Genomic DNA, 72,089 nt, shown 5'->3' with positions numbered 1-72,089 from the left:
TCCCTACATCCATCAAAAGCAAATAAATAGATTTCAAAAATTTTAAGTTTTGAATTCTCTTAAAAATTTAATTTTGAGTGTTATTTTGGTACTTTTTCGAGATAATATATAATGCATTGTTAGTATATAAGTCTTATATGCCATCATTGTATCATAAGTTACCACATCAGTAATAAATAAAATATTTAAAAATTAAAGGGCTTTCTAATAAATACTTAAAATTTTATTTAAATGTAATTAAAATTAATTATAAATTATTATCTTCATCTTTTAATAACAATATTGAAGGTTCTAAAAACTTGAAAAAACTTTTATATCGAACAAAGACGGTTCTTTTTTCTTTTAGTTCTTTGTTAATTGTTACTACTGGTGCGATTCAATTTTATTAGCAGAATAAATTTAAAGGTAAAATTTTATTACACTGTTTAAACTTAGTTTATATGATTATAGATTTCGAGAAATTTGTGAATTGTTTTAAACTCTTTTATTCAACAAGTAATATTTTAAAACATATGACTAATTGTTATTCATTGAAAGTATTAAATTTGACGGGACAATAACTTTAAAAAATATTTTAATATTCATATTATTAATGAGAAAATGTTGACTTTAAAAAAACATAGTTCAAGATAATTACCTCTTGTTTCAACTAATATATGAAATTTCAATAAAGGTTTCACGATTTTAGTTAATTCTTCCTTTCAATTCAATTTTAACTCCAAACCCAAACCTTAATCAAATAACTTTCAATAAAATTTTTAAGATTTAATGAATCCTAAAGTATTTTCCATTTTATATTAATACATAAGAGAATTATAATTAAAAAAATTAAGTATTTATTAAAAAGTCTTTCAATTTTTAATATTTTATCCATTGCATAGAACTCATGCATAACAATCCATTAAATATTACTTGTTTTTTTTCCAATATTTATTTCGCATCTTTTGCTATTCACACAATGCTTATGTTTTAATTTATTTTTGCAAGCATTATCACTTATTCCATATTAATTTTATTTTTATTGGTTTCACCATCATACTTCAATTTTCTCAAATCTTATTTATGTTTGTATATGGATATTACTTAATTTCTTTTCTCCTTCACAGGAAAGTTCTGTGTGAATCTACAATTTTGAAAACATCACTACAATAAGAGAAATGTAGGAGCTTTTGTCTACCTAATCATCCATGGATTTAAAACGTGGTACAATTTTACATTTATTAATTTAAAATTTTAAAAATTTAAAGAATCTCACATCTAAACCTCAATACATTAAAATATGCGTTCAATGACAACTAATACAAATTTTATTTCTTATTTTTACTAACTAAAATATTTATATTAACTAAAAATCCTATCCCGAAAACAACGTATCTAAAACATTAAAAATAACAAATAATAAATAATAAAACTTAAAATAATAACATCCCAATAAATAAAAAAAATCCAAGTAATTTATATTTTATACCAACAATTTGTTGAGTAAACAAGTGGAATGAGCGATTACTCATTAGATTTTAGTTTAATTCTTACTTTCTTATAACGTAAAATTAAAACATTCCTGACACAATGGTTTAAGAACAAGTTAATATGTAAATTTAAAATAATTACTTTTTATTACATTATTGATCGCCCTATCAAAATCAAATTATGAAGAAAGTATTATATACATTTTATTTCTCTTTATTTTAATATTAAAATCAACATGATCTGCCAATTTTATACCTTATTAATAATACTTTTCGCACATAATATATATACTCTAAAGCATTCTAAATTGAAAATTAATACCACCAATGTTTTTTGTTATAAAATTCAAAAACTTTTTATCAAAATTAGGCAAAATCATAGTGCAATGTAAAATGTCAATTCCATCTTCAATTTTAATTTATGAACACTATTGTATAATATTTTATTGGGTAAAACACAAAATATTCATTAAATTATAAATTATATTTTATTTTGTCGCTCAATTATTACTTTTTAAATTTAATTATTAAATTTTTGAAATCAAATATTTTAATCACTTTCGATTAAATTTTTAGTGCCAACTTATGTGAAAATTTTGGAATTTCCACGTAAATTTCCCAATTCAACATTATCATTTTACCGCTTACACTATTGAAAATACGTCTATCTATTTGGTGATATATATAAATATATTTTAATTATTCTGCATTTTTGAGGTAAGATATTTTAATTAATAAAATCGATATTTAAATAATAGTAATCTTAACTATTTCACTTTTTTGTCTGCTTACCAAATTGGCATTTCCGTCATTTCGTTGAATCTGTCGCCGTAATTCTCTTTCTTATCTAAGGATGTTTACGTAACTTGTGAAACATATTTTAGTACCAAGAAACCGGCCAATCCTATTCCCTTCAATACTCTTTCTCCAAAAGTACGAAGCCTCTCCCAAAAGTCAATGCCTCCTTTCTCAAGCCTGAACATTCGCTTCCCCTGTTTTTACTTTCTCCCAACTCTAACCTAAAATTCCGAATTTATCCTCCAGTTTCTCTCAAAACAACCATCCTCTCCCTCCATTCTTGTCCTCCCAGATTCCATTATCGGTCAAAGATCCCCTTTACTTTGATCAGCAACAAAGAAACAACAAGTTTCACCTCATGCGATGCTCAAATAGAAGGAAAGAAGAAAAAGAGAGGAGGAGGAAGAAGAAGAAGAAGAAGAAGAAGAAGAAGAAGAAGAAGAAGAAGCAATAGGTTTCATTGTTGATGGATTTAACTGAAGGAGTTGGAGAGAGTTCATCGCCGCCGAGAAGCTTCGGTAACTTTAACAACTACGATATCAGAACTGACGTTTTCAATCGCTTAGTTGAAATCGGCTACGAAGAAGCTATTTCGAACTCTGACTTTCGCGACAACTTGGATGCTCACTTCAATCGCTTGCCTGCTAGGTGAGAATTAGTTATTATACAAATGATTTGTACGTATGTGTGAATCTGTTTTATACGTATTTTTATGAAGGATTTAGAAATTTTAAAGTAGGATAGGTTAAAGCTAAGGGAGCTGTTTTTTTGGTATTCAGTTATGCACTTGATGTTAATGTGGAGAGAGTGGAGGATGTCTTGTTACATCAGAAGCTACTTGAAGCTGCGAAAGATCCGGAGAAGCGGCCGGTTTATCATATCCGCTTCTTGGAGGTACTACTTCTTTGCTTTTTGTTTTAATAGCAAGTGTTTAGGGTTTAAGAAGAACACAACCCGGTTTAGTACCTTTTTGCTATATTAATGTCATGGCTATCAAAACAGGGCAAAATGGAAATATCATCTTTTATTTCAACTACTGGTTCATATGTACAGCGGTAGAAATTTGGACTATTGGCCTTAGTGTTCTAATTCAAGCAAAGCGGTAGAAACTGAGATTCGTGGAGTAGTGAGATTTAGTTTTTCTTTTAAAGAAAAAGTAGATGTCACAAGAAATATATATTATTCGTTTTAATACGTTACTGATCCATGATAATTTTAAAAAAAAAACAGTGTGTTAGGAACCAGAGTGTTGAAGAATTGGGCATAGATACAGGGTTTGTGGAACAGTTTTAGCCTTTAGGAACATAGGAATGTTGTGCACAGGGACATCGGTGCTTGGAAGTTGGAACAATCCCTTTTACTGTAATTTCTGGTGTGCAATTGACCCTTATGTCCGTGAGAGAGCTTTAAACAATTACTTATCATAGAGTATTATTATTCAGTAGTAAATTCGTTAAGTCAAAACAATTAGTCTTATTTGATCAAGCTTCATTAATTGCATCATGTTGAAACCTAATGCCGTTCTGAAATGAAGGTTATAGGTACACTTTTCCAATTCACTTCTGTCAAAAAGGTTTATCAATTTACAAAGGGAAACAAGTTTTTAAAAAATTGTTTGAAGAAATTTTACTTGGAGAATATAAATATATATTTTTGTTATTGTGCCCCAAGTTTGAGATACCGTGACCCTACTGTTCTTTTTCCCCTCCCATATCCATACTAGCTGGAGTGAATGAAGGGCGAACACTGGTACTCGAGAAATAATTTATAAAGTTGCATGCATTAATGTTTAATTTAGTAGAGAAATGAAAGACTAGATGTTGTAATTGTTGAACCACAAAAGCAAGTAGCTCATTGGGTGGCCAAGCCATCCTCATCAAATTTTATGTCTTAAAATAAAATGAGCTAAGGCATAAGCAACGGGGTTCAGATCTTGCCTAATTGACAGAGACATACAGTAGTGTTTTTGGGTTTTAGCCTTGTCATGTCCTATCGTCACCCATTCATATCGACGGTATGTTCTAGCAGGGAGCAAGCTATGATGCTAAAGAGTTTGGCATCTACAACAGCAAGACAAATCAGGATTCAAAGCTAATTGCTGCTGATGAAATAACTTGGAAAACTGGCTATTTCAATCTGAAGAATGCGTAATTGATGCTGGTACTAACTCCAGTGTTCGCCCTTTAGTCTAAGGTACCATTGTTGCTGATAGGATGGAATGTGCCCCAAGAATGTCTTGGATGGGTAATGGGTGTAATTAATTAAAAGACTAGAGACGGAGTTTGGTCTTGTCTAACATTACTTGCTTCAGCCTTGGCGGTTGTTGCACTTGCATAATAATCTATTGTTCGAATATTTACAGGTTTAGAGACACAGCTATCTGAGTATCCAAGTCATAAAATCAATCATCATTGGGTAAAATCCCGTATTGGGTCTTTCTTTTTACAGAATGTGAAATATAATAAAGCCTATAGGTGGAAAAAAGGGATCTGGAATTTGAAATACCCTAAAAAAAATTACTATGTTGTTTAATTTCACTTGAATAGTGCCGATTTTATACTCCAGTACCAGAAGAAGAATTTAAAATAAATAAAATAAATGAATTTTTAGAATCAGGTTAGCAAGAGGTCACTCATGGACCATGATTGCCCTACATGCAGAGAGAGTAGTGAGAAATATGACAATGTGGAAAATGCATAGGAGAAAGTCCTCACATAAAAAGTGCCTTGAAGAAGTGCGTTCAAAAAGTTTGGTTTAGGATTTAAGTGTTTTAATATTGCTATCCAAAAGTGCTTTTGAGAAATTAAATGTTCATTTTAGACATAATGGTGTAAAGTAAAAAATATAAGAAAATAATATTATTAATGTTTTAATATATGAAATATAAATTTTAAATTTTTTATGCAATTAATATGAATTGTTTGTAAAACTTAATTTGAATATATAAACTATATTTTAAATATTAGAAGATAATTATTACTAATTCAAATATATAATTTCAAATATTTGAAATAAATTTCAATAGGAAAATAATAGTATACTCGATGTAAATATTGTATAATACATTGGATTTTAAAAGAGGGTTAAATGTCATATGACTCCATAAGTGTTTTTTAAATGCAAAAGCTAAAAGTTTTAGCTTTTGTGTTTGGGATCAAAAACACATTTGACTTCAAAAGCGCATTGTTCTTTATTGCTTATGGTGCTGAAAGTGCTTTTAGCTCCAAAAGGACTTTTCTAGCTCAATGAATAACCTCCACCAATAGGCTTTGTTTTTGTGAAGGAGGGAGTTAATGTTGTTCATACTGTTCATGGCTTACCTGGAAATTATATGTCGCTCCTCATATGTCTTATACAACTCCATACAATATGCATAGTCATGCATCTCGGTGAATGTGTAAGTGTTTGTTGCTTATATATTGTAAAATGCCTTGAGTCAGCCTTACATTTTGTTAAAAATATATAATATGATTCCTATGGTTACACAACACCTCTGACTTCCTGCTACTTGTGATATCTCACTTTTAAGTATATATTTTGACATTACTGCAAATGTAATTATATAATTTCTTCTCCTTTTGCAGACTACTTTTTTTTCGCAGAAAGTCCGTTACTAACAATATAAAAGGAAGGGGGTTATATAAGTTTTTTTGTGGATTTTGGAAAGTAAAAGTAGATAAATAAACTAAACTGCAATAGTATAGTCAAATTACTGTTTCAAGCTAATAATAACAACCCTTAAAGAATTGTATCCTCTTAAAACATTTTATACTTTTGCTCCCATTATGGTATTACTTCTAGATTATTCTTGATATTTTCTTCATGTGATGTATGATTGTGTTGCTCTCTTTTTTGCATGTTTTCTCCCTCTTATGCTATGTAGAACCTTTGCACCAGAGAAGATAATAATGATGATCAGCAAGATATAAATTCTTTGTCTGGACAAGGGCCTTTTGGTGATGGAGATGGTGAAAAGGTTGTACCATCATATAAAAGGTATTTATGTATAAGATTATTAGTTCTTTGTCCCTTTCCCTTTTCTCTGTTTGATCCTAAACGATTTTTATTTCATTAATAACATTTTGATGTCTTTTGAATTGCATCTTTTATTAATAATTTTATTAATTAATGCTTTGTCACTTTCTGTAAATAGAAGCAGGGATCATCCAGTTGACTTTGAAGCTTGCCCTAAGCTTGAGGACCTAAATTTGGATGTCAGAAAGAATTCCAAGTGTGTATATGATAGATATCTCACTCAGAACTTTTCAAAAAGGTACTCTGTTGAAGATTTGTTACACCAGTCCTTTCTTTGAAATTTCTGCAAATCTTTTCCTATTTATTAACTTGACTATGTATGAGGAGATTTTCCTACTTTCAGGAATGAGAACCTCTGTTATTTTGGGGGTTTGTGCTTGTTGATGTGTGCTCATTTGGATCTTCTTCATAGAGATCTACTTCCAACTGAAATAAAAAAGCTAAATCAGAACATTAACAACATTATATGCTAAATAGCCAATTCTTGGTGCTTGTATCATTCAGTTTAGTACCTGCAACATTTTTGAAACAATTTGTTTTCAATTCCTTTCCCAGATCTGTATGATTTTTGGTAATTTATTTCTTGTTTTTTTAGGTAATTTCTTTTTTCATTGTACAGTGAAAGGTTAGATAGTTGTCATTGGTATTACAAAACTTGGTTGCAGGTGTTTACTGTACTGAAGCTTTTGTCTTAAGGGTTTTATCATTCTTAGGTATTTTAGTAGTTGCTTTCTAACAATCTAGATGGTTAGAAGATCTCCTAACATTACTTTGGAAAAGGTTCATTCAGAAGCATTTTGTTCTTTCTGTATGTGCTTATTCTCTCAATCTCTCTCTTTCCCTCCCCGCACTGACAATTGAAGCAGAATTTTGTATAACAATGTATGTATGTGTATGCCCACATGTTTAGCATACTTATATGCCCAACGCATGTATATTAGACTTAGGCTTATAAATGCTGCTTTCTTATATCAGTCTTGTATTTTTCATATTTATGTGTGGGTGGTGAGTTGGCCTTTGGTAAATGTTATGCAGGCAAGAGATTGTACAACTTCCAATTCATGAAGTGATATTTTCTACCACTGACAGGCCGAAGCTGCTTAGCCAGGTATGTTTGACAACAATGTAATCTGTTGTTTTTCAAATTTTCAGATAACACCTTTAGATTTTTCTCTCAGCACTGAACACCCTGTGGTTTCTATATCATAGGGTTAGAGCATAAACTATTTTCAACAAAATCATAAAAGTCTCCTCATATTAATAATTAGATGATAACCACCTATGGTAACATGAGAAAATTGTGGGGTACTACATGTTAAAGGAAAAAGCTGCAAAGTGTTGTTCAAAAAACTGTTAACCAGAAGGGTACAAATCTAGTAGAATACTGACCAGCTGTCGTTTCTTTCTAGCTTTCTGCATTGCTTTCAGATATAGAGCTTAATATTCGTGAAGCACATGTATTCTCTACAACGGATGGCTACTCTTTGGATGTGTTTGTGGTGGATGGATGGCCTGTTGAGGTATACATTACTTCATTAGATGTTTTCTTGTTAGTGTTCTCGTATATTTATTTTTTCTGGTGAGTGTTAAGATGTATAACTAACAAAGAATCTTGCTTTACATGAGATACTGTATTCTCTGCTGTTGACATTGGCAGAGTTATAGGCAGTTCCTTTTTTTCTTTTGTGTCGAATTCTGTAATATGACTTGAACATTTGACCATAAATCCAAAATTCACAACTTTGATGCTTCTTTTATATTAAAATTTATCAAGTAGTATATTATTCAAAATATAGTTTATCCCCAAAGCGTAGCCTTGTAATGTATTAAAGAGCATTGTGATTGTATTTCTTTTATGGCAGGGATCTCTGCTGAGTCCAATTGTTGCTGACTTTGCAATGTTGTGGCCAGGATACAGATGGTTTATATAAAGCTATGGAAGAAGCGGTTAGTAGAAGCAAGGTAAACCTTGTCCATGTGAATTCCATTTATGGCCTTTCACTTTCTTTCTAGTTTAGTTGCAATCTAAAATTCATTTCAAGTCCTAATGAAGAATGGGCATTAATGGTACTGGGTTTTGTTTTTACAATGTGTTTGGACATCACAAAGCTAGTCATTATGGCTCTACTGTTGGCGTTAAATTTTTGAAAGGTTTGGTACTGTCTCCTTCTATTTGGAAGTTCAAATGGTTCTTGAGAGAACAATTGAAGAGCTTTTCACATTTCTTTAAAGGTCTTGATCTAGCCACCATCAGATTTGTGCATTTTACAAATAATCTGTATGTAAATTTATACCTTCATAATTGATGAGCAGATTGCAACCCTGGTTTTTAACCCCTATAATAATCTGAATTTTTTCTTCATCTTTCTACTATTACCCCCTGTTGGATTCTGATGGATCTCACATCATTTATGCTTACACTTTCGTATTTGCATGACTTTGTCCTTTAAGTATTATGAATGGATGCCAAAAAGATAATTTACCTTACTATTCTTTGGAAATGAAGGGATCATTGTCTGGATCTTTGAGTTCTCATTCTGCTATAGATGATGCATCAGCTACACAATCAAAATCTCGAGATTGGGAGATAGATAGAAGACTTCTGAAGATAGGAGAAAGAATTGCTTCTGGATCTTGTGGAGATCTGTAAGTTTTGCCCATATGAACTTGCTTCTTCTGGATCTACTCTATTCTGTAATTTTGTTCTGTTGCTCAACCTTCTTATGATTTTCATCTGAAGGTATCATGGTGTCTACCTTGGACAAGATGTCGCTGTTAAATTTCTTAGGTCTGAGCATTTGAATGATGCTATGGAAGATGAGTTTACTCAAGAGGTGGCGATTCTACGGTGAGAAGCTTTAACTGTTACTTTAGAGTTCTGTGATGTTTCACATTGTCTTTGTCGCAATCTTTAATTTTCTGTTGTCTACTCTGTGTAGTTTGTTCAATAACCCCTTGCCCTTTTTCACTCACCTCCTTCACCTACTCACCTACCCAAAAGAAAAAGATAATGAAAGGAAAGAACGGTTGAATTTGTGAACACTTATGTTTCCAAGTTAAGGTGTCTCATTGTAGGTTCATACTCCCATAGAATTCTGCCTGTTATGTCTGAAACCACCTTCACCTTAGGCATGAAATCATGTTGAAACTCTGTTGTCAAGTCTTAGAAATAGCTGTCTTTGTCTAGAATCTACCTTGGAGTAATTATGCACTTGCTCATTAGGCTATAAATTTTGTTCGTTTCCTCTAAAGAAAAATATTCTTAGTAGAACAATACATTTTTCCTCTTGAGATCTACTTCAGCAAAATGCATTTTTATATATATACATTTTACCTCTTGTATTGCAAGCAAATAAAGTTAAATAAATTTTTTTCTTGCTTTTTCTTAGCAATAATCTACTGGCTAATTTCTGAAGTAGGATATGGTTGGTGCAGGTATTTGTATTTATGTAGGACCACAATCATATGGTTATTGATTTTATTTTTTGGATTCTTGAGTGTAGAGAGGTCCAGCATAAAAATGTTGTTCGTTTTATTGGTGCATGTACAAGGTCCCCACATTTGTGCATAGTAACAGGTATGAAACTTCTGAAGGCTAAAAAAAAGTCTTTTTTGAATTGAAGAGGCTTCTATTCTAGTTATCCTCCCTTATTAATCTGTCATCTTGAGTCATCTGTTGAGAAAAGCTTTTCATTATAATTGTTTATTTTGACTAGTTAATCATGTCAGGGGACCTTCTATTCTTTATTTTTCATTTTGGGTTTGTCTAAATATCTGTCAGAGTATGGCCTTAATTTGGGACCCCAGCTAAAAGAATTTATGTAGTTGATAGCGGCCAGGGCCTTCCAATCACACTCTCCAGAGCACACACCATTCACTCACTGTTTCAACTTTAGTATCTGTTAAAATTTCTCATTTCACATTTTTGCAGAATATATGCCTGGGGGAAGCCTGTATGACTATTTGCATAAGAATCGTAATGTCTTGACGCTCACTCAACTGCTGAAGTTTGCAATTGATGTCTGCAAAGGGATGGATTATTTGCATCAAAACCACATAATTCACCGGGACTTGAAGACAGCAAATTTGTTAATGGATACGGACAACGTATGATTTTCTTAACATCATTGATCTGAGAGTGCTGAAGGGATTAGTTTATCTGATTTTCTAACAATTAAGTTGTTCTTGGTGATCAGCAACATGACTGAAGATTAAGTTGAAAACCAGAACCTTGACATGCGTCAGAGTTGGGTTTTCCTTTGTAAAAGTTCTTAAAAAGGGTAAAACTTGCATGAAGGATAGTAACTAATTTAATAAAATTGCATACTGTTAGTGAACAGGATGCTGCTGAAAATCCTTAGGTTTATCTGGTTAAACCGCAGATTATGGTTATGTGTTGAATTACTTTTAATCCTTACCAGATATCGATGGACTTGAAATCTTTTGCTTGGTGGTGTCCTCAATTAGGAAATTAGTTCAAGTTTCTCGTGATATGCCTAAAAATACTTTTTCATTGTGTTAGTACTGTCTCTGGTACTGAGGCTTGTTTCATCCTGGTTCTAGGTATCTATAATCTTCTCTCTCTGGATGCATGCATGCCGTTGTACTTCCTTTTTAAAAGTTTTTATTGGAGTGGTTAAGCTGAAATATGGCTTTGTCTTTAGTAATGATTACTTTAATTTTAACGGTATCTTTTGTTGGTAGTGACTTAAGTTCTATGGCTCAAATTTAATTTCGTCATAATCAGCATGTGGATCATCAAAATACTGGCGGAGAATATTAATGGTTTATGCCAGTCAGAATTTTTGAAACATCAAAAAATAAGTTATCTATATCATTGATATTGTCAATTGAGAATTATATAATCGGCAACCAAGCACATGCAGGGTGTTTGAGGAGTGGCAAGCATCCTATGTTTTTCCAGGAGATATTGCGAGTGTTTAGATTCATCATAAGTAGCTAGTCTACATTTGCTTCTGTGGTTTCATGTAGTTGGAGTTTGGCATGCTTTATTACATTGTTTATGACGTGAACTTTGATAATTTACTTTGTCTCAAGCGAACCTCCTGCTTTTAGAGTTGTAAGTTTTTGCGAACAAGAGGAGTCACATTTTGAAGGTATACTACTGGACCTAATATGGACATGGCCATGAACCAAGCGAGCAATGCTAATTTTATTCATTTTATTTTATGGTGGTTAAAGTCTAAAGTATTTTAATGGTGATAGAGAGTTTGGAAGGTTAACTGAAGTTAATCACAATGACTTCAAAGTTTGTTGGAATTTGGCTTTTTAACTTTGATTCTCGGATTAAGGGATGTTGTATGTGAATCTGGCTTGGGAGCAGGAAAGCAAGGGTGCATAAGCAAGAAGGTAGTTACTCACGAGGGAAGGACTTCAGTAACAAAGAAGATAAGAGAGAAAATAAGACTAGCTTTATGTATATGGATTGATGTGTAGACATGATCTGGACCCTCGAGGAAGTCCCCTAGCCAGTGATGGAGTTTCTTTTAAACATTTTTATTCCTGAATTAACAGAAGTAGTTCTAGTGCTTCTGCATCTTTGATCCATCTTTCATGCTATATCTATCAATGTACTCCTAGCAATAAAGTTTCTACCAGTTAATAGGGTAGACAGCTAAGATAGCTGACATTAATGTTTATTGGCACCTGTAGAGTTGTTTATATCACAATTTGAAGTGAAATTTTTGTAACATTTAGTGTTTTACTATTTCTGATCTTGAGATCTTTATGTTTTCTTTAAAGGTTATTAAGGTGGCAGATTTTGGTGTGGCTCGGTTCCTGAACAAAGGAGGAGTAATGACAGCTGAGACTGGGACATATAGATGGATGGCACCTGAGGTGTGAATCTCTTATGTTTATTTCTTTTTCCCTTGTCCAATAGACTGAGGGAGTGTAGTTGCCTCCGTTAATTATTTCAAAATTTGGTTTATATTTTTTAAGCCTGATGGGGAACTTCCTCAGTCATTTGTGAAATTACCTCAAACTTCTGTTCATTTATAAATGCTCTAATACTTGGATACGTTGTTCCTTCCATAATTTTTGCAATGAAAAAGTAGTTGCAGGGTTAATGGTGCAGTCCTTATTCTTTATGTCATGTGCCATAATGTCTTACTAGCTGTGTACACCTAAGTGTCACCAAGTTTGACTTCTTATTTTGGGTTTTTTTCCCATCTTTATTACTCCTACAAGGTTATAAACCACCAACCATATGATCAGAAAGCAGATATATTCAGTTTTGCTATTGTACTCTGGGAGCTAGTGACTGCCAAGGTATTTCCTGAAATTGAAGAAAGTTAAAGAGCTATTTGTATGCTAAAACGTTGGAAGTCAAACTTTCGAAAATTATTTTCCTTGTTGATGCAGGTTCCATATGATACCATGACTCCATTGCAAGCTGCCTTGGGAGTGAGACAGGTCTGCTTTTCTATTTATGGAATTAAAGAGTAATCTCTACTATATCATAGTTTATGGATTTTGTTCGTTTAATTTCAAGCATGATATAAAGATGGCTTTCCTGTAATTTTGCAATAAAATTTCAAGTTCTATTTTGCTGCATCCAATCTATTGATGCTGTGTGGTTCAAAATCTAACCGTTTCATATGTTTGGGCATTCTTAGAAACGGAACAAGTGTGAAAGCCATAAAGTTTAATTTGAGAACATTAAATTTGTTAGTGTTATAAAAGAGAACTCCAAAATTTTGAAGTTTTAACTTTAAAGCATATGTACTGGGAATGGTAAAAATCGATTCCTCATACATGACCTGAAGTTTAAGTGTCTGCTGTGGAACAGAAAAGTCATAGGAATTCTGATAAAAGATAGACAGATGCCAACATTGCATAACAATGTAAATGGCATGAATTAGGATGTTGTTTCCGCTAAAATTTTGTTAATTTCCATGGGAACTCTACAAAGCCACTGTATAATAGAAGTTTCATTTGTCTTGCTATTTCATTTCAGGGATTGCGTCCAGATCTTCCCGAGAATGCACATCCAAAGCTTGTAGACTTGATGCAGAGATGTTGGGTAGCCACTCCTGACAAGCGGCCATCCTTCTCTGAGATAACAGCTCAGCTTGAGACACTTTTTGAAGAGGTTAAGGTAGAATTTGCACAGTTAAATCGTCCTCTTTTGATGTTAAGGTTAGAAATCTGTCTCCTGATTTAAGTGTGTCACGCAGGAAACGGCAGAAGCAGTGAATGGAAACTAAAGATTTTTGTATCCATGTAAAGATTGGAAGATTTCTTTTCGTTAGATATTTATAGAGGTCTTATATAATTGAGGGAAAGAGAGTTTCAGTAAAGACTATGCTATATACTTAAACGAAAGGGACAAAGAAAATGTAGAAATTTTTTTTTTTTCTGATGGAACTTTCTTGCTTGAACACGGTGTAAAAAGAATGCGTGAAGCAATATGATATTTGATACGAACTTTCCGAGGCAGGAGCTGTTGGTATTTGGTATTCTACTCTTTGAATAGTAGATAGGAAAATATCTGATAATTTTGTAAAGGATAACATGAACGCGGAAGTAGTGTAATAAATATCGAGTCATTTAATGCACACATTGTGTTTGGGATTTGTTTTAAGTCAAGTAGTTTGTGTCATGCTCATGTTTCATAGAATTGATAAAAGAATACATGCATGAGTTTACATACGGTTGGAAGCCAAAATTAAAATTAAACATAGATGAGACAATTCCCCGAACACTGCTGATTATTGGGGGATTCCAATTGTGCAAGAATTGTCAAATAATGGAGTATTTGGGACTCACATGATTGAGTCATCTTTATATCAGCATTAAGTTATTGCTCCAGATTGACCCTCTTCTTTCAAATTCACTTGCAACCCGGTCCCTACCTATTAATTCCTTCTGTATATTGGTTCTAAAATTGGTTGCACACCCATTTACTTTTTATTTTACTCTTGTTGAGGGACAAAACAGGTAGGAAGAAGAGGTGGCAGCTCACACAGTGGAGAGTAGCAAGAGCCGCAGAAGGTAGAGTCAAAGATTCTTATGCGATCAGATTCGATGATGGAGAAAGAGTAGGAGGAGAAGCATTATGCTCCTCCTTGAAGCTGAGGATGGGCAGTATGGGCTGTTACATGCTACAATCATTGTCTCTCAACCTTGGGCTTTCATTGCGAAATAAGTCTCATGGTTGGCCACTTAAAGAGTACAGTAGATTTCTAAATAAAGGATGATGAGATGGAAATAGACTAGACAAGGTCTCGCGTGTTCCATACAGCAATACTTGTCATTAACAAAGTAGATCAAAAGAGTTTCAAGATTTATGTATGTGTATGTTCACAAAACTCAGAGCTGAGAAATCGTTAATTTTAAAAAGGTCGTGGTTGGCAAAGATGAGCTACAACAAAATGAAAGACAACCAACCTTAAATAAGTGAGATATTCGTAATATTCTTTAAACGTTAAAATTTAATGGATGCTAACCTTTTTCATATATTGCTTTATAATTTGTTTTTTTAACTCATAACTTTTAAATGCCAAAAATGGTACACCATGAAAATAGTTAATTTGGGAAAGAAGATCGAAGTTTCACATTTAGTAGTTATTTAGAGTTTTCTTCCATTTAAGGTTATTTATATCACTCGAAAAGATTAAGAAAATTAACATTACAATTTTTATTATAAAAAAAAAATCAGTAAAGGCTTCCGTCTTGTTATCTCTAAGCCTTGCAAATAAGAGCATGTACATATAGAGCTCTTTTAATCTATCTTGTCAAGGACATGTGTTAGGCTATTTTTCGAATGAATCACACGTGAGACCTTGCTAAACACATATCAGTTCCAGTGCCGCCTATCTAGAAAGTTATCATGCTCCTTGAGTGGCTAACCATGATATAGATGCAGGCCACGTGTTAATGCCCAAGGCTAAGGAAAGATTACCTTTGCCAATAAATACTTGTCTTTGGCCTTAGAAAGGTTCTTCTTCTTCCTCTCTAGCTATCCACTTTTATGTCTTTATGCCTTGTGCATCTTCTTCCCTCTTCTCTCGTGGTTTTCAATACTTCACCATCATATAAACCGTTATCTTCCATCTCTTCCCTCTTTTAATCTCAACAAAATAAAATATAAATAATGCAAAAGCGTATAAAAGATACAAGTGGTTTAAAAATTATTTTCGAATTAAAATTATTATTTTTAATTAATAAATGTTTACCTATTTCTATCTACACTGTGAATAATATCACAGAAAGTTCTTAAGCAAACAATTTTACAGAATTAAATTACAAAAAAAATTAAATGAATTGAAGTTTAGAAAAAAGGGGGGGAGAGAGACTAGAATGAATGGTAGCACCAAGCAATATTGGTAATGGCGAAAAGGACTTCAACCATGTGGGGTTGGAGTCGTTGAATTCAAATTGTCTTTGTATTTATGTCATACACGCTTGCAAAAGCAAAATGCATGTAAAAATCAAAAGGAAACAAAACAAAGATAAAAGAAAGTGAACAATTTGGTGGCATGTTATGTCCTCCATACAGTATATGGAATATATATTCATTATATATATAAATTGATATCTGATGCACTACCATCACACTTTTTTAAAATATATCACACTCTTATGTGTATATATAATAGTATGTTATCCTTTTAATTTTATTAATAAAATTTAAAACCACACCGATAATGTACCAAATAATTTTTTAATACATATTGTATATGTAATTCATTTAACGTTTTATTCTAGATATAAAATTCTTAGTTTAATACATTGAATATAACATTATAGTAATACCATATGTAATGCCGTCCAATTTAGCAACTTGTTAAATTATATTTTGAATGAGAAAAAGGAAAAGAAAACAACTTGTTGAATATTTAATCCTATAGCTCTGAAAATGCTGTCAATGTCCAACACTCAACTATATTTGTATAAATATGTAATATGTGCATTAAAATGTTATTACCATTGGCAATACCATGAAAGCTTGATTAGCCGACGCAAAGTTTTTTTTATCAGTTTAGGAAATTGTTGAAGAAAAGCTAACTGATCCACAATAAGCTACGTAGTTTATAATTGGAGAACATGATTGTTGGAGACTACTACAAAATTTTATCAACTTTCCCCTATTCATGATAGAGTAAAGTAAAGATTTGGACCCTAATTTGAACCTAACCATCACCTTTCACACATTTACACCATTTTTTTTATATATAAAAATGAAGACAAGATAAGGAAAAGGAATTGAAGAATCCAGGTTTAATCCTACCCCTTTGCAAAATAAAAATTATATTGAATTGTTGAATTAAATGGTAAAATCTGAATCGTCTGATTAGTTTTGAATTGATGGAGTTTTTCTTTTAGAATGTGAATGTAGGGTGGGACGAGGCATTTTTCTTTTGGGTTGGGGGAGGCGGGGACAACGGTTATGGAGCGATTATGAAAATGCTTGCCCGTTTTGTCCTGCTTCATTATATGAAATTACCGTTTTATTATTGTATATATAATTATTTAAAGGGTAAAATTGTAATAATGTGTTCTAGTAAAAATCCATATGTTTTATATTTAAGTTTTTTTGAAGAATTATGTTTGAATATTTTTTTATTTTTAAAAAGATTAAAAATATTAATAATAAGTAGCAAAAATTAAATTGAAGTAAAGCCGGATGGGATGCATCCAATGTCCATGAAGGCGGTAGTGATTTTCAAGTTCATACATTCATAATGAAACAGGACAAGTAAAACTCTAGAGCAATAGTGAATTTAACAACTTTACTTATCCCGCTCTATTATCATCCCTACGAGTAGCTTATTCAATATGTTTATTGCAAGATGACAACCGAAATCAGATTTATATTACATAATGAATCTCAAATTCGTTTTTTTTTTCTTAACATATATCTCCAACATAATTTGCATTATATGATGATGAAAACAAAATATTAGCTATTTGCCCCCACCTTATTTGATTTGGTCTCCTAATATAAAAAGAAAAAGGGAATGGAATGGAAGAAATGGAGGTAGTGGGGGAGTCTGAAAAAGAAAATAGATGTTAGGCAATGACTAAACAAGCTGCTTTAATTACATGTGGGGTTGCAGAGTTGGTGAACTTAATTTGTCTTTATTTATGGCTACCAAACAAAATTTGGATTGGAAATACTTCCATTTACATTACATTACATATACACTAATTTCCACTATCATCACCTCAAATTTGTAACATTTGATGCCCTCCTAGTAATTCCATTTTTGCATATTTCCAATAAGGTAATATCTTTTACTCAATGATTGTGACTTACAACCCTATAAACTAATAATTTAGTCTCCAATTTAAGAATACACATTCATTTGGAGAAGAATCGAATACATGCACCATTTTTCTTGTTTGGGCAGTGTTGACTCTGAGTCGGTTGTTTGTTTAAAGAATATTATTGCAAGTTGGTAAATATGTAAAGAGAAAGTTTACTTTGTTTTCCCATAAATTCCATAGTTACGCCGAAGCATTCATCCTCTCTCTCCAATGTCAATCTTATTATAGGTTTTGATTATATCTGTTCTTTTAGACACAATACTTATAATTATTTATAACCCCTTTTCAACTTATAAATAGGAAGATAATGCATTTCAGCGCATTCAAACCCATGTCCTCCTATATTGACAACAATATGCATACCAATCGAATTAAGATTTAATCCACAATAATATATATACATTTACCTACAAATGATTTGAAATTGTTTAACTGAATAATTTAAAGCCAACTTGATTGATTTATATGCACTAATTGTGAACATGTTACCAAAATTAGACAGTTGATGTATGTCTTCTTTTAACAACTGTTTGATTAATATAAAGAAAGATTATTATTTTTAAATGATGTATAAATAATCGACCCAATGTATATAATGAATCATCGATCTTATAATCTTTAAAAACACAAACTAAACCAATATGTGCAACAGACCCAATATATAATCTTTATTCACAAATTTTGTAATATTTTAAATTGGATGTTAGGTGAATTATATGCCATTCCATCTTGACTTTTCAATCTATATTATTATACCATTATTTGTGTGGCTCCCACCGTATCAGATCATGTTCTCTTTTTACCCAACTCATCTAAAATAATTAATTATTTTACTCGACTCAAAATTTATGTACCAAAATGATCAACTCTCCACAATGCCCGTGCATGTTGCCTCACATGCTAGCGACATTGTTCTTCAATGATGATTCAATTATCAACGTTTTAAATACATATATTGTTACTGTGTTAGGCGACACCAATCTGTATTTTTCAAAATATCCATTAAAATTATGAGTATTCAATGAGGAAAAATATATTTTTTAAATAGGTGTTGTCAGTGTGTCAAGTGGCACCAATGGAAAAACTGATAAGAAACAATTGAACTAAAAAAATAAATGGGAAGCCCGTTACCGATGCTTGCTTCATAGATGGTTCTTATTTTTTTGACTTGTCAATATCACATCAATGGATGAAATATTATTTAAAAAAATAATCTTAGAGGAGATGAGAGTAGAAAAGAAAGATAAGAATGACGGGAGAAGGAAAGTGAAATATGGGAAATGAAAGAGAATAACATCTATGTAAAATAGAAATATGAAAGGGAATTAAATAATTTTATGGAAAATTAAGAATCAAATATGATAAAAGGAAAGAGAATAACATATATGAAAAATTAGTTCAAGCTTGAGCTTTGTCAATATTTTAAATAGGTTTAATTTTTTTTGCCCAAATTTATTTTTCAGCCTTAATATTTTTGCTCAAACCCTCCTAAATCTTGAACGAACCTTTGGGCTTGAAGATAACTCATTAACTTGTAACAGAAAAGAGGATATTTTTTTAGTCAATGTAGTTTTTTTAATTGATTTACATTTTTTACTTCACATGTGGCATTTTAAAGAATTAGGTGAAAAAATTATTATTTCACATAAGCTCTTCCCTTAGTATTTTAATAGATTTTAATCTTGATTGGCTAAGATATTTGATTTGATATAGTTTAGTGACCAAAATAGAATTAATATGGTTTATATCTTAGTGATCATTTTGTACTTTACTTCAAAATAATTACAATAAACTATACTTAGTTTATTATTAATCACTTAACTTCAAAATATTACAAAATAATTATTAAACTTTATTTAAATTATTGAAATATTAAAATGAGGATTGTACGACATCTTGGTTCTCAGTGCATACATTAATTCATAAATTTTAGATGGTCTAAACTCCCTAAAGTGGCCCAGGCTGGTCACCGCGAGCCATCAACACTCTGCAATCTCATGCATGCATGCATATTTATATCAGTCAAAGGATGAAAAGTATAATAGTGGTAATTATTTAGCTATTATAGCCATTCAAACCTATACAAGTAATGTAAATATTCCTTACACACCTACCTTTACAAATTAAAAGGCTAAAGCCAGCCAAGTCCTAGACCCACTCTTATTTATTTACTGCTAATTTTGCACCTTCAACTGCTGTCTGCAATGTTTTTGTTCTTTTTGCTATGAAAATGTAAACAAACAAACAAATTGAAACCCATTAACGATGATCGACCCCTCCATTATTTAACTTTTACAAAACATTAGTTGGCATGGGTACATTAAGGTAAAATATAAGACTTCACACCTCTCCCTCTCTATGTATATATATGAAGAAATCTAACTATACCAATTTAATTAAAATTGTTTTATACATTGGTATACAATTAATATTTATTTAATTTGCTCATAGTATTTATTATCTGGGAGGAATTTACTTACACTAGTGTAAATTTTAAGTGATTTTATATATTTTCGTAATTTTTATACGATTAATATATTAATAATTCAACTATTGAATTTATTAAAATATTTGTACTTTGTGGCATATAAATTCTTTAATAGATTCAATATCTTTTTATATCAATCTAATATATTTATAACGGTTAAAAGTTTCTTTTACATAAATTAAATAGTCAAACAAATTTAATTATAGCAAACTTGAGATACATAAATATGAATCATAACGGTTAAATTATTAAAATACTAATCGTAACAAAATTATGAGAATATATAAAATCATTTAAATTTTAAGCTAGTATAAATAAAAGTAAATCTCCCTTATATTGAATTTTAAATAAATTAAAAAATGTATATATAAAAATATTAGAAAGAAAGCAAGTCTTTTCAACCCCATTACAGCTAGCACACTTAAAACCGAAAATATGATAGATTATAAAAAACTAACGTGGTGCTTTTTGTTAGAATTAACTTCAATTTTTAGAAATAGAATTAAGTTGATCAAATGTGTAAAATATTAAGAGTTAAATTTGTTATTATATCAATTAAAAGAATGCGATATCGACACTCTATTTGGTGACTAAATACATTTTAATAATGGAGGGACTAGAATTGAAAATTCACACCTTACGGAATAACACAATTAACAACAACAAAAATTGGTGATTAAAATAGTCAAAATAGGAACTCATTAAAAACTTGAGTGACTAGCTTACCCTAATGGTTTTATGTCAATTTTACTAAAATTTATCAATTTGGTCATTATAAAATTATGAAAATAAAACCACTTAGTTTTTTAATTAATATTAAAACTATAAAATATAAATATAAAACTAAAACTACATAAATTTTGTTAAAAATATAAAATAAGAAAAGTAAAAGTGCATGTGAAAGGGTGTTGCACTCTTATTTTGGTAACACCCTTTTGAAATTAAAATTATTTTATTATTTATTTTTTATAGATAATGTCACTTGGTATATTGACGATACCCTTTTACGGTTCAAAACGATCATTCTCATAAATAATTTACTTTCTATCCTAATTTTATAATTTTTTATATCATTAATGTAAAAAATCCTATAATTTGTGTCTGTATGTGATATAAATTTAGAAAAAAATAAAGTTTTAATTCTATATATGGGGTAATAGACTATAGCACATATTTCCTCCTCCTTTTATTCCATGAAATTTTGATACACCCACTTCCATAGAAAATATATTTGATTCAGTGTTTTTCTAAGATAATAGGTAGTTATTGTAGAATAATATGGGATAAGGTTTTGTTTTATATATTTGCTTTGCATACACCTAGTCAAAGTCAACTGATAAGTACTTAACCATTAAGTACATTAGAAGAGTTGGTGATAATTGTTAGATGATGGAGTGAAATTGAGTGAAAATGTTTGAGATAATTGAGCTCATTAATCTTATTTAATTATTTTTAAATCACCTCTAATAATATGAGATAAGTTAACATAATTGTTAAGAAAAATGATAAGTATTAGTAAGAATATATAAGGTTATTAATTTTATTTTTATAAGTGATTTTTTTATTTTTAATTAAATTAATATGGTAACACCAATAAGTAAAAACCTTTATTTTATTAAAGATCAAACCCATCACCCCTGCATTTGCAAAAAGGTCGGAAAAGAAAAACACATAAAATCTAGGAAACATTGTATACTAAAGCAGCAAGAAATACGAGAACCACTGAATAATACAAATGTGAAAACGATGAACCCCTTGTTTTTTATTGACCCTACTACTTGTCTACATCATTCTTGTTTTCTTTTTCTTCTCTTGAAACGCGGAGACTAGGCGACCTCTCACTGCTCTCTTTCTCTGTCGCTTTATTGGATCACACTCTTTTGTTCCCCTGCAACATGATGGTTGTTCTTTGGTTATTCAACTCACTAAAATTAAACTAGAAAAATAATGTGAAATAATGCTCCTTGAGGAGATGCAAAAAATAAATGTAGGTTACCTTGGTGCGGTCAAAGCCGTTGCTTAGTAGTGGTGAGGAGGAGGTGGTGATGAGTAGACATAATGGGGTGGTGGTGGAGGAGGAGACTTGTAATAGTAAGCTGGAGGAGGAGGGAGGAGACTTATATTTGTAGACTGGAGTGGGTGGTGGGGGAGACTTGTACTTGTAAGGGTGCTTGGGTGGTGAGGGTGGGGGTGGGGGTGGAGACTTGTACTTGTAGGGGTGCTTGGGTGGTGAGGGTGGGGGTGGGGTGGAGACTTGTACTTGTAGGGATGCTTGGGTGGTGATGGTGGGGTGGAGACTTGTACTTGTAAGGGTGCTTGGGTGGTGATGGTGGAGGTGGTGGTGGAGACTTGTACTTGTAAGGGTGCTTGGGTGGTGATGGTGGGGGTGGAGGAGACTTGTACTTGTAGGGGTGCTTGGGTGGTGATGGTGGTGGTGGTGGAGACTTGTACTTGTAGGGATGCTTGGGTGGTGATGGTGGAGGTGGAGGAGACTTGTACTTGTAGGGGTGCTTGGGTGGTGATGGTGGTGGTGGTGGTGGAGACTTGTACTTGTAAGGATGCTTGGGTGGTGATGGTGGGGTGGTGGAGACTTATACTTGTAGGGGTGCTTGGGTGGTGATGGTGGAGGTGGTGGAGGAGACTTGTACTTGTAGGGGTGCTTGGGTGGTGATGGTGGGGGTGGTGGAGACTTGTACTTGTAAGGGTGCTTGGGTGGTGATGGTGGAGGTGGAGGTGGAGACTTGTACTTATAGGGATGCTTGGGTGGTGATGGCGGGGGTGGCGGAGGAGACTTGTACTCGTAAGGGGGTGGAGGATAATGCACTGGTGGAGGAGGTGGTGGAGACTTATACTTGTAAGGCTCCTTGGGTGGTGGTGGGGAGTAGACCGGAGGAGGAGGAGGTGGTGACTTGTAGTAGTAAGGGGGTGGTGGGTACTCCTTAGGAGGCGGAGGAGGAGGAGATGAGTAAGGGTAATTTGCTAGAGTTTGAGAAGGCAAGCTAAGAGAGACGATGAAGAGGAGGAGAGTGAGAAAGAGGGAGGTGATTGGAGACCCCATATTTGCTACAAACACTGGGGTTTGGCTCTGCTCTTAAACAACCCCTCCACTGCCTTTATATAGATTTTGGGTTTACCATGTGCGTAATGTAATGTAATCATGGTAAATCCCACTTAAAACTTGTTTTTAACCTTCGTCAAAGTCAAAGGCCATTAATAAATGAAACAATATTAGAAAAAAAAATAAAAACAGTCCAGTTTTGAATGTGTGAGTAGTATTTCATGCATGTTACGAGAAATAGCTGGAGAGGTTCCAATAGTTGAATATATGATGGCAGCACCCCAATCCCAGTGACATGCTAGCTAAGCAGACAATTAAATAATCATACTACAATAACTCATATGAAGTAGCCTAATATTTTAAGTGATAACATTTCATGCACTAAAATCAACTATATTGAATATTTTATAAAAATTAATATTAATTTTAATAGTTTAACAGTAAAATCAAATACCAAATTCAGAATTTAAAATTCCGATTCCAACCCCAAAAGTTAAAATCTAAAATCTAAAATCCAAAAGAAAAATAAAATATTTATATTTTATATTTGATTATGTTTAAAAGTCAAGCCCTTCAATGTTTTTTTATTTTTATTTTACACCAAGTCTCATTTTATTATTAATTAATGATGCATACAATATGTACAATGACGGAGTATTAAATAAAATATTAATACAATATTTAGAACTAAATCCTTTTTTATTAAAATTTTTATATAAAAGAATTTTTAAAGAATAAAGAGAAATATTAAAATTATACATGAACTTTGATCCGTGTGTAATGTCATACGTGAAATTTGATTTGATTCAATTACCACAAATCATTGACAACGTTATCGTATTAGCACCATTTTACATTAATATATTGCACACATAAACAATTATATTAATCCAATATAAAAATAAATATATGTATTCATTTCTTTAAATGTGCACAGTTAAATCAAAAGTTTCATGTATACATATAAACCGTAATTCAAATTTCATGTATATAGTTCCACCAAATCAAAAACATGTATCAAATTGTATATTAAACTAAAATTTATGTATAAATTGATATTTTTTAGAAAAGCAAAAATACAATCATATGAACAATTATAAAGATTATACAACATTCATTTAATCATTGCAAAAATAGATTAAATCGAATTTAAACTAGAATAAATTCAAATATGACTCATATATAATTTATAGGAAATGAAACTTGATGTTGAATACTATAACTTTACCAACCCAACTAAAATTTTATTTGCTAGAACTTTTTCCTTCTTTAATTTATTAAGTGTTGTTTTTAAAAATAATTATATAAATTAATTAAATTACCATTCCGAGGCTGCCTAACATTTCCATGATTTTCTTGGCTAAGGGATATGTGAGGGACCAGGCGGCTAGACTACCTTTTTCCTGTGTAATGTCCAGTTTTCCAAAAGTTTTGTATTATATATTAAGAGTATGATTGAATTGATAATATCTAAATCTTATTTTTGATTTTATTATTTTTATAAAGTAAAATATATTAATTTGAGGATAATTTTATAATAATTTTATATAAAAATTAAAAATTATATATATTATAGGATTTAAACTCAAGACATCATAATATTTAAATTCGATTGTTCGAATCAACTTAATATAAGTTTTTTTTTTAGAAGATAAGGCATTGTTGAAAAGTTCAATTAACTGAAAATTAATAATTTCAACAATTTAATTTTTAAAACACGTTTGATAACCCACGATAAAAAGTACTAGATAGAATTTTCCTACAAAAAGTATAGAAAATAATAAGTAGACACTTAACAGAAAATAAATTTAATTTTTATTCTATTTATTTTAAGATTATATTGTCTTTTATTAAACAATCTAATTATATCCCATAGTTAATTTTAAATAATTTCCCAAACAGATTTTATAACTTAAATTTTCAACACTTAATATTTTTTTAGTTTATCAAATTATTCCTCTAAACTATATTAACTTTATTATTTTAACCAAAATCACATTCTATAATTTTTAATAAATTTGTTAAATATTTTTATCCATACTATCATACTTAAATTATTTTATAAATGATGTTACATCTAGTAGGTACATTAAGAAAAAAAAAATTCCAAGTAAAACCTAGGAAACGTGTAAAAGCTTCATAAACCTTCACCAACAAAACTTTTCAAGTTGATTAGGGATTAGGATGTGAATGCTTTTAAAGTAGAGATTGTGGGTTCAAATTTTGAGATTTGGAACTTCTTTATTTATCTTTTCAAAATTCCATTTAATTACCAAATTGATTCACTCTTTTTTTTCTTCAACATATATGTATTAGTATTAATTATTTGTCTTTTTTAAAATTCAATTTATACTAAAAAGTGTGGAGATTATTGTGGAAGAAACCATTAGGAAAAAAATTAAATAAATGGTTGATTTTTTAACATTAATCTCATTATGAGTTTTTATTATATCTGCTTTTTTTGATACAATATTTAGTATTGTTCATATCTCCTCCTTAAATCTTAAATAGGAGGATAATGCGTTTCAGCGCATTCAAATCCATGCCCTCCTACATTGACAATAATATTGATGTCAATCTAACTAATACCCAATTAGCAGAACAAGATAATTATGTGGAAATTGTGTCGCAAACTTCAGGACAATGTATCTTTGTCATTTTATTTAATGATATATAATTATATAGTCTATAACTACTTTGCTTATTTTTCAAACTAATAATTAATATTATTGACTTGATCACATTTTAGTCTTTCATAGAAAATGAAAATTTTCAACATTTAATATTTTAAATATGTTTAATAATTATTTTAAATTTTTACTTAATATAAGTTTTCAATAAAAAAATGTTGAAGTTAATTACTTATCACTTAGTAAAAAATTTAAGTTGATTTTATTTTATTCAAATAAATTATCTTTTTTAAAGAACTTGAAATATTCACATTATCATATTTATCTTTTATCTAAAAGGATCTAAAATAATATAAAATATTAGATTAATAAGATTAAAATTAAAAATAAATAATATTTTAGAAATACGTATTTACTTTTATCAAACAATAAAATTATAATTAGTACTTATATTTACTAATTTACCAAATAAATTTTTAATATAAATTCAACACTTATAAAATTTAATTTTAAAATTAAAATTTTCAATTTGTACCTATAACTTATTTTTAGATTTTGGATTTAAAATTTATAAATAAAACCGTTGATGAGTGGAAGGAGCTTATAAACAAAATACTACACAAAGCTCAGCTAGCCCACATTTTTTCCATTAAAAAGGAATTTAATATAGAGGCATATTAGGATAATCGTAAACCATAAATGTTGAAAATTATAAAATTTGCTCTTAAATCCTATTATTATCTTATATGAGTCTATTTTTTATAAAAAAAGTATAAACTGACAAAACACTTTTAAAAAATAATACAATTTAATTTACTGAAGTAGACATATTTTGTCACCGCCTAATTGAATTGATAACACTAACTCAAATAAATATTTAATATATAGTACAAATAAATAATACGTAATACCAAACTTAGAAAAAAATAATATTAGTTGATGTAGATAGTCCATACCATCTAACTAAAACAAAAAAGACATGCTTAAAATGCAACGGGAAAACGTGGTGTTAATTTCTCTCTTCCCCGAAAGCTGTTTTTATTGACACAAAGGTCTTTTGGGTACTGAAAATTCCGCAACCTCAAATTATTGACTTCATTGAATTTGTCATTAAGAATAGTAGCCTAGTTTTTTCCTTAAAATATAAATTGCTTCCATCGTCGGAGCTATAATTATAAACCCATACAAAGCATATAATACCCACTTTAATTACCCCTAAAAATTTATTCCTAAAGGAGTAACGGTTAGTTTCAAAAAAATATATATATAATTTATTCAATCAATTTTACAAGATGATATTAAACATATTAAGAATTTAAATGGTTACATCTCTTTTCTTGTCTATTGATTATAACCTTTTATATGTAAAAAATTAAAATAAAATAGATATGTACCCAAAATATCAGTTTGATTGTCTATACAACTCAGAGTTACATGTTCATTGTACAAAAAACAAAATGATCAGAGGTTGTGTATTAAACCATTTGGTTATTGATTGGTAGGTACTCATTTCTCCCAAACTCCAATCACTATACTTTTTTTACCCTAAACTATTGATGTATTTTTACAATGTCGAAACATTAATTACTGGTGGGTCATTTTTATGTGACACACGTCAAACAACTTTCCCAAATCTATAAATACGAAGACAAAGCTTTGGAGACCTGTGTTTTTCTTTTCTTGCGCATCGAGAACGATGCCTGATGTTCACATATTCTCACCCAACTCGTCAATTCAACTGATACTTCCACTCTTCCTCTCTATTTTTGGGATAATGAAATTTTAATCAATTTCAGTTTTGGAAAGTAGCCAAGTATAGAATGGATCCAACTTCCAGACATCCAAAACTTAGGGTTACAATCTGACTTCTAATACAATATTTTTGACTCATGTAATATCATTTTCTGTATGATGTTATGTTTTAATTATTTTCGTTTTGAAGATGATTAGGCATAGGGAAAAAGATAGTTCAGATTTGAACCCATTATTTAAACTTAACAATCGCAGCTCATTTATCATTACATCAATATGGACTTTGTTACATTCACACTTTTTACTTTTCCTAAGACAAGCTTCCAAAATCAACAAAAGATTGTTACTTGAAAGGAAATCAGCTTTGCTGTTCCATTCCCGATAAGAAAAACAAAGGTAATAGGAGAGTAATCGGTGTCATGGTGAGGGGGACAATTATATCAATAATATGCCATTAGCCAAGTATCTAAAACTAAAATCACAATGCACATAATTACCTCCAAAGAGAACAATTTACATTTACTCCTACAACTTCATTAGCTAAAACACAACTGAATAGTTTTTGGCTTTACACTAAAGTAATTAATATCTGAGAGCATCTCAAGTGAAAAAAAGCACTTATTTCTCTATTTAAAACACTAGATCGAAATGCTACCATGATCTATACCACCAAAAGGAAAACAGATCTTTCAGTTTTATATAAAAGGTTATTCTACAACACAGCTTCCTGAAATGTGCAAGCAATTCGAGAATTTCTCAATCCCCAGTCTCCTAGATTTCTGTGCATCTATAGTGCCAACAGTTAGCCAGATTGAGCAATTTAGGTTGCTAGTCCTAAATATACTATTTAATTAACATCTCCACTCCTCAAAACCCAGCCATATATAGGAAAGATGTGAACCATCAAAATTGGCTTAAACATGACTTGAATACAGATTAGTTCTATCCAGAAAATGACATTCACCTCCTTCCACGAGCTCCTGGACCTGACCTTGGGCCTGGGTACCGAGAAAACTGAAGTCTCAAGTAGTTAGAATCGGGATCATGTTCATCAATTTTGTAACCTGCACAATTCAACAATAAAATCAAATTGGGAATTTGAGAAAGCGTTAAAACGCAAAACCAATAGACTCAACTTATGGCATATTAGGTTAAACTTCTATTTTCAATTTCATATCCCCACCCTATGGCATTATTTTGAGGAAAACCATGCATATTTTCAGCCTGCATAAGGCCCACATCCTCATTCATGCATGTCAAAACTAGAAATCAAGGCTTAGATGAAAAATTAGTATCTCATAAAAAAGCTATCTATCTCATTCTTCTTCTCTTTATTTATTTATTTTTAATTTGGGTGAACAGGAAATTCAAACTCTACTCTTTGAGCACGGGATAGATACACCTACTGCTTAAGCCAAACACTCCAGTGCACCGATATCATTTAAAATATTAATTATTGTTTCCTATCAGTTTTTCTGAGAAATACCATGTATCACTCTCTATGAATGTCAAAATTAACAGAAGAAAATATCACCTTGCAAGGCACTCATTGCAGTTGCTGCACAAGCAGGAGTGGTGAAATCAACAAAACAGAGGATAAGAGGATCTCCACCACGCTGCATTACCAATGCATCAGATTTTAGCATTTGATGAAATGGTCATGCTTACAAGAATTTCACATGTAAGAAAACAACAAAAGAAGCCATGCTACAGGAGACAAATTAGGTGTTAGACAACGTATCGCTCACTCACATGTCGGAATTCTTTGCTGACTAGTCGTACTTCTTTATATCCCACAAAAGGGCGAAAGATGTCTAAAGCCTTGATCAAGGAATGTGTTGGAAACAAGGTAATAGAGCTATGGTATCATAAGACATATCAACATATTCATGAAGCATTACATCATGAAAAAGGATACGGGCTACTTCCCTCCTTGTGCTGTCAGAAGGAAGTCCCTCAACATATAGAGTATTGGAAGCATCTGGAGGTAGAGGTACAGTATCCCGACCTAGCCTCGACATTGCATCCAACGGAAGTTGATTACCATAACCTACATTTCGACCATTTGGTACCATATCTGGAGCAGCAGATCCAGGACGACCCATCACAGGAGGATCAGCTATTGGACGAGCAGGCATTGCACCACCAACAGGCTTTCCCAACCCACCAAATGTTCTTGCTTCTCCAGAAGGAAAAGAAGAAATTTGCTACAAAAGCAATTTCATAAATGCTTCAGAAAACAAAAAATTGAGATGCATGGTGGGGAGTAAATAAAGCATGAGTGATGGTTCAAGATGGTACTGCACTCTGCAGATAGCGGTCATATGCCGACCCAATTGTTTTTGTATCCTTTACAGGCAGATGTCCACCACGATCACTGTCTCTTGCCAAATAATTATGCATCTCATGAGATGGATGTAGCCCAGAAGGTGGGCCATCTGTGAAGTTGAACATATAGCATGCCGGTGAAACTCTTTCTTAAAGCAGATACTATATTTCACAAAAAACGCAGCAGTGAAACAAGCATATTTCTTAAATTCATTATGAAAGAAACAGAAAGACGAAGACAATGTTCCACAAAGTAAAAGACTAAATGCAAATCTGAACAAAATTAGCAGCTAGCAACGATATGTTTAAAAATTAGTCCAACAAAGGTCAATTTGATTTGTCTTTAAAGAAAAAAGAGCAAAAAGAGAGGAGTACCGGAACAGCTGAATGGTGCAGAATACAAGCTTGCTAAGGCTGAAAAGATATGTTAAGGAGACGCCATAACTTAAGTTTTCAAATTTCGATGATCATTCATTCCTTACCAGACATTCAATTGCTACCTTAAAACTAAGATTTTGCAGAAGAATATTTAACTGATTACTTCAAATAAAGCATCTAAAACTTGTATAGTATTCATTTTCGTTGTAGAAAACAAAAATCAATTTGCAGGCGTGCTCAACAAATAATGATCAAAGTAAGCAAACAAAAACCTAATGCATTTTTGTCCCGAGACAAGGTTTGAACAAAATTCTACCAATCTAATCGAAAACTTGCGATAATTTCTAAACTAATCTCAAAAGCAGCTATACTATAATAAGAATTGAAGAAAGATATCTCTGCAAACACACACAAAGATAAAGGCAACACTAAGGACTTAAAACGACAAAGAAAAGGTACTACCGTATTCAGTACGAGGTCGTTTAAGCGCCCCACTGGAAGACAGCATCGGAGGAGTTGGCTGTCGCCGATTCCAGTAACCGTCCGCCATTCACACGTTTCTTAACTTTCCTCTGCAAAAACAATAATTCAAAAGTTCGTGATTTCCTTATGAAAAGAAGAAATTTAAATGAATTTAATGAGAGACAACCAATACCTTTGGCCTGGAATTGAGGAAACCCTAGTTCTTGCTAATCTACTTTTCTTTCTTCACTTTGTTTATTTTCGTTGGAGATTTCTTTTTTCTTTTTTCTTACACAAAGCACAAAACTGATTTCCCGCTGAGTTTCTCGTACGAGTAACGAGTCATGACTCGGAATAGTCAGGAAACAACTCACGGATCACGTGTGACGTGTCTACGTAATAGACGAGAAATAAGTTTTGAGTGAATTCTCGGCACAATGCCTTCCAACCTTATAAAAAAGGAATTTTAGGGCCATTTTACAAAAAAAAACCTTTTTTTTTTAAAATTTATCGAAATGGGCCACTTTTTTAATTATTTACCGGAATGGGCCATTTTTTGCGAAATCGTTTCCACGTAAGCGCGATGTCAGGGTACGTGACAGATCATCGCGTCCACGTCAGCAGGTCGCGCTGACATGGACGCGATGATCTGTCACGTAGCGCGTTTCCGGGGACGTAATTTTGACGTTGATTTTACGTTTGGGTTTTCTGGGTTTTAGGGTTTAGGGTGCAAGCTTTTTAGGGTTTAGGGGTCCCAGGAAAAATTATTTCGAGTTGACGTTTTTGGTCAAATAGTATAAAATCGCTTCTACCAGGATGTTATCAGAAAAAAAAATTGTGAAATCGTGCCCTCGTGGATGCGATTTCGGTACAGTTGCTCATGTAAGAAATAATTTTTTTTGACATTTTCTGAGCAAATAGTATAAAATCGCTGATACTAGGATGCTATATGAGAAGAAATTGTGAAATCGCACCCTCGTGGACGCGATTTCGCTACAGTTGGTCATGTAGGAAATAATTATTTTTTGACGTTTCTAAGCAAATAATGTCAAATCGCTACTCGTGGACGCGATTTTACTCTGATAACAAGTTTGAATGAGGCTATAAATTAGGTAGAAAATGTTCTTAGAATGCATAAGTCATAGCAGAAACATTTTAGAGAGGCTAAGAAAGTTAGAATTTCAAAATGAGTGAACGTATTAGTGCTGTTATTTACTACGACGCTGAGGTTTGCCACACCGAGAATGATGTTGTTTTTTTGTCGGAGAATACCGTGCGACTGTCATTTAGCCAAAATATAGATTTGACAGAACTTCGTAAAAGAATTAGGCGTAAAATTTTCGGAACGACGCCAATGAAAGTTCTGTCAATCACGTATCGATTTTGTTCCTCTGTTGATCCGGTGACATATGACTCGTTCGACATAAAAGGTGTTCGTAGCTTGGAGGCAATGGTGCAGACTCATCTTGCTAGCGGAGCAACTTATATTGAGTTATATGTATAATTTACGCCGCCAATCGATGTACTTAGTCCGGTGTTCGAGATGTATACGACCCGGCCGACACTTTCGGTTAGCGGGTTACAAAATACTGAACACCCATGTTGATGGCGGTGTCGAATGCACATCCCCACTAAGACATTCAGCCGGTGGATGGGACATGTCGTCGGTGGCTCGACGTTTGACGCCGAAATACGAAATGGGAAGCGCATCAAGTTCTAGTGGATGACAATCTACATCCAATTGGGGACGTTATCAAATGCCCAGAAGAAGGGATGACGTACTACCTACGACATCAACCGGTGAGGGGACGTCGTACGCTGCAGATGATTGTGGGTTAGAAGATAAGTCCGATGTGGATCCACCTCGAGAGCCCGGGCCTGATGGTGCAAAGGTGGGATTATTTTCTGAACCGGAGCTTATTCCAACAGAAGGTGAAGATGGTGATAGGAGTGCATATGATGAAGAAAATCCACGATTCAGAGCATACTCACCTCCAGCCCACATGCATAATGTCGATCTGTCAGCAGATGATACGTTAGAGTTTCCAGATCTACCACACTGGTTGCGCGATCGTACAAGTTCGGGGGTAGATCTCGGTGAACTTGAAGTTGGTAATCAGTTTACCAATAAGGATGGTTTTATTGGTGCTTTGAAACAGCATAGCATCAAAAACGGCGTTAATTACCACGTCGTTAAATCAAAAACTGATAAGTTTAAGGCGAAGTGTGCGGTGCAAGACGACACATGTTCATGGAAAATCATCGCTTTGTTAAGGAAGAGGACAGGGTTGTGGGAGATCAAAAAGTACAAAGGTCTACATACATGTGCTGCAGGTACAGTATTGAATGTGTCTGAATAATATTTTTATTTTCCAATGTTGCATTATTTAATGTACTCCCTCCCTCTGTAGGTGTTTCAGAAGATCATCCGAAAATGGATTCAGCTATGTTGGCTAGCTTGATACTGCCCACGATAAAAGCAGATCCTAGGACTTCAGTGCCGATGATAATTGCCAAATCCGTAGCCAAATGGGGTACACGCCCTCTTACCGTAAGGCTTGGATAGCTAAGCAAAAGGCATTGGAGAATATGCATAGTGGGTGGGACGCCTCATATAATGAAATATGGCAATGGTGTCAGATGCTAGAGAGATATGTCCCATGTGCCATCACAGACCTTGAAACGGAACATGCGTACTACAACGGCCGATTGCTACGTGGATGCCAAGTGTTCAAACGCCTATTTTGGACCTTTAAACAATGCCAAGACGCATTTCCATACTGCAAGCCGTTGGTACAAATTGACGGTACCTTCATGTTCGGTAGGTACACTCATCAGCTATTGGGTTTTTAATTAAATTAAATTAGGTTAGGGTTTTTAATCAAATAATATCAAAATAAATTGGAAAAATTTCTATGTGTATTACATCGTCATAAACTTGTATTTCATTACATCAAATGATAAATTTTAATACGGTAAGCAATGTCTATGACCGGGGGATTCGGTTCCACATGGCGGCCGTTGACGGTTACGCGCTGGATTCCTCCTTCCTCTAGCTTTCGACGGTGATTGTTCTTCCTCCGGTGGTGATTTTTGTTCTTTCGGTTCGACATCTGGTTGCCGGACTTAGGACGATGATCCACCTTCAAAGAATAGTGTATGTGAAGGTGTTTGCATTATGAACGGCGACGGTGTTTGCATCATGAACGGCGACGGAGTTTGAAAGCCATGCGTTGCTGGCGATTGGTAAAAAGGAGAGCTCCCCGACGACCCCCCTTGCGACCCCTCCTACGCCGCTGGCCTAGTTATCGGTGGTCCGCTTGGCATTACAGGAAATGGAGCTGATCCGGGCATTTGGCTCCAACCTGCTATAGGATTCGGAAAAGGATACATGTACGGGTTAGGGTACATATAAGGGCTAGGAAATATACCTGGCATCATAGGGAAAGGCGAATGTGTGGGTACCATCTGTTGAATTGCTGCGTTAGGTGACTACGTCGGTGCTCTCGTTGGAGACAGTGATTGCATGGCCGCTGATAATGAACCGGGTGAATATCTGGGCCTCGTTGAGGGGCTGCCTTCGTAGTCTTGTCCCCTTGGATTTAGAGGCCCGCGCCTTTCCCTTCCGACACGTATTTGCCGCTGCCTCTCCTCTGGCGTAAGTAAATACGGCTTCCCATGGATCCTAAACTATGGCATGTATTCTGGAACACACGCTAACTCGGGAACGATAATTTGTTCCTAAGTAGGTAGATATTCATGCCGATTTTCCCATATTTCTGTGTACTCTGACCAGTATCTAGTCCAATCCGTACCTAATAGCCGAAGGTCGATTTTGTGGTGCTCGTCAAACACCTCAGGGTCCGCAGGGATCGGTTGTCTACATCCAAACTGACGTAGGACTCTGTCTGTCTGGTGGGGCTCCACGGTTGCATAGTTGATCAACACCACTTTCACATGCCAAGCGTTCGAATTTTGTAAAAACTCTTCCAGGATTACTGCCCGGACTGCCGGATCCTCGTATGGTGTCCATTGAAACTACATGAACATGATAGAAATATTACTTATATACATAATACTAAATACTAAATACTAAATACTAAATATCAATCCACTAGCGAATGTATGGAAATATCTATTTGCAATAATACTTACTTCTGCTTCCGACCGTTGCTCTAATAGAAGCCATATATCTTCAAGTTCAGACGGTAATCCACGATAACTTGCCGGATGGTTCCACCTAATTAAATAAATTTTTAGCATACTTTTGTTCTTACAAAATCTACATAACAATTTCAAAATGTAATATAAAATTTACGCCGTTACGAGTGGGAATGTATATGGGTGGTTCACTCGAGGACGTAGAAATAAAAAGTGAAATCGTGCCCATGATTGCAGTAGTGACAGGCAACCTCCAATTTTGGTCTCCTCGGTTTGGTCGCCCCGCACATCTCCCGATATAATGTTGCCAAGACGGCTAACCCCCAACTTAATTCACCGGCTGCTCTAAAATCAACGAGTTTTAGCAGCCACCTTAGATGTACACGGCTCTGTGACGTGTCGGCCATCAGATAGCTTCCAATTATTTGAAGAATGTATGATCGAGCATATCGGATTCTTTCAATTTCGGTTGAATTTACATTCAGATCGGGGAAGGTGGCACGTAACCAGCCCATCTCCACCTTACGTCCATCCATTTTATCCAGAACAGCGCCCAAAAGCTCGTAGCACACCGCCTCCCAATTGCTAGATTGGGCAGACCTAGTGACTGGGTGCCCGTCCACCGGCAATCCCAAATGCAGATGGACATCTTCTAGAGTGATAGTGCACTCTCCACATGGAAGATGAAATGTGTGCGTCTCGGGTCTCCACCTCTCGATTAACGTACTGATCAGTTTTGGCTCCAACTTGTATCCCCGGCCTACCGTCGCCACGTGCCAAAATCCCGCTTCCCGCAGGTAGTTCTCTACTAACGGTGATGGAGGACCATGCATATTCCGAATATTGCATTCCAATACCCGAACTTTAGACTTTTATAATAAAAAATAAATTAATAATTATCTAAAAATACATAAATAAAATATCTTAAATAAAATTTAAAATTTAAATTTAATACTTACCATTTTCATTTGCTCCACCGATATGTGATTCCTATCAAGACGAATCAATGATCCGGCCATTGTTGAAAATATTTAAAATTTTAAAATTATTTTAAAAAAATAAAAATATTTAAAATTTTCTTAAAAAAATGAAATTGAATGGAAAAAGAAATTAAATATGGATTTGAGAGATTTTTTGAAGGAAATTGAGAGGATTTTGGAAGGAATTTGAGAGTTTAAGAGAATTTTGAAAGGAAATTGAGAGAATATTTGTTTGTGAAAAAATAAGGGGTAGGGGGGTTTATAGTAAAAAAAGTTGCGACCGTTGGGGGGCAACGGTCAAATTTTTGACCGTTGGGCCACTGTTCACACGCGCGTGTCTTCGCGTCCACGTCAGCGCGACCTGCTGACGTGGAAAGAAATTGCTTCCTTGAGGGCACGATTTCCTTCCACGTCAGCAGGTCGCGCTGACGTGGACGCGATGATCTGTCATGTACCCTGACATCGCGCTTACGTGGCAGCGATTTCGTGAAAATGACCCATTCAGATAAATAATTAAAAAAGTGGCCCATTTCGGTAAATTTTGAAAAAAAAAGGGCTTTTTTGGTAAAAAGGCCGAATTTTAGCATTGCCTAATTTTTTTTTTAATTCATTCAATGAATGAGTTAATACAATCAAGAGAAAAAAGTAACAAATATCAAATGTACGTGTTGAAGGATAAGTTCTATCTACACAACAAAAGCTTTAGCTTCAACATCAATAAAATATTATGGCACGTTCACAATTGACTCTATCATAACTCAAGTACAACATATTATGAGTGATTGTACGATAACAATTGACTTTTTCTATTAACTTGCTAATAAATGTAAATGTGGGTTGTTAAGCCTTATAACACTTGAAAATTCTAACGAATACTTTTTTTTGTGAATAAAATTTTAACAAATATTTTAGCTACTCTTATATTTTAGTTTTCTTATATTATATAAAATAACTTAAACCACTTTTTAGAAAAATTATCAAACTTAAAACTACCATTGTTCTCTTAAAAGCTATCATTTGTTTATTCTGAATAAAGAATACCATTCATCTAAAAACAAATATATATATATATACTTATATTATTTTTCCTTTCACTCCAGCAGTGAATGTGACAAAAGCTTATATTATTATAATGTTTGGAGGTTAGCAATGTCCATAGCCTTTAAAATTTATAAATTTATATTAATAATTATAAAATTACAATTTAACTTTTCAAAATATAAAAATTTAATTTAATCATTAAAATTATAAAAAGTATAAAGTAATAAAATGGTGAAATTATATTTTAATTTTATAAAATATGTAACTTAATCTTACCCTAGAAATCATTTTTAACTTCGTTCATATTGAATTTAGTGTCGCTTGATCTAATGACACCAACTCAATAAAAATAATTTTTATATATAATTAATGTAATATGATTATTTTTGTATTTTAAAATTTGTATATAATATGTATTTAAAATTAAGTTGTTTTGAAATAAGAAAATCACCTTGTTATTTTTTAAAATCTTTTGAGATATGGTTATCTATAATATTAGTCAATAAATACGAGTAAATTGATGATGAGAAGGGTGAATGTAACAATATGACTACTAGTGCTAACCAAATGGGTTTCACTTGATCAACGTTTAAAAGTTGTAGGCATGCATGGAAAGCAGAGCCTCCAATATGTGAACACTACAAATACATAAAGTTGGAATTTATGATACATGCACACTCGAAAAACTTCTCTTCTTTCTTCAATTATTTGCTTTTTTTCTTTTAGTGGCCGTGTTAGTCTTTGACCTGTCTACGGTTCTTTTTGTCTTCCCTCTCACTAATTTCTTTTTCTTTTTCATTTGAAGTGTTTTTTTTCTTTTTAATTTGTAAATCTATTTGGTTGATATATTTATTGTTTTAATAAATTGTGATAGACAGATAACAGAATCTATCGTCATTAAGACTCTACTGACCACTAGTAATTTTTCTTAAAAAAATGGATAGCTCTGTTTGTACCCATATTATGTTTATATTTAATATATTTTTATTTTATTTTATTTCTATCTTGAGAGTATTTTAAAATAATAAATTAATTTAAACTTTTAAATTTTATATGTTTTATTTATTTTCCTTTTCTAGACAACAGGATTATGGCCTACATATAATTGGGTTTTGAATAGTGTAATTTATTCCATTATATTCTTGTTTTTGTTTTACTCGCAATGGAAAAAGAAAAGATAAATAAACAAAGTGAGCGAGCTAGATTTTTCCAAAAGATTGTTAAGCAAAAATTATTTGTTTTGACCTCTTTTACAAGTAATTGTTTTTTATTGAAGTTTATTTTATTTTATGTTTGGATATTTTTAATATATATAATTTATGAATTAATCAATCTCATGTTATAGTTCAAATATTTTGAATTAAAATAGGTTTTTAGCAGTTTAGATTGGATTGGTTATAAGTTCACAATTTAAGTGTCCAAATTATTGAAAATTCGAGTTCCTTCTTACATTCAATTCGAGACCTACGTTATTCTGATAAATCAAATAAAATCTCAAGACATGATCTTTCTGTCTTAAAGTTTAACGATAAAATGATCCAAAATGTTTAATTTTCAATTTATATATTAAATATACCTAAATTTTACTTCAATATTCAATTTTCAATTTAACACAAATACATACAATCAAACATCGCAAAATCATAGAAATTAGTGTATTCATATTCAAGCAACCTATTACCACTTTCAAACTCATATTAACTAACATAACTAGTTACTAATTAAATGATGAGATTCAAATTTATAAATCATTTAGACCAAATTGCCAAACATACCAAAATGCACACTCAATTTTATATCATAAATGTCCTAAGTACATGTCATTTAACTCGAACTCATATACACATACAAAAGAGGTAGTAAATGGATACCAAGCTGAGTCATTGAGTTGGATACTTGACTACTCAAAATCTATGTCTAGTGATGTTGAGATTTGCGCACAAAAAAAAAACATAATTGTACGTTAAATATTGAATACTCAGTGGTGCTAATATAATTCAAATTTAACATGTTAAATTAAACTAAAGCAAACATGTAAAATACAATATCAACTACATTAATTTACACTAGTTCTACTTATCACCAAATCAAAAATCATAATATTCCCAAATTTTAACATTCGATATTCATCTTAATACGTCATAATCTCATATCACAATGTGTTCCATATTTCAAAATGTCATACAATATCATTCCAATACTTATTTATTTCGGTCCTATTAATCGATGCTAGACATTAGGATGAATACTCAAACCTGTATAATGAATGAGTCCTTGACCTTCTAGGAATTGGGACCGTTTTATTCTGTCACTCTGGGTTGCCCGACAATAATGACTTTTAGTACTTGTCTAGACTATTTTATTCTACCATCCTGGGTTGCCCAGCAAAGATGATTTAGTATTTGTTCACGACTCTCAAGGAATTTGACCCGTTTTATTCTGCCACCTCAAGTTGCCCAATAACAATGGTTTTTAGTACCTACTCAACAGATAAATGTGATTCTATACCATGTCAACTATACCTAAACTACATCTAACACCGTTTAACAGGACAATAACATCATAATCATTATTGTATCAATATCTCATTACTGTATATAAATACATTTATTTCAAACATATACGTACACCCACATATAAATCACAATTCAATCATTCTTAGTTTGATTTCCACATTTCATGATATTAATTCATCATCTTACAATTATGGTTTATATAAAAAAAAAGTTAATATGTATAGAGGTGCTTGAACTTGGCAACTTGTATCTATTTGGTACCTAAATTATTTTTTGAACCTAACTGGTATCTAAACTTGAAAACCATAAGCCAACTTGACAATTTTTTAGATACCTAATTAGAATTGTTAAAATATGCTAATGTGGCATTGACGATCAATAGTATGATGACATGTGGCAAAAAATAAAACATAAAAAATAATATTTTTTTACCAATAGGGGATGAAACTAGACGAATGGACAACCTCAATTTTTTTAATATTATTATTAATTTGAAATTTAGAATATATAAAATGTAAAAAAATATTAAAAATATAATAATTCATTTTTCATATGGTTTATACCAAAAAAAAAAATCTATTAGAGATTAATTTATAAGAAAATTGATTGTTTTTGTCGAAACTAGGGTATTCATTGACCATCGTTAGTAGCAATGACTATTTCTTTTGTCGCGGGTGCTCTTCGAATAAGTAAACGGCTTTTTATAAGATGTGCTCCATTTTTATGGGCGGAGATCAAATCCCAACTTGCGAGACAAAAAATCAAATTTAATATCATATTGAATTTGGATATCATATATCCAATAATTTTTATTTATTGTAACAAATATTTTAATAATATTTAATTAAAATTCATAAATTTATAATATGCAAATCTTAAATAAATAAACCAAATACGAAATTTATTACGATAATAAATAATTAAAATTTAACATACCCATACTACGGAAATTAAGATCAACGGTCCACTATTATGAAATATTTACTAACTTCAATATATATGAAATTAGTTATAATTAAACTTAAATGAATTAAACTAATGTTCTTTAAATCAACAGTTCACTATTATGAATTTTTAATATGGTCTAATTGCAATATTAGACCTTAGGTTAATTGCAATTTAAATCCTCAACTCAATTTTTAATTAAAAACTTATAGCGATTGGACTTTACAATCTAGCCCCTAAACCTTAATTAATCACTAATTCGATTAAATTACTTATCCAAAATTCACTTTACCTTCATAATAACTCCGTAAATAAAATACTATAGGCTTAATTTACGAAAATGAGATTCCGAAATCACATTTTCAGACACTACTAAAAATTGAATCGTTACATTCCCTACCTCTTAACATAGGAAATGCCTCCATCTACATTCAAATTGATCCCAAACCGGGGGCTACGTAGAGTACCAAAGGTCGACCGCAGGCCAATATAATTTGGATATAAAGTTAGAGTACCACTTAAAAATAAAATTTTCATCCCGGAATGAATCGCTTACATTGAAGGTAGCATGGTTCAAAATATACAATTCTCGTAAATCTGCAACTTATCCATTTTCGTAATTATTAAAGTTCGTATTATTAATGTAAAAAACCTTGATGTTACATATACATTAAAAAGGAAAGGAAAAAGAAAAAGTTGATGAAAATAAAAAGAAGTGCATGGGCAATGTCTTCTCAAATCTTTTCAACCTGTCAGGCTACTTGCAGCCTTTTTCATCTTTGACCACCTCCTGGTTTTTTTTTTGAATAGCTCTACTCTACACTACAACAGTCGGAGAAAAAAACAACTCAAGCTCACCTTCTCCTTGTTCTCCGGTAACCTCCGCCTGCTCCGCCGGCAGTTCCCTTCAGTCACCTCTGCAGAGCCGCCATTTTGACCTTGGAGTCGTCCCGACATCTAACACAAGGACCGTGTTTGTGGTGGTGGATTGAAGAGGTGAATGCTAGTGTTTTGTTTTAGGAGGAGAGTCGCACAAATCCTCTCAAGTCTTGCTCGAATTGCTTTGTTTTTGTTATTGGAAAATGTGCGGCTAAAGGTGTTTGGATGTGAAGCTTAGGAGGGCAAGAGGAGAGGAGAGTAGAAAAGAGAAAGGAAGAGGTGGTAGAAGCAGATGATGAACGGAGCTCAAGAGAGCAATCGTAGAGGGAGGTGGCATTCTGGTTATTTCCTCACATGGAATGGCAGATCTTGTTAGCTACGGCAATGCCCAACGCGAAATCCACCAGGTCTTTAAGAATTCTTTTTCCAACTTCATTGATTTATTCTCAATTATTTTCTTAACTTTGTTTCACTTTCAATTGTGTCCCCGGTTTTTTTCCGATCTGAGGGTAAGAAATGTTGAGTGATTTTGTTGAAATTTTAGAATTTTTGGTTACTTTATGGTATGGTAAGATGAGCATTTGGTTTAATTTTTCCACATTTTAGTAGATTTCTACATTTTAGTTGCTTCTGGAAAGCTGGAAAAAAATGTGACCCTTTGTGCCTAATTTAGTATAATCTCAAGAGTTGTGTTCAAGAATATTGAAGTTTATCTTATTTCCGAATTATGCTAAGTTTTAGGGGGGAAATGGTTGACAATTTCGGTTAATGAAATAGGAAGTTGCTTGCTTTTCTAGGCAGCGAATTACACTTTGACTTGAAGACATATCATCTGATTGTAAGATCCAAAAATAAGGTGATATTACAAACATTGGACATATACATAATGCATGTGTATTAGTCGGGAGCAAAGTGAGCCACCCTTAAGTGGTGCTGTGGATGATCGGCAATTGAAGATTTATGATTTAAGTGAGAGTGTGAGGTTTGGTTACTATAACTTACTTATGCGATCATTGTCCTTGTTCTCTTTCTTGATGGTTATGTTGTTGACATTTGAATAATTTTCTGTACATATCCTGATATCGATATCCTTTTAACATATAGCTACTTTTACCTAATGTAGGGATTAATAGCTTTGAAGAAGGGTGCTCAGCTTCTGAAATATGGCCGCAAAGGAAGGCCAAAGTTTTGTCCTTTTAGAATTTCTAATGTAAGTTCCTTTCCTATCTTTTAAAGCCTTTCTGTTATGTTCCTCTGATTTGTGAAATTTACTCTTTTATGCTTCGTTAGACGGTGTTAAGTTGAAATGTGCTCCAATATTCAAGGACATATTAAGAAAATGCATTAAAGTACCAGAGGTCTAACCTGTTGGACCTCCAGTTCCCGTCAACCAGTTGGACAAACTAGTTTAATAATTTGTTTTTTAATGTTTAAACACTGATTTAATGTTAAAACAAATATTAATATAGTGAATAGTTAACAAATAATTGCATTTGGCTTAATAGCATGGTCTTCAATATAAAACCAAAAAGTTAAAGCTTCAAATCATAATAATTACAAATAAAGTTTCGGAAAGAAATATAAAATTGATTTTTATACTTCAATCCAGCTTTTACTGGTTCACCTGTCACCTGGTTCTTTTTAGCCGCTGTACTAGACAAGTCATTGTTTCCTGGTTCAACTTGATGTTTGAGTCTGGTTTTTATTCCATGATGTTGCCTGGAAATAACAACTATTTAGACTCAGAGATTTACAATGGTTAATTATGATTCTACAGTCTTGCCTTCTTTATCTTGGTTTGATATAATTCTATGTTAGACGTCAATTATTATTTTTAGAAAGATGTTAGCTTTAGAAATATTCTTTAATTAAAAGTATCTTTATAGTATTAGGGTTTAAGAGTCTTTCTTTATTTAGAGTAGCTTAGCTTATAAGTCTTTATTCAAATAAGTAAACTTATGTAATCTCTATTTGAGGGGTTGGTTGGTAGCAATAAAAATAAGTCGGAATTTGTTTCAATATATTTGTTCGTCATAGGTCATTCGAGAGGAAGTAGAAATCAGGGAAAGAGCCCTGTTAACACAGACGGTTTGCCTGTGGATTGTCCAATGACAAGATCAATCAGTCAGAACATAACATTCTAGGACTGTTTTGAATTAACAAGTGATGCTGTTTTACTTGTTTCTTGGCTTTGCACTTATTTTATTTTCTACAACACCAAAGAATTCTATGCTTGTTTAATATCAGCATCTAATAACTGTTTTCATTTGTCAAAATTGCAGGATGAAACATCTTTAATCTGGATTACGAGCAACGGTGAAAGAAGTTTGAAGTTGGCTGCAATCTCTAAAATTATTCCTGGACAAAGAACTGTGAGATCCTTATGGTTCTATTGTTACATATACAGAATAGTATACTCTATTCTTTTGCTATTTTGTCACAAAATTTAGTTTTCTTCCTACTATGCTTGCATAAATTTCTTCTGAATTATACTACATTTTCCTCTTTAATGCTCTATTAGGCTGTTTTCCAGCGGTATCTCCGTCCTGAGAAGGATTATTTATCCTTTTCTCTTATTTACAACAACGGGAAAAGGTCACTTGATCTGGTTAGTGATGGAACTTGGACTTTCTCTTTGGAGATAAACAAGAAGCTATTGTTGATACTTGTATTGATCTGGTTATTTATCCCCTTGCATCTTTTGTTATTAATGTCTTCTTGGCTCCTAGATCTGCAAGGACAAAGTTGAGGCGGAGGTGTGGATTGCAGGCCTCAAAGCATTAATATCTTCTGGTCAGGGTGGGCGTTCCAAAATTGATGGTTGGAGTGATGGAGGCCTCTATCTTGGTGTAATTCCATCTTCATTTGTCTCCTTTTCACTATTTTTTTGGTGGTTTTTCTGCTTCAAGAAGTGCCATGCATAATTATTCCAGTTTGTACAATTTTGAAATGTGAAAATATTTTGCCAGAGGAGTTATTGATTATTCATGATTCAGTTCCAAAACTATCTTCTAAGCTTTTGCTACATTAGACGCTTGTATGTATATACAATTACTTGGTTTTTTGACAAATCTAGGTAGTTTAGTTAACTTTGTTTTGTATTTAAGGCTTCGTTGTTTTATTCTTTTAACTATGAACAATCTTTCATTTATAAGCATAAAATTTCACACTTTTTGCTATATAATCTACTGTTTTACTGTTGTAGCTACAGTTATAGATTGTATTTGACATAAATGCTCATCACTGATTGATTTCAGGATGGCAGAGACCTGACATCAAATAGTGCAAGTGACAGTTCTGTTAGCACTACTCGAGATATTAGTTCTGATATTTCTGTCAGATTTAACCCGAACACTTCTTCAATGAGTTTACGACCTGAGAATTCTTTTCATCCTGAAAGGACACATATAGCATCTGACAGCACAAATATGCAAATAAAAGGGTCTGGATCAGATTTTCTTCGTGTAAGTGTTTCTAGTGCACCAAGTACTTCAAGTCATGGTTCTGCACCAGATGATTATGATGCTTTAGGAGATGTGTATATATGGGGTGAGGTTATCTGTGATAGTGTTGTGAATGCTGTGGCTGATAAGGATGCCAATTATTGGAGCTCAAGAGATGATGTGCTTCTTCCCAGGCCTTTAGAGTCTAATGTAGTTTTAGATGTACATCATGTAGCTTGTGGGGTCAAGCATGCTGCCCTAGTGACAAGGCAGGGTGAAATTTTTACCTGGGGTGAAGAATCTGGAGGTCGACTCGGCCATGGTGTTGGGAAGGATGTCATTCAACCTCATCTTGTTGAGTCACTGGCTGTTACTAGTGTTGGTTTTGTTGCATGTGGAGAATTTCATACTTGTGCTGTTACAATGGCTGGAGAACTTTATACATGGGGAGATGGGACGCACAATGCTGGGCTTCTTGGTCATGGTACTGATGTCAGCCATTGGATACCGAAGAGAATTTCTGGTCCTCTTGAGGGACTTCAAGTTGCTACAGTAACTTGTGGTCCTTGGCATACGGCCTTGATAACGTCAACAGGACAGCTGTTTACTTTCGGGGATGGAACATTTGGTGTCTTGGGCCATGGGGACAGAGAAAATGTTCCATATCCAAGAGAAGTAGAGTCTCTTTCGGGATTGAGAACAATTGCTGTGGCATGTGGAGTGTGGCATACTGCTGCCATTGTTGAGGTTATTGTCACTCAGTCTACTGTTAGTGTTTCATCAGGAAAATTGTTCACATGGGGGGATGGGGACAAAAGTCGTCTTGGACATGGAGACAAGGAACCCCGGTTTAATCCCGCATGCGTTCAAGCACTAATTGATTACAATTTCCACAAAGTTGCTTGTGGGCATAGCTTAACAGTTGGTTTGACTACAGCAGGGAATATTTTTACAATGGGGAGTGCTGTGTATGGTCAACTTGGTAATCCTTTTGCTGATGGAAAGATACCATGTCATGTAGAAGACAAGCTTTCAGGGGAATTTGTTGAAGAAATTGCCTGTGGTGCATATCACGTAGCAGCTCTAACATCCAGGAATGAAGTCTATACATGGGGGAAAGGAGCTAATGGTAGGTTGGGCCATGGAGATGTTGAAGATCGAAAAATTCCTACTCTGGTTGAGGGTTTGAAGGATAGACATGTGAAGTACATTGCTTGTGGTTCTAATTATACTTCCGCTATATGTCTCCATAAATGGGTTTCTGGTGCTGAGGAATCTCAATGCTCGGCTTGTAGACAGGCTTTTGGGTTCACCAGAAAAAGGCATAATTGCTATAACTGTGGGCTTGTGCACTGCCATTCCTGCAGTTCAAGGAAAGCACTAAGAGCAGCTTTGGCTCCTAATCCTGGGAAACCTTACCGTGTTTGTGATTCCTGTTTTGCTAAAATGAACAAGGTTTTAGAAGCTGGTAATAGTAGGAGGAAATCTGTACCTCGCCTTTCTGGTGAGAACAAGGACAGGTTGGATAAGGCTGAAATAAGATTATCTAAATCTGCATCTCCTTCGAATATAGACTTAATTAAGCAGTTAGATATCAAAGCAGCCAAACAAGGGAAAAAGGCTGAAACATTTTCCTTGGTTCGTTCTACTCAAGCACCTTCGTTGTTACAATTGAAAGACGTTTTATCTACTGCTGTAGATTTACGATGGACAGTCCCCAAACCAATTCGTACTCCATCGGGAGTGAGTTCCAGATCTGTTTCACCTTTCTCAAGGAAATCTAGCCCTCCACGTTCAGCTACCCCCATTCCAACATCTGGACTTTCTTTCTCAAAAAATGTCATAGATAGTTTGAAAAAGACAAATGAACTTTTGAACCAAGAAATGCTTACGTTGCGTGGACAGGTAAGAATGCTGTTGCTGGTGCTTTCAGTATGTATCTCTATTTGAGACTATTCTGATATTTGGAAAGGGGGATGAGCCTTCTGGTGACTGAGTCAATGTAATTTTGATGATTATGAGATCTATTCTAGGTTGAGACCCTGAGAAAGAGATGTGAGCTCCAAGAATCAGAGCTTCAAAAATCAACTAAGAAAGCTCAGGAAGCTATGGCACTGGCTGCAGAGGAGTCTGCAAAATCTGAAGCTGCTAAGGAAGTTATAAAGTCGCTAACAGGACAGGTTATTTTCAGCTTTGTTTTGTTCTCTCTATTGTTTATTTGAACTCTCCTCCTTTGAAATCTGTTTTCATTTACTTGCAAAGTGATGCTAGCAACCGCTCATGATATGCTTAGTGGTTTAGTTAACATTCTGAGCTATTGAAGATGGTTGGAGGACTCCTTTCATTATCTTATATGTTAAAAGTACTTTTTATTTAGTGATTACATAATCCTTTTCATTCTTAACTGTGAGACTTGGTGTCACTTCAAACCCTAGCTTTTTCTTTGCTTTGTCAGTTTGCTTCTTGTAATGCTCAAATGGATTTATTTCTATTTTACTTCCCAGCTCAAGGATATGGCTGAGAGGTTGCCACCTGTAGTTTATGACACTGAGAACACAAAACCAGCATACTTGCCAAATGGCTTGGAGCGGAATGGCGTACACTATCCAGATGCAAATGGGTTGGGACATTTGAGATCTGATTCAATTGGTGGCTATTTCCTTGCTTCCCCAACCGCACTTGATTCTGCCACTATCAATGGCACTCAGAGCCCTGCCCAATTACTTAGGGAAACGACTGGAGCCAATGGTAGAGATGGCCATTCAGATACTCAACTGCTGAAAGGTACTGCAGGTTTGCAGTCTGGTGACAGCAGTGTGTCAGAGGCTGTTGATGAAAGAGAATCTGGGCCTTTCAGAGATGGCGAAAATGGCAACAAATCTAGAAATTCTGCATTGGTTGGGAATGGCTATCAATCGGAGGCTGAGTGGATTGAGCAGTATGAGCCTGGAGTTTACATAACTCTTGTAGCACTGCAGGATGGAACTAGGGATCTTAAACGTGTGCGCTTCAGGTAAATTTTCTATTTTCTTTTATATCTTAGCATTTATGCTTTCATCTAAATGCAACAATAACATAAAGGGGAAGGGAAAAAGAAAGATGAACTAGAAAACCACTGGTGGTTCATTTGACACTAGAAATTGTGTAGGTTTTTATTGCAGGTTTTTCATTGTCTCATTAGCGTTTTGTGATTCATAGTAAACATTATTTGGGGAAACCTTTAAAGGAAAGACAGCAAAGAAGAAAGAGGAATGTGTGACTTTTGGATCCACGTAGTGGGTGGATGCAAGCAATAGTTTGCATAACTAATTGATCTTGTGAATCTTAGATGTCAGCATATGTTCTTATATACAGCCGGAGAAGATTCGGGGAGCACCAAGCGGAATCTTGGTGGTCAGAAAACCGTGAAAAGGTGTACGAGAGGTACAATGTGCGCGGATCAGACAAAACATCAGTTTCTGGACAAACAGGTCGCAGGTCAGAGGGAGGTCCGTCACCCACTTCACAAGTGTAACAACAAAAGGGAGGGAAGTTTAGTATCGACCCATTTTGTTCCTGTGGTAAAGCTATGGAGCAAGAAAGGAAGCTGTAAGTGTTATTTTCTTTTCTGTCTCTCTCTTGTAATGTTTGCTCTTTACATATTCTTGTTTTAGGACAAATATTTTCTTTTGATTACCCCTCCTTTTCTGTTCTTTTTTGTTATCCCTCTATGATTCAGTTACTTCCATTTGAGTTGTGGGTATTTTTACCTTTGTATTGTAATGTATGTATATAAAATCATCAATTGCTAGATAGTAAATAATCTTGTCAAGAAAGTTTTAGTTCCTTGCCTTTTTTTTCTTACTTCACACCCTGGAGCGGCACCAGTAAACCGGAGGCATCTATGCACGTTACAGTTTGACTTCCCTATATATATGGTTCAAAGCACCTCTGTACTCTGCACCATAGTTGTCGGTACTACACACCACTAAATTGGTACCAAATAGTTTAAGTTTCATTTCAATCAATCAAAATTTCAGTGGTTTTGGTGCTTTTTGATCCGTTTTAACAAGTACCTGTTTGTCTTGGTATGTACCGGCTTGTATAATGAGGGTATGTTGATATTTTAAACTAATCTTGAATATATATATATATATATATATTGTTCTTGGTCATACTTATTTTTTTATAATTGAATTTAAAATAAAATAATCGTTAAATTGAAGTTATTAAGCTTAATTAGTAATTTTGGATTTTATATCACATATAAACATATTTATAGGTATATTTGGATGTATATATTATTAATAGGCTAGAAACTATTAAACTGTAGATATGTACATAAAATATTGATAAATCTGAGATGATAAATGGAATAATTAGAAAGCGTTGAATGTGCGTCAAATAATGAAATGGAGAAAAGAATTATTGAAATAATAATATATGTATCGAATTACTTTAAAGCGTGACAACAATCTACTGCGTTATGTTATTGAATTTCCTTATATCTTTCATATTGGCAAAGTACAAATAAAAACAATAAGAAAACCATTAGCAGGAAAAAGAAAAGAAAAACTAATTATTTTGAACCCTAACATAAAAAATCTTCAATCCAGATTTAGAGTTTTGTAAAGGGTTGTATCAATGGAGGACCAGCCATTTGAACACCACCGTCACTAGTGCTCGTCTTAGGTCAATTGAATTATGTTTGGACGATTATAAAAAGCGGGAGACGGTGGGAAAATGAGACAAAGAAAAAGAAAAGGGCGTAATTAGAAAGGCACATTTCATAACTTAAATTGAAAAAGAGAAAGGAACTGCATTAAGAGTTGAATTAGCGGCATGATCAATTGATTCAAAGTTAGGTATTTGACTAAACGCTTGTACATAGGTGCAATATTTTTGGTATTTGTCAGTCGAGTAATAGCAAATAACATGGTCATAATTGCATAAGCATTTATTATTTCGAGTGCATGACCATTACCTGATACATGTATTATTATGGATGAACATTGAATTTAATTATGCCGAGATACTAGTATTCTTTTTTTCCTTTTCAAGGTTTTGGGTTTGATTGTTGACGGAAATTTACAACCGCAATGCGGAGAGCTGGGAGATAGAGGAAAGTTTCGAGGGAGTCTCCAAAGATTAGAAGTAGGAAGAGAGGAGTTGCCTCTTCTAAATTGGTTGCGAGTTCGTGTGAATAGTTATTTTTCTAAGATGGGATTAACTATGTCTCTGCGTGCATATTGGGATGTAGTGATTCCCTAAGTGGCGACCATATATAACTATAACATCTGTATTTGTAGTCAAGTATTCAGTTTTGGTGAATTTATCTCCTATTGTGTAATTTGAAATTTGCCAATTTCTTATTTTTTTTACTTTCAAAATGTACAATTTCAGTCTACTTCTTCTTGTTAATCTTATCCAAATAATTTCACATGCCTTATTTTTTCCTAAATGACATATTTTCGGGTTTTCTTTATATAATTGGGCAATTTCTTTGCACATTAAAAAAAAAATTGTATAATATCTGTCCATCAAACATACCACATGTTTTAAAAAACAAATTGCATCGAATTAAACGGGACATATTTCAGAAAATAGAATGAGTACAAATATCAAAGAGAAACTTAATTAGCCAAAAATACATGTATATAGAAACCTTCCATAAAATGTTAACTGCATTTTCAGTAAGAAATATGAAAAGGGGCATTAAAAGTTAAGAAATTCAAGAGAAAAATGCAAAAAGTGAATGATGTCACCAATCCATCATTCACATTGGGTTAGGTTTTGTAATTCTGAAATGGAAGAAAACATGGTGAACCAATTGTCTGAAAATAATATCCAACAAAAATGATGCACAATTTTCTTTGCTCATCAAAAATCAAGAAACCGAACACCATCCATGGTCCACGATTGTCAGAGTATGATTCATGATAATTTTATTCAAGTAAAATCCTTCTTAATTTTAATGCCTATAGAAGAAGCGCTTCCTTGTCCTCCACAATCCTCTCGATAACTATATTGTAATATAAATAATATACATCCGAATAATTAATAATTAACCATTATAAAAGCACAATCAAATTGATATTAAAATATATCCAAACTTAAATTAAATTGAAAGTCCACACCAAAGTAAGACTCAAACCAAGGACAAAGTGATTTGTTTTAGAGGAGTTGAATTTAAATTTTAAACTTTTGATAGAGCTAAAATATAGTTTTATCACTATGTTAACATAAAATTCCACTACTTTTTGAGGGATAAAACCATAAACTTCATAATTTTGAAAAGGATAAAATTTAAGGGACCAAAATATAATTTTATCATTGGATTAATTTAAAACTTTACGATTCTTAAAGAGAATAATTTCCCATTTTGGGTGGGAAAATTTTGTCGATACCTCAATCTAACTATTAAGCTAAACAATTCATTAACTATTAAATGACTATATGTAAGAGGAAATGAAGGAGGTACACCTATTGATCACAAAATTTCAATAGCCTTTGATTGATTGATGGATGTTAAGTCAAGCGAGTGACCGACAATGAAATAGCAGCTTAAAACTGTTGCTGAAATTTGGGTGTCTGTGAAATGATTACACAACTTTGTATTGGGTTATAAAATTTTGTCTAACCAAACCCTCTTGAATTTTCCCATTCCTGATTATCCAAACTATACTCCATTAACCACCTTTGACCTTCCCATGGCTCTTCTTACCCTCTTTTTTTGTTGAATTTCAGTGCCCCTTCCATCAACAATGCTTTCAAATGTTTATATAATTATCATAATTTTCAATATGTGACGTATTATGGTTTATTAATAATCTATATAATTTGTATTTAGTAAGTGTTGAATACAAATTTAAATTTTAAAGAGATATTATTAGGAGAAATAATTACAGATCTTAAATATAAACCGTAAAATAGACATGACAAATACCAATAAGTATATATATACACTATTAATACATTCAATATAAATGATAGAAAAAATAAACAATTTTGCAGAATTTTCAAACGCTATTATAGGTCTCATTTTGTATACATAAACCATTAAATAACAATTAAAACTAATAAGTTTAAAACACTTAATTTTAAAGAAAAATAACCTATTTCTTTTAAAGTTTATTAAGTACTATTAAAATACAAACACAAATAATGTATTCTTTGTGTATTCTTTACATCCATTTTACGGTCTATATTCGGGATTCGTGGTTGTCTTTCATAATAATATCGTCTTTAAGGTTCATACCACAATCTCCTTAAAAATACAATGTATAATTGATATAATTATATTGTATTAATTGATTTGAAAAAAAGAGCAAATTTTATTTTTGATAGATTTTAAAAAAATTATCCCTACTTTTATCAACATGGTAATAAATTATACTTGTCCAAATACAAATTTAAAATTGGGATCCATAATAATTAAATTTAATCAAATAAAATAAAAATGAATATTTAATTGGTTTTAAATAATAAATAATTTTTTTTATCATCTGAACATTTTAAATGGAAAAAGCAACTTATTGACTAATTCTCCATTGCGTATTTTACCCGAAAATACTTACGAGCAACTTGCCGAAGAAGAGACCCTGTATTCATAAGTTAGTTTGTGGTCCTACTATGATATTAATATATTTTATGCTTGTTTAAATTTAACTCGGTTAGAAATATAGGTCTAAAATTTTATCAGACCTCGTCTATTTTTATAAGTGGCTAACCCAATCCTATTTTAAACACACTTCCTTAGATAACTAATTAAAAAAAAAAAGGAAGAAGTTGTAACAGCATTTGATTTCATATATAATACTGATTCATACCCAATAGAAACCTTTTACTTTTATTTTATTAATATTGAAAAACAAAAGAAAGCTTGTAAAAGGAAGATGATCTCACCAAAAGGAACAAAAAGCCAAAGAACTTGAGAAACAAACAAAGAATTAAAGAGAGAAAAATCTTTCAAAGGCCAGTAGGTGTAGAAGTAAGTACGTTATGGGAAAAAAAAGTTGATTTATATTTTTATAAATTTATATACCGTGAATAGCTTTGATGATCTCACCTTATTTAAAATTAATTTTACTCGGGTTTTAAAAAAAAAAGAAATAATGCAGTAAATGTAAAGAAAAAACATTAATAATGCGAATGAAAATTTAGAGTCTAAAACAACATTTGAAAGTGACCCACATCGATAAAAATTAAAATACTACAAGTAACATTTGAAAGATGAAACACATTTGTTAATGCATGGTACAAAAATAAAATACTAAATATTTAAAAAATGATATACATGACTATATTTTAAAATCTTATTGAGAGGGAATATAAAGAATAAAATGAAGGATGTCACCAACATGTCATGCATACGTAAGTTATAGGCATTTGCACGTATGTATCCAAAATGTAAGTTTTGGTTGAAGTGGATCCGCCTCAACTTCCCTCTGACCTTGCCTTGTTTCTTTTCAATCTTTTGGGTACAAAGAGTGCTCTGTTTGAATATAATAGAAATGGATTCCACATAACTCATATTTTAATCCAATATGATTAAACTCTGCAACTTTCAATCCCAAAGGATGCAAAGCTTGTATTTCTTCAATTTGCATGTAAATTTGTTTTGAACAGGCAAACAAAAAGTGCTGATACAAATAAGAACCAGGGATATGTCAAAAAACAATATTCCACGAAAAATATAAGACAAGAAAAGTACTCATCTTCATCTTCATCTTCATCTCCTTTGCTGTGTGAAACTTGGAATTTAGCAAAAATGGGGGGAAACCAATATTCATGTTGGACTCTCTCTCTCTCTCTCCATATATATGTATCTCTTTTGTTTGTTGATGTTGAAATTCATGGGAACGTTGCTGAACTTTGTAAGCCTATGTCATTGTGGTTCTTCGACGGAGCAGAAGGTGGGATTGGGATTGATCTAGGCAAGGCACCGAAGAAGCTTCGTGGTGGATTCCGAGGAGACGAATTTGGGTTCATCTTCAACCTATGGGAATAATGCCTTGATGGTGAAGCATGAGCTGCTTCACCCACCAAAAAGATGAACAGAAACCACCACAAAAACAGAGCCACAAGCTTTCTGCTGCTTCCCATCGAATTAGTTGTAAGAAGGGAAATCCAAAACAGAGCGAGTTGTTAAGGTGAATGGTTGAGTGAGGGAAAATGAGGGGTTCCACTACTGTTCATTGTGTGGCACAAGCTACAAAAGATTATATAATATATATATATATGGAATAGGTTTGGTATATTGGTGACTGTTTGGGGGTGGCTTGTGTGAGAAGAATATGATATGAATTACAATGTTGTAAATGCAGCAGAAACATGTTACAAGTTAATGCTGTGGGGAGCTCAGCCTTCACCTGTTCATGACTAATACTGATAAGGATTGTTTATTATTATTATTATTATTTAGTTTTGAAATGAAAAAAAATTGTAATTATGTCACAATATATTACAAGAGTACTTGAAGATTCAGCCTCTTACTAATGTGCTCTTAGGAAAAAAAATAAGTGATACCAAAATATTATGTAATGGAAGATAAAAATCCTATAAAGGTTCTTACATTAAAAGTCAGATAAAAAATGAGTAGATTAGTGCCTCTATATTATATCAAAGAGCAAATTAGTATTTTTATTAAAAATTAGTCTTTATATGTCAACACGAGGTACACGTGGAACGTCATGTGTAACCGTTTGGTCGGTCAATTCCATCAATTTTTAATTTTAGAAATAGATGAAAATTTTAATTGAAAATAATCCAAATAGAAATATACTATTTAGAGAAAAGGGATGAATTGTATGGTTTGGTTAAGTGAATAAATTGGAGCATGAGCAAATTTAGGGTGTATTTGTATCCATCACACTTCTATTATGCAAAGCTAAAACTATTATGTAAAACCCTATGAAAGTTCCTGTATTTTGTGCTTTTCATAAATTTATTTATTTTATTATAAATTTATTATTTTTAGGGCTTTTTTAAATGTAGTTTCAATTTAAGATATTTCTTCATTAATTCTATCAAATAATTCATTTTTAAATTTGACATTTTTTCATTGTATAAATTTTTGCATATATAAAAAAGACATAAAAGGAGAAAAAAGCATTTGTCCATTTACATTAAAAATGCCAAGATGTATATATGCCACATTACCACGTATTTAAAACAATAAGCCATGACGGAATTAATAAAAAAAAGTTGATCTTAGGATAAAAAATATACATAGAAATATTGAAAAATAAAATATCAAATTATAGTAGAAGGATTAAATTCAAAAATTCTAGGAACTTTTATAAAAAGCACATAGTATAGGGACTTTTTATAAAATATGACCAAGCTAATATTTTCTTTAGTTCTAAGACAAACTAAATTTACATCCCTTTTTGAAATGTGTATTTTAGTCATAAGATTAACTTTTATGTTATTTCGTGATTTATTTTACATATATAAGATGACATGACATATGCTCTTTGCCATTTTTATATGATTTGTCATTCTTTAACCCATTTAAAAAATAGAAAATATAATTTCAAATTTATCATATTTGGCCATAATGTGATTTAATTATTCCACATGTAGACCTTCTTCCTCGAATTAATCCTATCTCTTTTTATAAATTTGAAATTTTCTAATTAAGTTTGCTTGCGTCTCTTTGGTCTATTTTTGTACCACGTTCTTTTGTTTCTTCTTGTATCATGTGTTTTTTTTTCTCTTTTTTTGAGTTTCTTATCAAGTGTTGCACTTTTCGAGCTTAGGTGGTGTTAAGGGGGAACTGATTCTTTTATTGGAAGAAATATTTGAAGTATTATTCTCTAAGCAGCTGACTTGAACCTCGAACAGTTGGGTATTGTTCTTAAAGCGTCTATGCTTGGTTTTAGCCTCAAGGTTTTGTCTCCTGACCCTGAGGAAAACCCAAAGGAATTCACAGAGGTTATCGGAAGTGCCTAGGGTAGACACTAAGGAAATGTTTTATCATTTTGGCCTTAATGGGGTTCAAACTCATGCCTTTAAAGGGACTTAAAAACACTAACAGCCCCCCGAGTGAGATAATACCTTCCGTTAAGTGTTCAAGACTCAACTCTCTTCAACAAGTGGGTTTTCAATTGTGGCTGTTGGAGAGTATGGTGGATCTATCCTTTTGGGTCATCAGTAGATGTGATGGAGCATGCTTCGACATATTTACATATTGATGATAGTGAGGAGGAGGCGTGATAGATTAATCTGAATTCTATAGAGTCAGATCTGACATTGCCTAGTTGGTTATTTTCTCACTATCGGCATGGTTAGTTTCCAATCTATACACACTACTTTGACAAACCTGTGGCACCTTTTAGAAGGGATCTCAATAACTAAAGTAGGAGAAAATAGATTTTTGTTACTGTTTTAGTAATAAAAATAAAATAATCAAACTATAATTATATATTTTTATAAAAAGTAGTTTTATTCAAGTATTTTTATTAATAAATTAATTAATTATTTTTATATGTAATGAAATAGTAATTTTGAGAAAATGAGATTACCACTATTAGAGAAACACCAAAAACCCTATGATATTAGTACCTAATTTTCAAGTTATTTTCTTCAATCATTTGTCATTGCATTTAGCTTGTAATTCTTGGAATATAAATTTAAATGGGATAATTTAATTTCTATTTTAGTTTATTTAGATCTAAGAAACATTTATATTATCAAGCTATTGATAAAACAACATGATTTATTTTTTTGCAAAAGAAGGAAAAATTTCATTTATTTTGAAGAGATCTTAGTTTTTACAAAAGTTTTTACTTATCATTCTAATTTCAAGTTTAAATTCAAGTTTAAATTCATACTAAATATTCTTTATTTTATGTTTAACTATTGTAATACATATATTGTGGCGCCCCAAACCCGACCAGGACGGTCTGACCTGAATCCAAAACGTCACATTAGCCACTTGCGTGACTCTCCTCACCAACCACTAATCACATCATAGAACCACCAATCACACCATACATCAATCATCAAGAAAAAGTAAACATACGGACCCTAGAATCATGCTCTCTAAGAAAAACATAAAAACATCACTTAGGGGTAATTCTGTCATTTTACATTCATCATGCGAATGCTTGTAAAACATCAAACTAGACATTCATACATACAATAGATTATTAACAGAGACAATATTTAAAAGAATCGTTTAAACCCAATAAGTAAAACTCATTTGATTTTAAAATAAAGATTTAAGGACTAATTCGTAAATTTAGCAAAATATTTAGAAAAACTTTTAAAAAAAATTAAGAGTAAAATTATGAAATTAAACATATGAGACTTAACCATGCAAAATTTCATAGTAACTCATGGCATTTAAGGATCCAATTTCATTGCATAAAAATCAAGACTCAATTGCAAAAAGTAACAAAACAGGTCAAAATACTCAAATTGTCACGTCCCAACCATACGAGATTTGACGTCATGACATCATCGAGGAGAGGCTCTTCATCATGAAGACGCATTAAACAACTTCCTGAAGACAAACCCTCGTCGTAATGTCGATTATGGGTCATCGCATATGACATTTTCACACTAAACTAGACATACCATTTCATGTTTTCATGTCAATTTCTCTATTCTAACATGTCATATAACAGGCATAGGTCATTCAACACATGCTCAATTACACTAAAACACACATTAACATGCTTTGACCTTATAGGCAAGTTGCTATGCTAAAATGCTTTCCTAAAGTTACAATTCAATTTACTCAACATATCAAATTTGCATCTCATGCATTTCTAAGTGAACTAATGGTTCAAAAAATACCAAATGGCCATTTAGAACTTGTCCAGGCATCCAACATCCAACTGAATCATCTACGTCAATAATTCACTAACAGACATACACACAAATCATCATGCAACTTAAGCCAACATATCATGCATATTCAAGTATTATTCCAAACAACCATTCAACCACAAACCAGCAATAAAAGTCCTTTTTACAAACCAGCAAAAACATGAAGTCTAATCCCTCAATTATGGTCCCACATTGCTTTCTTTACTGTAGTTGCAAACACAACACATACTCAAAGGGAATTTTGCCATGCTTTGGATCACTTGGAAGGCTCACTTCTCCTCCTTGTTGCCAACTATTTTTTTGCAAATTATCCATAAGAGTGTGTGAGCTTATTCAAGCTCAATGAGTGCTCAAAGAAGCCGCAAATAAACACATACTCTATGGTTAAAAGAAAGCATACTATACCAATCATTCATTCATGGCATAACAATAAGCATAACTCATGTCATTCATAATGATATATTGGCATTTTGTGACTCTGAAACATGTATATAACATAATGCATTGGATAAGCAGATCTTCAAACACAACCTTCACTCAAAAGAGTCTAACATATCCCATGAATGTGTAGTATATAGCTAACACCCCTCCAAACACAACCAGCATATCCCGTGACGTGTAGCATATAGCTAACACCCTTCAAACACAACCAATGACTCATAGAGTCCATATCAGTCCCATGGCCTTAACACCCAAACCAAAACCAGAAAATGGTGAGTACTCACAATCCTTTGGCATGCCAATGATATCCAATGGTTCCAAGAGGTCATAATGCCAACATATCCCTTAAAACACATATAATTATTGTTTATGCACACTTTTACTTATCATATACATATGATCATAACATTTTCATATTCCCTATAATGCACTTTCAAGTGCTCACATAATGCTCAATAAGTCATCTTCTCATAAATCTTATATAGTGTGCATCAAATCAGTAAGCCTCATATCATAGTCAGTCATAGTCATTTAGCATTCACATAAACATCTCAATATGCATCACATATCATATCACATATCATAAGCATAAATTTCATAATGATAATAGAACGAATAGGGAAACTTACACTCAGAACTTAGGATAGATGTTTAGGCTAACCTAAGATCCCATTTAACCTAAGGATTCGTGCTTAGATGCAGCAAATCTGACCACTCACCGAATTACTTTCATGCAATCGTTGGGGACTAGGTAAGCTTTTCTTTGCCCTTTGATTTGCTTGTAGAGGCTCCTGATTGATCTAGAAGTTTGCACATGTATTAAAAACATTACAAACACATCATTTTCAGCCACAAATACAATCAAATAGCTATGAAAATGCATATCTCAACTCCTTTTTCTCACTACTGAAAACTAACTAGTTTTACCGAAATAAGTGTTTTCGACATCTAATTTTTTTATCCTAATCCCTAAACATGTTTCTAAACATCCTAAACATCTTATTATAACATATCTAAGCCATCAATTTCATCTTATTTACCAGATCTAACTTTTCTAGAAAATTTGAGCTTACACGAACATTAAAAAGGGGGAAACGTCCAATTCATAAAAAATTCTTTAATGATCTATAAAATTGAGTTTATAAACCTTCTAATTAGTTCAAAATGAGTCAAAAATCAATTTAAATCAACAAGTAACTCAATATTTTAGATTTCACCATTCTTGTGCCAAATTTCAGTGTCAAATTAAAGCCCATTTCTTAATTATTTTCAAATCCGGTTTCATTTTTAAAATCCGTTTTAAGAAAATTAATAACTGAACACTTAATCCTAATTTCCCAACCTAAATTGTTAGACCGAAAATTATTTTAATATTTTATCAAATTTTATTAATCACTTTTAACCCAATTCCGGTATCCAGATTGGATATCCACTCACTAACCCAATTCTACTAACCCAATTTTAAGATGTGACATATATAATAAATAATTTTTCTCATATTCTTACACTTGTAATCAAATGAGGAGTTAGAGAGCTTATAAAAATCAAAAGCTACATTAAGGTTTTTTGTTATCAAAGGAAAAAAAAAGGTTTAAACTTTTATTAGTTCGGACAAATAATATTTTATAGTTAGCAAAATTGTAATTTTAAAATTTTATACTTAAAACATATCATTTATGTCATCAAACATTAATACAATAAAATATCATGTATTTTAAAATTTAAAGTAATATATATTTTAAATAATTATTATATTTTATTATTTAGTATTATACATATATTCAAAATTTTATATGAATTCAAACTATAATGTCTTTAATAATAAAAATAGAATGTCAAGTTATACTTTTTTGGTAAGCATAAAAGATTCTTATTTCATAAAGAACAATAATATAAATTATAAAGTTTTAGTTAATAATTAAGTTCATCTAATCCATTATTTGAAATTTTAATATAATTAACTTGTAATATGTTATATCTTTATAATAAAATTATTTTAAAAATTTATTTTATATGATAAATTAATTTAATATAATTCTTATTTTAACAACTAACAATAACAAATTTTAATTTTAATTAAAATATAATTGAAGATAGTATATTATAACAAAATTTCCTTAAAATACAATCAACTAATAATTTATATCGAGATATAAATTTAGTTCTAATATTTTAATTCAATCAATTTTAGTCTCTTTACTTTTTCGAATTTGGAAATTTTAGTCTTGACCCAAACAATATATGTTAAGTCCATTTGGTTAAATTCAATTACCAGTCTTGTACTATGTGTACAATTGTAGATTTACCTCATATTCTCAATTGGATCCTTGCAAGCCCTTGTACTTTTCAAAGTAGAAATTTCAGTCTCGACATAGATGACAGTTGTTAGTCTTTCAACTAAATTTTTAGTGAGTAATATGTGAAAATAACAAGCTGACATGACATGACGTCACATCACACGTATGATAATATGTTTGTTGCATCAAATAGTGAAAATAGCATAACTTAATTAATTTAACTGTTATCGTCTGGTGATGATTGAAAATTTAAAATTTGAAAAGTAGAGGGACTAAAATTGACCAAACCAAAGTACATGGACTTAACCCACAACTTTTGTAAAATACAAAGAATAATAGCAGGATCAATACTTATGTCATTGCATATATTTGAGGTGTTTAAAACTTGAGATAATTTGCATGAACAATCCCCTTAATTTATTACATAAAAAGTGTTTTCCAGTACATTTAAATTATGGAAAAAAATATAAGAACTCAGAGGGATGTACTAAAAGAATAGTCTACAAGGTTTTATGTAGCATGAAAATTTGAGTTGGATCCCTACCCTCAATTGTGAATGTAGTAAGTTTATTTTATGAAGATTCGTGTACATTACCCAGGTCAAAGCCCATCCATAGGCCTTTCCCAAGCAAATTAATTAACTGGCCTAAATGATCATTTCAAGCATTCTGTTGGGCCCAAATCATGAGAATTTAAGTTGACGCAAGCTAGAATCATTTCAAATAAATAAAGGAGAGGCAAGTGAGTAGGTGGAGAAGAATTGGTAAGGCAAGTAAAGAAATAAATGATGGAAATGTGGAAGTAGGTGGAGAGCCATTGCACTCAAAACAAAATCCTCATTTCTTTTTCATGAAAACGACTCAAAACCCCCCACGTGATCTTATCCAGTGCTTCTAAAATCTTAACCATATCTCCCCCAAACCCACTTTATTTTATTTTCAATTTTGATTACATCTGCTACCCACCAATTGTTTTGCTTGGGTTGGGGTTTGTAAGGAAGTGATATGGAGAAAAGAAATGTGTAGTGCATTTATGATTGACATCCCATCTTGTTGAAACTTTAAACCCTTTACGTAAGGGGAAAAAAAGTTCATGAAGCAAGAAACGCTGACCACTTAAAACTGCCATCACTTTTTCTTCTTTTTAATATCTCTAGGTTGGGTTTATGGCATAAAAATGTGCCAAGGTAGTGTTGTGGATGTTGGATATATTGAGTGGAGAAGATAGATCCGGAGATGATACTGAATTAAATAGTAGACTTCGAGGGCGTAGGTGACGCTTTCTAAAGAGAACTATTTGCCCCATACAAATTTGCTAGAAGGTTAAGACAAAGGTCCTCCCGGGATATAACGAAACTTTTGAATTTCTTTTGATTAGCAAAATCGAGTAATTCCCTAATTTTTACTCTAATTTCTGAAAATACGATTGGTTGTAATGATTTTTGTGAGCACAGTAGGCCCTCTATTTATATGCACTTAATGGATACTATTTTGAGTAGTCACAGCCCTTCATGTTGGACATACATTTTAGAAGAAATATATCTCATGGAAATGTATCCATTGAAAGATAAATTGACATTTTCTAAATTTGAATAAGTGTTCATCAATAATTAAATTTACAATCTACAATTTCCAACAATGAATACATAATTAAATTGGTATTATTTGAATATTTACAAGTATTTCAAGGTGTTGTTACCCACAAATATGCATTGATAGATTCAAATATGGAATACAACACATATAAGTGAATTTCACAAAACATATATATTAGTCGACAGTCATAACATAAAAAATGCCTTTTATTATGTACAACTCAATCTAACCTATTAGGCTAGGTCATGAGATATAAATCAAGCACCCATAATTCTCTTAAGGTTTTGCCTCCCTCATCTGTGCCACATATCTTAACTCAAAACATATCACACCAATTGATAGTTATTTTGCAAAGTGTACTTCTTATGTGCTATGTTTCATGTTCAAATATGTGGAGGTGAGCTTAAAGAAAGAACTTGGCAAAGCCTTGAGGGATTTGTGGATATTCAAGGAGGACAATTTTGGTTTGTGTCTCATGATGTGAATTAGGGCTCTGCTCAATAGTAAAATTAAAGAAAGTTCAAAATAAAATCTTAAAACTTTGTATATCTATTTAGTAATTTCAAAATTTTAAAAATTTAAAGAGTCCTGAAAGTTCTAAAGCAAGGTAGTCAATATCGCACCGGTGGCGCATCATTTTCCTATTGGAATTAATGTATTTCGATATCGATCTGTTTTGTTGTACCGTTTCAGATTTATCAAATTTTTTGAAAAATATTCAATATATCAAGTGAATTAGATTAAATAATTTCAAATAAAATAATGTTAATTGATTATATAAAATATTCATCAATAAACTTCAAAGATAAAATTTTATCATTTAACAAATCTAAAGTAAATAAGGAAAAAATCTTACACATTAAACAACAAGAGTATCCACAACATTATTTTAAAAAATCTACAATAAGATCATCCCATGCTAAATATATAAAATGAAAGTTTAATAAAAGCATACATAAAATGTTGTGATCGTGAAGCATTTAAAGATTGTCTTTTTTTTTTCTTTAGTTTGTTTGTTACATAAATTCTTTATTTTTTATTTATTAATTTTCTACTTAAAATTTTAAATTTGCTCTTTTACCTTGGTTAAATTTTAATTTTTATTAATAAAAAATTTCAAAGTTGGTAAAAACAATAATTTTATCTATTTTTTAACATTATTCATGCAATGACCGATGCACAATATCCCGACTGGTGCAACCGGAATGAGCTGGTGCAACTGGTACGGATCAAAATTTACATTGATGCAGAAAAGAGAAATGGTTGTTTTGATTTGTTACTAAAATGGTGCGCATCGACTAATGCAACCAAAATCGATACAAAATTTACTACATTGTTCTAAAGTATTGCACTAATCTAAAACGTTACACCATGGACTTCTTGCATTCATCAGTAAAATTTGAACTTATCCACAGTATATAAAAGCACGAGTTTAGAAAAATTTTAAATATTTTGTTAGTTGGATTAAGCATACTACAAAATAGTTACGCAAAAATAGCAATAACTATTAAAAAACGGAATTGTGTAATATAATATTTAATAAACAGATTTATTCACATTCAAATAATAAAACTATACAAAATATCATAAATCAAGGTTTTATTTAGTTTATTGCAACATACTGTTTGATAATTCATTGAAAAAATTAAATTAAATGAAAATTATTATTTTTAGTGATTTAAATTTTTAAGCACATTTAGTAAATGATAAAAATAATTTTAATGAAAAAGTGTGAAAAAGACAAGTAAAGAGCGGTGACAACTATAGTAAGAACTTTTAAAATGAGAATCATGAGAACTAAAATGATCTTAGCCATTAAAATTACCTTAATTGAAAATTTGAGAATTTTTAGGATAACATGATTGACCAATTTTTCAATCAAGAAAAACAAATACCTAATACCCAAATTGATTAATCTTAATTAACCCAAATATCTTAGTTTTCATTCCAATTTTTCTAAAAAATACAAAGTAAAGATTATCTAATTTTTTCACCTAAGACTTCAATTACACATGAAAAAAAGAAGAAGAAGAGAAAGATTGGGTGTTGTTGATTTTATTTTAATAAGATAAGATAAATACAAAATCTAAGACTTAAAACCATTTATTTTGATCTAATGACTAAGATCATTTTAGTTTTCATTTTAAAAATCTCACTACAAGTGTCACCGTAAATAACTACTTAGAACTTATCAATTTTAGGTTACTCAATTTTGCAAAATTTGTATTTTCTAAATTTTGTAATGGCTTAGAGATATATACGGATTAAAGTCAAAACAAAAATTTAATGTAACAAAACTCGTTCACCATTATATCATTAAATGGATATATTTTAAAATAATAAAAAAATATATGAAATGTAAAAATAAATACTTTTAATGTGTTGATATTTAATTTATTGGACTCAAAGAAATACAATTTTAATGGAAGGAAAGGAGGACACGTAGCTAATGATGCCCCTCCACTCGACGGTCCGCTCCTTCATCAAAGGATCACGAGTGAAGAACACTGTATTTGATGATTTTGTTGACCCTGCCCTGCCCACATTCTCCTCTATAAATGCTATTATATGTTTCCCATGTGGGATGGTTAGACTTTAATTTTTCATTTTCCAAGAAAATATTGTCATTCTATTCAAATCAATCTTGATTTAACCAAATATTTTTTTTCTTATTCGAATCTCAAAACTCTACAAAATCCTGCATGGACTTATTTGCCAAGTCAACATAATTTTCTATTAGGCTTGTGGCCTTTATATTTGAGGCAAAGAGTTGAAATGCATATAAGTTCTTGAATAAATGTAGTTTCTTTTTGGTTTATTTCTTGAAATCATGAGTTGGATTATAGTATTTATACTGCATCACATATATATATTTATATTATATATAATGTGATTGGTTGAGTTGATATTAAAAGTCAATTTGAAAAATGTTTTTAATTTTTTTAATAAAGTGGTATTTTGTTTTTTACATTTTATGTAGAATGTTTAAATAAATCAACTAAACTTGGGACTAATGAGATTTATTCATAAGTATTTTACCATTTTACTTATGGTTGAAATGTTAAATATTTTTAATATTAAAATTTTCTTCCACCAACGTCATGAGTACGAGTCTGACTCTAATATTTTTTAGGAAAATCATATATATTTTAAAACCCAAAAACAGAAGAACAATAGAACAACTAATGGAAAGGATTACTAAACCCGAATCAGCAAACTCTCTCTATACATCCATAACCTATTATCCTACATCCTCATTAGATGTGTTTACCGGATCATTAACATTCAAAAGTACTTCTAAGAAAGAAAGAGGTAAAACATTCAAAGTTTAATATTTTTAAAAATTTTATAGTTCAGTTGAGGAATTCAAAGATAATTTATACAAAATTAGAATAGAGGATAAACTGAAATGAAAAAAAAATCTAAATTAATTTATTCAAACTCTGGTTTTGAACCTACAGAAGAGTGCAAGCAGATACACCATACTAGACTCTTGCCTTTGAAATTTCAGAGTTAGAGTTATAAAAATGGTAAAATGAGATTTATATATATCATCAACCAAAACAACTCACCCCACAAATAATATATACATGTTTAAGCTGAGTTACTCCTCTAATCTGCTCAAATTGGATTAAACTAATATGTACATATGATTATCATTTTCCATTTTCACTACGATCTAATCAACCATGCTTGTATAGTGTAACCATTTCAAATCAATTTTGATATAGTATAATAGAAGCACAACTAGAATTGTTTTGACTTATACTTCAATCACAATCTATATTGGGGGGGCAATGATAAGAAAATGGCACATGACTGGAAATTATGAAAATAAAGAGTCACACACGATCCATCTACCTTTGTAATTAAAGCAGTTGGAGTGTACTACAATACAACCCTTACTCCATCACCATCACTCCCCGTTGCCTATTCCCCTTCCATCTCCTTTGATCTCTCTTCCATTTCTTGGTCCTGACGGCTCGCCAACCGCCCACGTTTCCCCATTTGCATCCTCCACAAAATACATATATGCACACTCTATCTTAATCCCACATACCCTTTTTGACTACCATCCCCCTTTACAATTTTATTACAAAGTGATTCATCTTTGGTGGTGCTAGCTTTCGAGTGTTTTTCTGTATCTGCAAATATGTTCGCAATTAGTGAGAGTATGTTGCAGTGTGCTCCTAGGCCGATGTTGGCCATTGACAGAAACTGGAAATCCAACGCTGAACTTGCTCCCAATTGTCCACGTTGTGCCTCTGCTAACACCAAGTTCTGTTATTACAACAACTACAGCTTGTCCCAGCCGCGGTACTTTTGCAAAGGTTGCCGAAGGTATTGGACCAAAGGTGGTTCCCTTAGGAATGTGCCTGTTGGCGGTGGTTGTCGCAAGAGTCGACGAGGTAAGTCCAACAGGGTGGACAAAAACGGTGCTCAGGTTTCCACGAATTATAGCAAGAATTTAACTAGTTTCGGGACTCACCAGGAGCATATGATGGGTGCCACTACTTCCCATGGAGACACAGGGAACCAACCAGGACCTGCTACTACTACTGGGTCGGATATTGATCTAGCTGTTATCTTTGCTCAATTCTTGAACCAGAGTACAAGTTCAGATCAGCCTGAGATAATTCTTACTCAAGAATGGCCTAATGAAGGGATGGATCCTTGGAGTTGTTTAGAACAAGATACCAACAACCAAAACGAGTCATCCATGGAGTTACCAGTAGTTCATACAATTCCAGAATCTTATAATATGCTCCAAGAAATGCCTCAAGTTGAGCAACATCTAAAAGATAACAGTGTTGAGGAATTGTTGGAAAGTGATGAAATCAATGCGTTCGGGTTGCAAAACTTGTTAGCTGATGAAATGGTGCAAGATGTTTTCTGGTCAAATTATGCAGCAAACACCCCAAGCTTTGAATGTCAACTGCAACAGTTGGAGTCGTTTCCAGTTGATGACCAGCTTAAGATTTCTGCAAATTTAATGGCTGAAACTTGGACTTCCTTTGATCTTTCTGGGTCTGAACTTTTTTCAAAACCTTGAAATCAATTTCTAATTTCATATAGTAATTCTTATACATACTATTTTTTTATAAATGAATATTTTTATAAACCAAGTAAGCCTTGTATATTTATTATTTTTAAATAACTTTTTATCATTTGATTTATATCCAAATAAAGCCTTATTAATTTCAAATGAAAGTTTGATTTATCTCAAGGATTTATTTAGGTATAAATTAAAAGTAAGATTTATTTAAATGTAATAAAAATTCAGGAGTTTTTTTTATTATAAATATCTTTCCTTTTCATTTACTTCATTATAAGGTAGCTTAGGTTGTCCAAATTATATATATATTTTTAGAAGTATGAATCATTTCCTGAAATCTGGAAATTAAGTAATTTATTTGTATGACTCGATTCGTTCAAAATTTTTGTAATATAATTCATTGTCTTCTTCTTTATCTCATACTTGTAGTGTATATATAGATTTTACTTAATTGGGTTGGATGGAAAGAATTTTGAAATAAAAATAAAAAAATAGAAGAGGAAAAAACAGAGAAAGGGATAGAAAATTTATATGTTTTTAGTCACAATATTTGATCTATCGATACTAATAAGTAGTTGGGTGTAGTGGTAAAACATATTCTATTATCAAGGATCGTAAAAGGATATGCAAAGTACCAAAAAATATTTGATGCATCGATGTATAAGTCTCATTCACCATCAATAAATAATTAACATGACACATTATCATTAAATTAAACAAAAATATGGAGGACTTATGAATAAATTCTAATAATTTTATTTAAACATAATTAAATATTAAATGTTACTATAATAAATAAATATTAATAAATCTTAGATTTAAGATTTTGGATGGGTTTAGGGCATCGAATTTAGAGTCTAGGATCTCGGGTTTAAAATTTAGGGTTTTAGTAATTATTTCTAATTAATTATTATTTAATTAAAAGTTATTAATATTTATTTACAAGCCCTTTAGTGATGAGATGTCGTATTATTATTTGTTGATGGTGCATCCATATTTTTTGAACAAAATTCTCCCATATGCTTAAAAGATAAAAATAAAATAAAAAGTTAAAAGATTGTTCATTTTTCCCACCAAACGCTTTCTAAATTAATTTTCCTTCCAAGTTTTTTCTTAATTAAAAAATATTTTGAAACCCAATTGTTTGAAAATGGAAAATGAAAGGAAAAAGCTTATTATTGAACCAAATGCTGGAAGTCTTTTATTCCCTAGCTTTTTTGCTCCATTTAAACTTTCATTCTCATAAATTTGTCATTTTTTTATGCGAAATGAACATGTGGTAGGGGGCCTGGTTTATAATTAACACAGAGGACCACTGATAATATCACATGCATTTATGAATTGCATGACTCCAAATTTAAAATTGCTATAACAATAATTTGGAGGACGAAAACAAACAATAACAATTACTATGATATGAAAATGCAGGAAATGAAAATGGTTGGGGGGATTACTGTTGGTAGTGAGTCCACCACCTCCTCAAATCAAGAGTGGGAATGGAATATAATTGGAAGTAGGAACCAATCTACCTGTCTGACGTCGACCCATCACATGATGTTGTCGATTGTATATCCTAAATATGATGCTGTTGAGATGGATCTACAACTTCTCTTTACTAATTTTAGGAGAATTACATTTAGAGCTTTTTCGCATTTCCAACCCTAATATTTAGGCTCTCAAAAATTATATAAAATTTAATTCTTTATTCTTTCTTTCCTCTCTCTCCTTTTCTTTTTCTCATCCTCTTCCTTCACTGTCCCACTTTGACAGCGCCACTAGTAAAAAAAGGACACCAAATAATCCATTCTTTTATCTTTTAATCTAACGGTTTAGATCTTAAAACCACCAGAAAACCAAGTCAAAGTCAAATTTAAACATCTTGTCTCAATCTATCACCTCCATTGCTTCATCACTTTGGATATGAGATATGCGACTCTTTTTATGTAACGACTCGAAAGCTAGTGATGTCAGAAAAATTTAATTTTGGGATTTTATTTCCTTGCATCGAGATCTTAAATATTTTTATTAAATATTTAAGGAGTTATATTGTAGATGACTTGAAGTTTGGATAGTCAATTTTATTAAATATTTTTATTAAATATTTAAGGAGTTATATTGTAGATGACTTGAAGTTTGAATAGTCAATTTTATCGAATTAGTGATTAATTAAAGTATAGGGACTAAATTATAAAAATAGTAAAAGTTCGATTGTTATAGACTTTTAATTAGGAAATGAACCAAAGGACTGAAACGACAATTAGACCATGTGTTGATTAATAAAAAAAATATGGTTTAAATGAAGTAAAAGAAAAGAAAAAAAACTTAAAATTTTACATTATTATAAAGTTAGTGGGGGAAGGAATGAACATATCATCTTCTTCCCCATTCACCCGAAGCAAATAGAAAGAAAAGAAACTTAACGCCATTTAGGGTTTTGAAAGCTTTAACCTTAAAATTCAAGTAACTCCTTAGTTTTTTTTTTTATAATTTTTATATTTTTGAAATCCCAAGAGCTTAATCTAGCTGCTCCATATGTTATTTTTCAAAACTGTTAAAGTTTTCAAAAGTTCTCAATGTTGATTTCTTGAAGTTTTTTGTGTTAAATTATTAGATTTTGAGCTTAGATATGAAAAGGACCGGTTTGTAAAGTTTAAATGTTAATTTTGTAACATAAGGACTAAATTGAATTATTTGTAACGTTGTGAGATTTAAAAAATAGATAGTAGAGAATTTATAAACGATGAGATTGAAATCGGATTAGAAAACGAAGCTCAAATTTGAAAGATATGGTTATTTTGTTTTCGAGGACTAAATTGAATCAATTGAAAAAATTAGAGATATCAAAAATAAAATTGAATTGACATATGTTTATAATATGCCGATATAAGATGTGTGGAATTGATCAAATGAATAGAATAATTGTATAGATCGAAATTGGTCCAAATTGGAAATAATCGGAAATGACAAAATTGTTAAATAGTTCTTAAAGTTTCAATTTGTTTGATTGTTTAACCAAGTAAATTCATATGGTATGATTATATGTGTTTGCAATATATTCTTGAATTATGAATTTTTTGTGTGATTGTAATTTGAATTGTTTACAATTTGGTACAAAAAGGTGTGATATGGATTAAATCGTAATGAGATGATAAATTGACTGATAAATTGAATATGATGAATTGCAATTTGAAATATTTAATGAATTTATATTTTATATTATACCATTACTAAATTATTATTCGTAGCAAAAAACGACGCAAGATCGTCGAAAGGGAAATGAAAGGCTAAAGTTGACGACGAATGACACAAGCTTCCGGTTTGTATTTTTATGACCCGAAACCAAGTTAGTTATTATTTATTCGTGATATAATGTATTGTACAATATTGAGGTATGTTATTAATAATTATTGAGTGAAATGCTATGGTTAAAATTGATTACAGAAAGTTGTATAATTTAATTGTATTTTGCTATTAAATACGAATCTCGATGGTATATAATAGAGTATGTACTTGGTGAAGTCCTTTGTATTTTGATGGACTCTTGTAGTCCTAATTGGTGTGATTGGTTGGACAGAGATAGTGTGTAGCGAATGGGGGTAAGATATGTCTGATATGTTATATGATATATGATATGACTCTAATATGTTAAATAATATGATTTCGATATGTTATATGTTATGAAAAACTCTGAATTGATTATTCCTCTTTGCAAACTCCTTAAGTAAACTCTGATGTGGTCAAGTCACACACTGGGCTTCTAGCTCACTCATTTATTTTGTTTCATTTCAGGTGATCCTCAAGCTTAGGATTGGACGACGACTCTAGAGCTCGATTTACCCATTTTGATTAAGTATGTTTTAGACTTATGTATGAACCCTACGAACTTTTGAAACTGTTAATTCTTGTTTGGAACTTTAACATTAACTTGGATTTTTATTTTTTAAAATTTCTATTTTCAATTGGTATTCTAATTGAGATGACGTAACTAATAATAAACTATGATTTCCTAAGACCAAAATTGCTAAATGTTTTTTGCTGCAAAGTTTTTGAAACTCGATACTATGTTTTTACTGTGCAAGTGATAAAGCGAGTTTGATTTGTTTTAATAGAGTTAATATTTCGTGGTTTTCATCAAAGTACTTACGAGTTTGTCAGAATGGAAGCGTTTTAATGTATTAAAATGAACTTTTCACCAAAGCTAAACATTAGCATTTTCACGTAGGATGTAATCCTCATAATCCGACCGTAACGTTTAGGCCGAGTTTGGGGTGTTATAGTAATTCATTCATGGCGGTACGCGCCTATCATGTGATTCAGTAATCATGCTTAAATTATTTCAATCTAATTTCTTCTTTTATTATTGTAGGAGTCTTTTATAGAAAAAATTAAGATGAAAACGCTGATGTGACATTAAACTATTAAAAAAAATACACATGACGTGGCGTCACTATTTCATACTGGATTTTAGACTTATTTCCATCATTATTTTGTACCAATTTAAAAGGCATTTGTAAACTACTATAATGGTTGAACAAGATTGTCTTTGTGCATTTCTTTGCAAGGATTGAAGATTTTCTTTTCGTTATATATAAAAATTGTGCATTCCAATCTTGATTATTAATTGTCTAAGGTTTTATTTAGATGAGATTTTGTTTTCCCAAAAGTTAAATAGAGATTTTATACACCTTGAATTTCTACTTGCATGTTAAATTAAAAGTTCAGGTTTTGTCATTCTTGTTTGTTTTATTTAGATTTATTATTTCATGTTTCGAATTTACTAATTATTCCACATCTTATATATAATTTGTCATGCTTTGATGACATCCAAATGAGTTGCGATGCAAAAGATAATGACTTGAAGTTACCTCTTTTGGCCCAGGCAGGCAGCATCGTGTTCTTGAAAGGGTGCATTGCTCCTAGTCATGTGTACTCAATCTTAGGCCTATTGATAGCTTAGGCTACCATTTCAGTCTTTTAATGTTTCTCAGAGTCAGAACCCAAGTAATTAATAACAGATGATTATTGCATGCCGACATTGGTAACAGCATTGGTAACAGCTTTTTTATCTGTATGCCAAAGAATTTTATATATACAAAATTACATGTTAAACCTTTCTGCTTCCAGGAATCCAAAGCACGTACTATGAAAGCCTTTATTTCAGGAAAATAAGTAGGTTCCAATGTCATCTATTTCCACCAAAAACATAGAAATGCGGATGCCACT

The 72,089-nt window shown here is 32.0% G+C and overlaps 6 protein-coding genes across 12 annotated transcripts in view; 3 read left to right on the top strand and 3 right to left on the bottom strand.

Moving 5' to 3' along the window:
* Positions 1-2,371: 2,371 nt before the first annotated feature.
* On the top strand, positions 2,372-14,682 carry LOC105769805 (serine/threonine-protein kinase STY8). 3 transcript variants are annotated; one of them, XM_052631266.1, is made up of 16 exons: positions 2,372-2,915; positions 3,047-3,161; positions 6,151-6,263; positions 6,421-6,540; positions 7,338-7,410; positions 7,712-7,822; positions 8,214-8,264; positions 8,809-8,948; positions 9,043-9,150; positions 9,806-9,879; positions 10,234-10,409; positions 12,066-12,161; positions 12,513-12,593; positions 12,687-12,737; positions 13,282-13,422; positions 14,265-14,682. In XM_052631266.1, exons 1-16 carry the CDS (start codon positions 2,734-2,736, stop codon positions 14,301-14,303), a joined length of 1,671 nt encoding a protein of 556 aa, XP_052487226.1. In that variant the 5' UTR covers positions 2,372-2,733; the 3' UTR covers positions 14,304-14,682. The 3 variants fall into 3 exon arrangements, with proteins under 3 accessions (XP_052487226.1, XP_052487225.1, XP_012446138.1); XM_052631265.1 differs by having other exon boundaries at positions 13,282-13,463; XM_012590684.2 differs by lacking the exon at positions 14,265-14,682 and adding an exon at positions 13,502-13,882 and having other exon boundaries at positions 2,373-2,915.
* Positions 14,683-21,679: 6,997 nt separating this feature from the next.
* Positions 21,680-23,143, bottom strand: LOC105770047 (extensin). Its single transcript, XM_012591082.2, is given in 3 exon segments — positions 21,680-21,973; positions 22,082-22,194; positions 22,196-23,143. Coding segments are annotated over 2 exon segments (1,038 nt in total). The 3' UTR covers positions 21,680-21,973; positions 22,082-22,104.
* Positions 23,144-28,130: 4,987 nt separating this feature from the next.
* LOC105770447 (RNA-binding protein 2) lies at positions 28,131-31,107 on the bottom strand. Its single transcript, XM_012591652.2, has 7 exons — positions 30,887-31,107; positions 30,694-30,803; positions 29,827-29,963; positions 29,444-29,732; positions 29,278-29,339; positions 29,060-29,141; positions 28,131-28,589 (listed from the first exon to the last, which is right to left on the bottom strand). Exons 2-7 carry the CDS (start codon positions 30,779-30,781, stop codon positions 28,486-28,488), a joined length of 762 nt encoding a protein of 253 aa, XP_012447106.1. The 5' UTR covers positions 30,782-30,803; positions 30,887-31,107; the 3' UTR covers positions 28,131-28,485.
* A 9,922-nt stretch (positions 31,108-41,029) lies between these two features.
* Positions 41,030-48,473, top strand: LOC105769800 (PH, RCC1 and FYVE domains-containing protein 1). Of its 5 annotated transcripts, none has more exons than XM_012590677.2 (9): positions 41,036-41,622; positions 42,339-42,425; positions 43,498-43,587; positions 43,737-43,823; positions 43,945-44,064; positions 44,473-46,563; positions 46,692-46,838; positions 47,163-47,671; positions 47,820-47,980. In XM_012590677.2, the coding sequence occupies exons 1-9, from the start codon at positions 41,575-41,577 to the stop codon at positions 47,854-47,856; spliced, it is 3,216 nt and encodes a 1,071-aa protein (XP_012446131.1). In that variant the 5' UTR covers positions 41,036-41,574; the 3' UTR covers positions 47,857-47,980. The 5 variants fall into 5 exon arrangements, 4 of the variants coding, with proteins under 4 accessions (XP_012446131.1, XP_012446130.1, XP_052487435.1 ...); XM_012590676.2 differs by having other exon boundaries at positions 47,807-47,980; XM_052631475.1 differs by lacking the exon at positions 47,820-47,980 and adding an exon at positions 47,987-48,473 and having other exon boundaries at positions 41,038-41,622.
* Positions 48,474-65,627: 17,154 nt separating this feature from the next.
* Positions 65,628-67,281, top strand: LOC105771109 (dof zinc finger protein DOF1.2). The gene has a single exon (XM_012592510.2). It carries the CDS (start codon positions 65,964-65,966, stop codon positions 66,861-66,863), a length of 900 nt encoding a protein of 299 aa, XP_012447964.1. The 5' UTR covers positions 65,628-65,963; the 3' UTR covers positions 66,864-67,281.
* Positions 67,282-71,868: 4,587 nt separating this feature from the next.
* The window catches only part of LOC105771140 (uncharacterized), a 2,704-nt gene continuing 2,483 nt past the window's right edge, over positions 71,869-72,089 (bottom strand). The window contains exon 9 of the mRNA XM_012592549.2: positions 71,869-72,089. This exon is cut by the window's right edge and continues 88 nt beyond it. The gene's annotated coding sequence lies outside the window, so the exon portion shown is untranslated.

Source organism: Gossypium raimondii, chromosome 5 (assembly GCF_025698545.1).
Source record: "Gossypium raimondii isolate GPD5lz chromosome 5, ASM2569854v1, whole genome shotgun sequence".
Lineage (NCBI taxonomy): Eukaryota > Viridiplantae > Streptophyta > Magnoliopsida > Malvales > Malvaceae > Gossypium > Gossypium raimondii.
This window is presented reverse-complemented; position numbering and strand designations above follow the sequence as displayed.

Excerpts from the sequence above, each read along its gene's own strand:
- LOC105771109 (XM_012592510.2), top strand. The coding sequence starts at position 65,964 with ATGTTCGCAATTAGTGAGAGTATGTTGCAGTGTGCTCCTAGGCCGATG.
- LOC105769805 (XM_052631265.1), top strand. The coding sequence starts at position 2,734 with ATGGATTTAACTGAAGGAGTTGGAGAGAGTTCATCGCCGCCGAGAAGC. Across the intron at positions 6,264-6,420 it reads GTTGTACCATCATATAAAAG|AAGCAGGGATCATCCAGTTG; the intron begins GTATTTATGTAT and ends TTCTGTAAATAG. Across the intron at positions 6,541-7,337 it reads ACTCAGAACTTTTCAAAAAG|GCAAGAGATTGTACAACTTC; the intron begins GTACTCTGTTGA and ends AATGTTATGCAG.
- LOC105770447 (XM_012591652.2), bottom strand. The coding sequence starts at position 30,781 with ATGGCGGACGGTTACTGGAATCGGCGACAGCCAACTCCTCCGATGCTG. Across the intron at positions 29,964-30,693 it reads ACGACCTCGTACTGAATACG|ATGGCCCACCTTCTGGGCTA; the intron begins GTAGTACCTTTT and ends TCAACTTCACAG. Across the intron at positions 28,590-29,059 it reads TGCAATGAGTGCCTTGCAAG|GTTACAAAATTGATGAACAT; the intron begins GTGATATTTTCT and ends TGAATTGTGCAG.
- LOC105769800 (XM_052631475.1), top strand. The coding sequence starts at position 41,575 with ATGGCAGATCTTGTTAGCTACGGCAATGCCCAACGCGAAATCCACCAG. Across the intron at positions 41,623-42,338 it reads CCCAACGCGAAATCCACCAG|GGATTAATAGCTTTGAAGAA; the intron begins GTCTTTAAGAAT and ends TACCTAATGTAG. Across the intron at positions 43,588-43,736 it reads TTATTCCTGGACAAAGAACT|GCTGTTTTCCAGCGGTATCT; the intron begins GTGAGATCCTTA and ends ATGCTCTATTAG.